We start from the raw sequence: 67,016 nt of genomic DNA, 5'->3' as shown, positions 1-67,016 counted from the left end.
ATAAAAAGGGGCTCATATATGAACGCACAAATTGCTCCAAAAAAATTGTGAAAAATATACCATAAACCCCACCGGAAAATGTTCATTCAAAAAGTATTAGAGTTTAAAAAAATATATTGCAATTAGGAACATCAATGAATGAAACATGAATAACTCTTTTTCTTACAAAATGTACGTAATCTATCTTTTATTTTATACACTCTTGTATACTTACATTAACTTCATTTCAAATCTATAGCACCATAAAGTCGCCACTTTGCCTTCACACATTTAGGTTGGTGCTTATAACGTCTGTATATAATCTAAATGGGTGCCCAAATCCATGTAGGTTTATCCAGAGACTTTTCATTTGCTTCCAGAAGAAAAAATATACATACATAGATATGAAGAAAATATCTACAACATTTTATAGCCCCCGTCTCAAAAAAAAACTCTAAGAGCTGTATTATATACATATAGTAATCCATCGATTTATGCAATGTCCTCTAAATTCCGTCACCTACATCTCACCCCATAAAACTTTACCACATAAAACATTTATACTTCTGCATTTTCTGCAAAATAACGTCTCGTCCTTCTTCCGCCACCCACTTGTCCGTATGGTAAAATGGTAAAGAGATAGCGTATTCACATTAATAAACTGAACTGCACCGAAAACTGTATAGAATACCAACTAATTACCAGGAAAATTTTTCCCTTAATTATCTCCATAGCCCCTTACAATTCTACTCAAAAGCCATGTTTTATTTAACAAATATGTAGGTATATATTTCAAATATATACATAGATGCCTTATAGAATATTGTTTCATTTCTAAATATATATGTTGTATATTAAAGAATGTAATATTTCTTCCGTTTGTACGCCAGAAACCCCAATTAATTTCCAAAATTTGGGCAAATGAGATATTTTTGAGAAACTTAAGATGGTTTTATGGTTTAATGATAAACCTAATTAGGACTAATTTTCAATCAAAAATACAATTTTCAGGAAAACTCAGCACATCAACTTTAAAAATAGTTGACAAACTTTTATATGTTTATCATCTCTCAGTCAGCTTCATGGATTCTTTTCTACTTGAACTTTACAACAAATTTCGTGGCTTTTAAGGATCTTCGAAAGAAAAAAAGTCGAAGCCTTAGAAAAAAAAAGAGAAACAGAAAATTCAAAATATATTCATGTATTAAAATAAGTTTCAAGCAAAGCTAAAATATATTTTCAAACATTTCAATATACAATGTAGATACAAACAAGAGATAGCATTAGAAACAGAAACGTAAGAGTTGAATTGATTATTTTGCAAAAAAAGTAGTTATAACCAAATGTAAATAGCAAAAATGCTTAAAAATGAAAATTTTAGACATACAAAATAGAGCTATTTTAATTATCTCACCATTTCCAACTAAATTTTGGACATAAAATCAATAAGTTGTAATAATTTGAACAATTAGGTTCCAATCACTTTGATACTTTAACTGACTCATTGTTATCCTTCTTCCTTTATTGATGATCATGAGAAGCAAAACAGCTGAAGAAATTTAAACTTTCTTTCTTCCCCACACTTTTCAAGAAAATTGTTTTTAACTAGTGAAGAAATCAATAAGCCACGTCAACAGATTGAATTATTTAGTCCTATTGACGGATTGAATGGAAAAAGAATTGTTAAAAAGAATTTTCTTCATTTTCATTTTTTTTTTTCTTATTATTATTTTTCCTTCTTTTTATTACTAGAAAGCAATAAATATTAATACAAAAAAAACAATGTACCCAACATGTGTTATTTACGCATTATTGCAAAAAAGAAAAATAAATGATTGTTGCAATAAGAAATTGTCATTGATTGCCAACGTTTTTTTTTCAACTCCTATATGAAATCATTCTTTTCCACTTTCCAAAAATTTCCCAATAGAAGAATGTATATATTTTAATTTAATTGCAAAACAGAGGGATTTAATGCGTATGTTACCTTTATATCGTGTAGGAAGTTTTATAGCTCTCACTTGCAGTGTTCAAGAATTATAAAATTAACTGTGAGGTTCTTAAAACCTTTAAAAACCCAACAGCGTTGCATTAAGAATTGAATTGATTCATCAGTTAATTGCTCCAATTGTGCTTATCCGAGTTTAAGTCAGATCAGATGTGAGGGATTTTGTGTCTATACGTACAGCTATGCATTTCAACACCGTTGATCCGATCGCGATGAAATTTGGTACAGAGTCTACTGGCACCAAGCGATTGTCACCAACGATATTCATTTTTTCTCCAGAGCTCTCCCAGATGTAGCCCCCATGTAATTTTCATGCTTTTTTGACTACTTTTTGAATTTGGCGCCATAAATGTAGCTTCAAAATATATAATACGAGGTAAATTGTCGCTTCGCTCCAATTTACCTCGCCCCGCTTCGCGGGGATTTTTTGCGCTTCGCGCAAATTTTATATAGAGAAAATAATTGAGATGAAAAAAGTCCAATAGAAAATGTATTCGTTGGTAACAATCGCCTGGTATCAGGAGTCTCTGTACCAAATTTCATCACGATCGGACCAACGGTGTAGAAATGCATAGATGAACAGGAACGAAATTTTAGAGAGACCTTTCTTTATTATATAGATAACATTTTACATTAAATACGAGACTATTTTTTGCGCTAGTAACGATCTGGTGTAAAAAATTAGATTTATATTAGAAACGTATTTTAATCAAATTCAAATAATCGCCACTAGACTTCTCTAACGTCTCGATATAATATCGATTTTATAAAGCTTCATAATTTCATGAAAAATATGTAACTATTGAAATTTTAATAGACTCTTGTCTTGTATAAAATAAATTAAAAGTAGTCATTTCTTATATTCTATCGGTTACTTACAAGAAACAAAAGACTCTCAGTGAAAAAACGGCTAAAGGACTTTATCAATTTTTGTATGAGAAAACCTTGGAGTTTTCTTCGAATGAATCACAAAAGAATAAGAAATCGCAAAACTAACTTCTCATTTTCCACTCTGAGATCAGCTAAAAAAAATCAGCAAAGATTTGTTTGAAAATTTAAAGAATGACGTCATTTTGTGATCTTTTTGTAAAAAAGTTTTTTGGAATTCTTCAATATCCCAAATCTTATGCTATGCTTATGACTTTAATTTCAGTAATTTTCACGAAACTTTCTGAAATTTATATATAAAATAAACCCTATTAATCATCGAAATAATCATCGATACCACCAACGCACACAAGCATATTTTTCTCATATAAATTGAGAAAAAGGGTAAGTATTAGTGACAAGTCTGTCATTGTGGAAGGTCAAATTATTAACAGTGGAAACACAGATCCCAAAAATTTCTTATCAGTTTTGCAAATTTCTACTACAAGAGCACACGGGCTCCAGTAAAAGTTACGCAGAATTTTCATTCAGCATCATCCTCAGTGAGTATTTCACATTGATTTCATATATTTCCAATAGTTTTCACAAATTTTCATTGAAGACGAGGCTTTTCGGTGAATTTCTCAATATGAATGAAGATTTACGTAAACTAGGCGTGAAAGGATTTTAATTGAGGAAAAATACGTTTTTTATGAATTCCCTACCGTCCTTATGGAACTTATGAGTTGATAAAGTTAACCAAATGTCGGAAAACATTCTTATCTGTATTTTCTTGAATTTTGCTGACAACCACAAAATTGTACCTCTATGTGACCTTTACGATTACATATTTTTAAGTACATTTTAGTAAAGAAATTTCGCCTCTTCAAACCAATATTTCGTTGTCACAACTTTCATTTTCAACGACGATATAAGTAGAAAGCGAATTTTATTCATTGCACCTCGGCTTATTTTTAATTATCACTCTCCAATGACCTTTTTCAAGATCACCAAGACTAACACGAGGTGAACCTTAGAATAGCGATATGTTATTCTAGAAAAAAAATGAAAACGTCATGGGTTCAAGCTACAGTCTCTTATCCTAAAATTAAATACTACTGCACTTCGAATATTCTATAGACGATTTCTGTGCTTGTTTGAGTCCAATATGACGTTGCTGTTTGACTAGGAAGTCTCGGACTACCTGTGTATATGTACCTGTTTGAAAGAAATTTTTCTTGAAGGTCAAATCAAAGAAGAATACCTTCTTTATTAAAAAAAAAATCAATAATTCACAGATGTACCATAATGGAAAAATTTATTACATTTCACGTGCTAGGCTGATTTTCTTGTTTTTGTACTACATATTTCTCTAAATTTGCATTCTCTTATCTTTAGCCGGAATGACCGGAAATCTTGGAGTTTTATTTTAAGCTGTCGCCACGACACAGTCAGATTGGTTACCATGCCACGTACATACCCCCAAAATCAACCAATCCACTCATGACGGATCTCGAAGAGTCTTAACACACATAAAAATAGCCAGAAAGGTCAACTGGTGTTATCAAATTAATTTCTGCAAAATTAAGTCTATATAGACAGCTCATTCATTTATTTTTTCAACTATTTTTTAGTCGTTAGTTTTTTTAATCATAACGTGATGCAAAAAACAAATATTTTATGCAATTTAACACGGAAATAATCAAGATTTTTTTACTCCTGAAGTATTATGATGAAATATCTGATTTCATCACAATTGAGAAAATTTAATTGACAAAGCAAGCAGCTTTTATGATTTTGTCTTCTTACTTTTGCAGAAATAGAAAAATATTTTTCCTTAAACTTTTTTACTTAAAGTAAGTAATTTAATTTTTCCGGGTTAAACAGAAACTGAAAAGCATTTTAGATCTGTATACTTTGTCGTTTACGCCCTGTACAAGTGGCCCCCGGGCACACGTGAACAAATAGCAACAATATTCTTTTATAGCAGGGAATACTGAAGCTCGCTATCAAACTAATTTAGGAAAATAAACAATTTTTTAGTTACCTACTTGATATTTTATTCAACGATATTACAGATTTGAAGAATTCTTAGATCGAATATTAATTATTTTTTAACTCTTTTCCAGAAAACTAAACTGATAAAATGACTACCTATTTCAACTACCCATCGAAGGAGGTTCAGGATGAACTCAGGAGGATAGCTCAAGCAATTGTAGCTCCTGGAAAGGGCATCCTTGCTGCTGATGAATCTGTTGGAACCATGGGCAAGCGTTTAGCTGTAAGTTTAGCACATAAAATAAATTTCTACTTTTTTCAAATTAAATTAATTCTTAATTTTTTGTTCTTAAGGACATTGGTATGGAGAACTCCGATGATGCTCGTCGTCAATACCGTCAGCTGCTCTTTACCGCCGACGACAAACTGTCTGAGAACATCTCAGGTGTTATTCTCTTCCACGAGACTCTGTACCAGAAGGCTGACGATGGAACTCCATTTGTTGATCTGCTGAAACGTAAAGGAATTATTCCCGGAATTAAGGTGGACAAAGGCGTCGTTGACTTGTACGGATCTGAAGGCGAATGCACAACTCAAGGTAAAACTTTTTTTTTTTTTTCAACTATAAATTTTACGTATTTAACAGATTCGACAAATCTTGAATTAATCTTTATTTAATATCCACCATAATTTTTTTTTAAGTTAAAAATCGAAAGTCAATCATAACGCGTCCAGTTATAAGAGTTGGTGTCCCACAACGTGTAAAAGTTTGTTTATGCGTTGTAATTTAATTTCTGAGTTGTATATTAGTAGGCAAAATTGATTTTTTTGTGAAAATCAGTAATTTGATGCATAAAAACGATCATATCTCCGGTTCTATAACACCTACAGAAATTTCTTGACTAGTTTTGGAAAGGTCTTGAAATAATCTGTAATTTGATATATATCACAATGATTTTCAAGGTCACCTCTAAAACACAAAATGGCGGTTTTTCATTTCACCAAAACAGTTTTTGGCATTTTTCGTCCTGAAGGAATGGTTCTGGAGATTTCTGATGTTCTAGAAAGTTGTAGAGAATTGCAAAACCTTTAATTTGATACCAAGTTGAGCGAAATCGGACAAGCCGTTCAGGAGATATGGAGCTTAGAACTTTTCAAATTCAAGAATTTTTCAAATGGCTATATCTTCTAAACGGCGACATAGATTTTCTTCATTTTTGGACTGGTGAAAGATATTGAATCAGGCTACAACATATCAAAATTTAAAAGATTTGCCTAATGGGGATTTGGAGATATTGCCCCTTAAATTTAGGAAATTTTTGTTTTTGATTTTAGCGCCTCTTGCGGACATTTTTGGAACTTGGAATGTTCTAGATAGTTGTAGGGCTTCTTGAAACCTTTCATTTGATAACAAGATGATCAAAATCGGCCAAGCCGTTCTCGAGTTATATCGAAAAAACACTTTTTGCTTTAGGCCGCCATATTTGCTAAACCGCTTGACCGATTTTCAAGTATGAATTATCGATGAAAATGTCTCACTGAGTTCTACAACATACTAAAATTTCAGACCTCTAGCTGTAAGGGAACTGATTGACGGTATTTCAAAATGGCGGACGGCGGCCATCTTGGAATTTGAAAATGCGAAAAAATGAAATTTTACACCCACATTTCTATAGAAAACTTCAAACCTGAAGTCTCTATCTGTTACCGTTCCCGAGATATAAGGCAAAGTTTGGAGTCCCGGACGGCAGGCCGGCAGGACGGCAGGCCGGCCGGATCAAAAATTTTCCACCACCAGTTTTGGAATGTGGGTTGTCTAAAACGTGCTCATACCAAGTTTGAGCCCGATCTGAGGTGGTCGGAAAATCCGACGATTACAATACTTGGTGTTGGCCACGAAGTGGAACACCAACTAATTGCACATTAATCATCGTGTGTCAGGAATGTGGGTGAAATAACCCACTTTACATTGAAATCGCGATGGTGTCTTTATATTATTTTGAGTACACACTTCTCAGAAATTTTATTTCGGTCAGTGATGGACGTAATGAGAGTCACTTAGAACACTTACCTATTGCCATTCTTGCGACATACTTACAACAATTGCGTATGAACAAAAAATTCAATTATTGGAGGATGTAAATTATGTATTCAGTTCACACTAAACCAGCTTACTTGAAGCACCGTGCGTCTTCCGAATCGAAAAGGCCCACATAGTCTGGTAGATCAACTAAAAAAAAGAGCCTCTCCTTTATACCTCTTTGTCATTTTCACGTGTAGTCAGAATTTGCAATACGCGCGTGTATCTACCTTTAAAGTGACGCAATCAATCGTCACATCTCTCATACGCATTTCTTTTATTTGTTAAACTTGACTGTAACATCTAAAATATCGTGCGTCAACAAATCACGTAAAAATAATCAAATATTCTACATATTCCTAATCACGTGTTATATTTAATTATTTCGTGTATTGTATTTAATGGACAACATTTGAATTGTCCATATTTCCCATTAAATATGATAATTGTCGTTTATAAATGAAACGAAATCAATACGCTGGCGGAAGACCTTTCGAGGCTATCAAATAAGTTAAAATGTTGTTGAAGATAGATCGCTAATTAGATGCTATTTACCATGCTGATAATTGCCTAAAATACAACTCTATCTGATTTCGTTCTAAAGGGCTTTTTTGTAGAATTTATAGAGAAATTTCCAAAAATGGAAAATTATGATCTGAAACTCCCATATAAAAATAAAAACGTAAATATTTTTCGAGAAAGTACTGCGTATGTCATCCACGTGGAATATCAACTAATTGCAGTATATTCTTCTAAAAATATCTCACATCTCACAGTAAAAGTCTATTGATAATAATTTATTAATCACACAACCGCACGATGCGTACTGCAATCATGAAAATGGAAAACCTATGATTTTATTGAATGAAAGTAACTGGTGTATTGCTATAATACATTCAACTCCCTTCATTTTGATTCCTGACGCAAAGCTTAGTGAAGACGGGTATGCTATTCTTGGAAGAGATTTAGAATAACTCACCTTTTGCTTACAAAATGCACACGGCTTTCACATACGGAAGCAAATGAGAAATACAAACAAACCAACACTAGGACGAACTTTTGCGTATTATCCCAACAAAAGATTTTCTTTTTAGAATCTTCCGGTCACACCAAAACAACATAAAATTTTCTTTAGATGATAAACATCAATTTCTACTCATACCAAGTTTAGGCCGCATTCGATAGTTTTATGCTTTGAAAGGTACACATGAGTTGTGTTCTGAAAGTCACACCGCTCACTGCATTTTATTGTGCGACATTTTGAATGGGAAAAGTCTGAAACAGATAAAAACGGAATCTTTGCATAGATATATAATAGATTGATAAACATGAGAGAGAAAAAATGCCTATAAATAAAATATGTTTGACTCACAATGAGTGTTGTCACAAAAATCAAAGCATTAAATTGTTTTGTTATACTTTCAAGGAGAAACATTGCATGAAGGGCATCTCATACATTCAGTTCAATTCCCCAGATTGTGAACGCATGCGGTGGTTTTTCAATTAATGAATTTAGTGGTTTGTGGAGAATATTTCTCCGAATTCTTGTACAAACTATTAAAAAAAAATTGCGGATAATTTTATTGTTTCCTTAAAAAAAATTTCAAAGTTTTCCAGTAAAATTGAAACAGAATTTTGCCCATTTCGATATGGCCAGATTTTCCGTTGATTACAGTACTTGGTGTATTTTTTTTTGCAAATAACCCATTAATACCATCTCAATTTCACTAATATCGTGAAGCGTTTGGATTGTAAATTATATGGTATAGAGAGACTATATATGTATTAAGGCTTTAATTTTAACTCATTCTCACATGTTTATTATTTACTTCCTTATTTACATTCTTAGTCGAGTAAATTTCGTAGAAATGCTCATTTGAAAAAAAATGAAAGATACGCTAGTAAAAAGGAAGATATCACAAAGAAACCAAGATTATTTAAAACTCAACCCACTAAGAAAATTTTAGTAAAAGTGTGCAGAAACGATATAAATGTATGAGAGGATTTGGTTGAATTCGTCTTTGTATTGTTATTCATTCATACTTTTTCTTATGATCGTCTTAAGTGCTCGAAAATCAATATTTAACTATTTCATTAAGTTACTTATAGGTGAAAATATTCTGATATTACCACTAACACAAAATAACGAAAAAAGAAATCTTTTTTTCGATTTATGTGTATCTAAAAATAAACTTTTTGTTATAATTGAGAGTATTCCCAATCGACCCATGTGTCTCATGTCCATGAATTATTTCTTCGTATCTTCTGCAGCAACAGAGATTGATTGACAATGTTACAAGGCAATAGTTCAATGAAATTAACTACATAATCTAATTTTGTAAAACAGGGATACATTGCAGAAAAAACATACCGAATATCGTTCCTGGGAAATGTGAAATTTTTACACAAAACAGACAAAGAAAAATTTTCATTTTGTTTATCATAAATGTCCCAATTGGGAAAACGGAAGCAAAAACAAAAAACCCCGTACAAAGTTAAAAGACATTAAAGATTCCCTGACTCACATGTATTTTATATACAATTCTGCACATTATGTATAAAAATATACATATATAACGAAGAGAAAGACAGATTGTGCCATGATTGTGCTGACAAATCTAATCTAAATTTATATGATTTAAATAGTTCTAAAAGATCCTCAACTACATTTTAAAGAGATGTGTTTATTTATTCTTCATTCAAAAAAAAAATAAAGAATTGATGCCAAGAAATGGACTACATACTCCCGAAATAAGAATTGTGATACAATAGCAAAGATTATCTTTATGATTTTCATATCTATAAACTGATATGAAAGATTTATAAACATATTCAGGCTAAATTGAAGCCATTAGAAAATCTAATTTTGTATACAAAGTAGCAAAATATAGACAAGAAAATGACTCACGTGTAGAAGAAGCTTAATTGAAAAATAATAATATGTAATGTAATGTTGAACATTAAATCTTCTCGTAGGTCTTGATGACTTGGGCGCACGCTGTGCACAGTACAAAAAGGATGGATGTGATTTTGCCAAATGGCGCTGTGTTCTGAAAATTGGGAAGAACACACCGAGCTACCAAGCCATTCTTGAAAATGCTAATGTATTGGCCCGCTATGCTTCCATTTGCCAATCCCAGAGAATTGTTCCAATTGTTGAGCCAGAAATCTTGCCCGATGGTGACCATGATTTGGATAGATGCCAGAAAGTGACCGAGACCGTGCTGGCGGCCGTCTACAAGGCCCTCAGTGATCACCATGTGTATCTCGAGGGGACATTGCTGAAGCCCAACATGGTGACAGCCGGCCAGAGCTGCCCTCGCAAGTACACACCACAAGAGGTTGCTCTTGCTACTGTTACAGCTCTTAGGCGCACCGTACCAGCCGCCGTGCCCGGCGTCACATTCTTGTCCGGCGGTCAGTCTGAAGAGGAGGCCTCTGTGAACTTGAATGCAATTAATCAAGTGGAACTTCTACGGCCGTGGGCACTGACATTCTCCTATGGACGTGCTCTACAGGCGTCTGTATTGCGTGCCTGGGGAGGCAAGAAAGAAAATGTCGCTGCTGGACAGGGCGAACTCCTCAAACGCGCCAAGGTCAGTAATCTTCACTCTTCTTCCTTCTCTTTAATATCCCACGAGAAAAAAAAGCCCATTCCAATTTCGAATTCGCATTTTTTCCTGCTTCTCATTCTATTATTAAAAACTACTTTTGTTTGTATACCTGCCAAATATATATCATGCACGTTTTAAAATTCTAATATGTGACGTTAGAATGAAATTATTTCTTCTTTTTTTAAGCTATTTTAAAGATGCTCTAAATTTTTTGTTCTTTTATAGTTTTTTGGCCTTTAGTTTTAATGTGGTTAAATTTTTTTTCAAAGTCGCAATAATAAAAGAAAAATTGCACATTTATGATCACAACGCAAGTTGATATACATTACGTAATCACAAATCCACGTGTTTTTCACATTAGTCTTTTTGTCATATGTCTATCATACAAGTATGTACCTATATTTAGTAAATTAACCACTAAATACCAGAATAAAAACTCATTAATAGAGAATGCTACATTGGTGCACGAAAGTCGCGCTACAGAAAAATATATCACGTACCTATTAAAGAAATTACAAGTCACCTCCAACATCATGATTTTCCTGCGAAATGCGGAAGAAGACAGCATGTTAAATGAAATTCTAATATAAAGGTTGCACACTGTCTGCAAATTTCGGATAATTGTATTTTTCTTCCTTCAATATTCAATGCATTTCGTCACTGCCGCAATAAGCGTTGGATATAAAGATAGAATTTCTTTAGAAAATATTATTTTTACAAGAGATGATATTTTAAGAGTTCTATAGAATACTAGTAAATTTTCTATAACCGTTTTTGCCCCCAATACTGTGTCACTTGCCCCACAGTTTCACGAGATTTTCCCAACGATTAAATCTGTAACAGTTGTATTTTATACAATTTTCTTTTCTTTTTAAATTCATGGTGTCAAGCAGTAAACAAATGAACCGTTAAAGATATATAACAAATCCAGGCTTAAGCATGTTAATTATGCTTAACTGTCCCATCTCTATATGTCTGAGTTTTCTTTATACATATCAGTTCAGTATTTTTTGGGTTGGGAAAATTCAATTCTTTACACCTTTTAATTTCAGTGTCAATTAAATCTTCAACTGACACTTTGGCAGTTTTATTTAATTGATTTTATCTCAATTTATCCGAAATTTTCTTCCAAGTAAATCGTGTAAATATTATGAAAATATGGAGCATTACAACATTAACTAACTCATAAAAACTCTGTCTGGTATCATTGGTCATTCCACAGCAATTATATGTAAATTCATACGCGTAGATGTTTTACCACCATTGAATTATGTAAATAATTTAATTCGACTTGCAGACTGGTGCTTTAGCGTGCTATGTACAACATATCTTATAAAAATAGTCAGTCAGTCAGTGGTAAAATTTCATCTAAACAAATTAAAAGAAAGCATAAATGAAATCTCAAACTTTGATCTTAAAACGTACCTATATAAAGATAATTTTTTGTCCAAGAAACTCAATGAGATTTTTTCTAGAATTTCATGAACATACCTTAATTGCACGATCACAGTTGGGTGTGTATATAAGATCCACAGACTTTATGGTGACCACTACTATTTTTTTTTGTACCTTCGGATCTTGTATACTTCCTTATTCAGTTGGTTTTTATTGGTTTTCACTAAATAACAAAAAATGATTTCATTGCTTTTGGCCATTTTTGTGAATCATTTCTTGCACGTTGACGGCACGATATAACACATGTATTGAGGACATTTTTTTTCCATGAACATTGCCATATATCAAATTAAATAATTGGTGAGAAAAGTCTTTGATGATGAACTATTTAAACATAGACACCCCCTTATACTCAACTTTTGTACACATACGTAGTTTATCTTATGAGAAGGAGCTATAAATAAAAGGTGGATGGGAGTTAGTCAGCTTGATGGATAAAATTCATATTTTTGTCAGTATTAACATTGAAGTTTTGTGCAAAAGATAGGTCAGTTCTATGAAAAAATATTAATATTTTTAGTTATAAAATAATTTTCCTCTGATTCCATGAAAAATATATTTCCGAGCTTTTCCGAAATCCGGATGACTAACTTTCCTCCATATCCGCTATTTAGAACACACATAAGAAACAATATTCCGGCTTAAATCGTAAATCATGGAGCTGTGAAAGAGCACAGCGTCCGCATGATATGTGTACCTTCTACACGGCGTTAATCTACGCTAGAAAATATTTTGGCTAAAAAAAATTGATTTACATTCACATAATAATTTATGTTACTTTACGTCCTACATATACAGGCAAATGGATTGGCTTGTCAAGGAAAATACGAAGCTGGTTCAATTCCCTCGTTTGCGGCTACAACAAGTCTGTTCGTTAAATCTCACGCATACTGAATACACAGAACCGATGTAATGGGGAAACAGAACGAGGAAAAGATACCGAAAATTTATTTTAAAATTCACTCTTGAGTGGATTTTATCATTAATTTGGATACCAAATTGGATTACTGGCTGGATCGGAAAATTTTTACACCTGTTACAACACACAAATTTTTCAGATTGAAAACTTGTGACAAAACTTCTACATTTTCAACACAACACAATTTATACAAGGAAGATGATACATACCAAAAACTCAAATCTGCATTCCATTGACGTATCATACACTTGCTGCCGTGTACAATTTATACATAACACAAAATACAAAAACATATTTTAGTTATATATCACGTATATAGTTGATTTTTTATTAAAACTATTTGTTTTTCTTTTTCTTGCTTGTATAATTGCTTACTTAAGTTCTTTGTTCAAAAATTTTTAAAATTTCAAAATATCCAATTGGCTCCAAATATACAAAATTTTTCTACATATAAAAAGTTGTTTTTATTTTTGTTTTGTTCGAATTGGCTATTGAATTGAATTTTCTTACAGTAAGCTTAATTTTAATGTTAAAGGACTTTAAGTTCCAACGAACCATAATAAACCCAAATATAGCCATTGCGTTTGGCGGAAATGTGGTGTTTTTAATAACCGTTAAAAAAAACTTTACAATTGAAAAAGAAATTTAAAAAAAAAAAACATTAAAATATTAAAACAAAATCTTGGACATATTTGGGTTTATTTTAGGTAAGTAAATTCCTATCCCTACCTTATCTCTTTTCCAGATCCTACCCTCTATCAATATAAGTTTTATTTCTCTTTTTTGAGAACATAAAGTTGAGCAAAGCTTAGATATAATTTTAATCAACACCCACTATCTTCGCTCTTTCAATACCTTTTGACGATTTTGGCAATGAATTATAAAGAAAAACGTGGTAGTTAAACGTGTCTTACCTAGCAATCATCAACAATGGAAGAAAATAGTTATGTTTTCGCACTTTTCTCCCGGAAACCGTTTAGTTTAACAATCAGATGATTCCTCTAACACAACTTTTATTTTCCTATTGTTATTTCAAACAAACAGGCGAACGGAGATTCATCTCTGGGCAAATATGTTGCTGGTAGCGTTGCCGGTGCAGTAGGTGATGCCACACTCTTTGTAGCTAACCATGCCTATTAGGCAGAGAATATTCGTATAATCTTCAATTTAAATCGGTTGCCAAAAATATCCGATCATCATCCCACAATGGAAATGTTTAACAATCGTCTCATCATTTTGGATTAATACCATGAAGGTAAATCGTGGTAAATCAATGTAAATAGAATTTCTTTATCATATCTATGCTTCTTTATTATTCTATTTTAGTTGACGATGAAGTTGTATTACATGGAATAATGAGATATTTCACGAGAAGTTGGTTACATTTGTGAAATAATAGTGAAGTATAAATTTTATCGGATGATTTGGAAATAAATTATTACATGATAAATATATGTATTATGGATGTAACAACAAAAAATAATATCTTGTTTTATTTTTGAAACTAATGATAGGTAAGTAAAAGAAAGTTCTGACTGTATTTGTTACGCAATCAACTTCTACCTCCGCGAAATGGTTTATCGCTTAACCCGCTCAACTCTTTCTCGTCTTATATGACCTTTATGCCACCTTTAGTTCATTGAAACTCACATTTTTTTGACGAGTTTCACATTTGCCTATTGGATGCCTAAATATCATTATCTAATACTTTAATGTGTTTAACATGTCGATCATCAGTATTACATCGAACTGAGAATCTCAAGGAAAGGCCCCTGAGTTGATTTCCTCTCCCATTTAGAGTTAGGTCCACTAATTTTTATGTTTCCAACACCAGAGACTTTTAATTAAATCCTTGAAAGATACACAACATACTTCGGAAGAGAGAAAATGTGTATTGAGCTAAATGATAAGTACACCCGGTATTAGATACATTGTCATTGTTGGAGAAAGCTCTACAGTTAACATGTTAGTTATGGCAGTTCGTATTCCACAATGTAAGAATAGTTACAGTGTTTATGTGTTGGAAATTGATTTATCAGATGAATTAAAAATGTGAAAAAATATATTTTCTTTTTTTTTAAGAAGTTTTGCTTACTAAATTCTTTATGAAAAAGTTATTCGAGTATTTAAGAGTGAAACATAATAAGAAAAGGATCTAGATCTTGACTTTCATAGCTCAGAAAACTTGATAGAATACCTGGGTTAAAATATTTCTTTTCCACAAGGAAAGCAAGGAAAGCTCCCTTAAAATTTAATCCATAGAGTCATGTTTTGAGACTTACTATTTTTCCACTTATTTGGAATACCAACTGTAAACCGTCTCCTTCAATCTTTCCTTTCCGTGAGCTTTCTAAGACGCGTCATCCTTCCGACGCATATGATAACATACGCTTCTAATTTTATAACTCATCTGACCTTATTCGCTGAAATAGTTTAATAAATGGATGATTGTGGTGTAGCAGAAAATCATAATATTAACTTTTCAACACTCTCCACTAAGAAACAGTTGTGGAATAAAGGCATTGCCCCCTCCCTAAAAATTAAAGTCACCTTAAAGTATCTGCCGTATGTTGATTGGGAATACAGAATATTCTAATTAACGTTTAGCACAAATATTGAATTGGTTCTTTCAACCAAAAATTTCATTAGAATTTTAACAAAAAAAATTAATAATTAAACACATAAAGAAGAAGGATTTCGTACCATATTCTGCGCTAAAGGCGCTTGGAAGATTTCACCCAATCCACCCCTAAATCAATGTCAGAGTTACGCAACTGCAAAGAAGCTGAAGCCAAGAAAAATACACATTGTGTCGTCTTTTCGTAAACCCGTGTTTTCCATAAATGAAGGGTTTGATTAAAAGTGGGCTATATAGTTACAAGGTGGGGACTCCAAAGTGACGACAAGAGCATACCGATGAGATCAAATTACCTCCCTTTCAAGTGAAAAGAAAATAGATTGCATTTTGCGACATATTCCATGCATAAATTGACTTTCATTTTTTCCCGCCTTTTTTTCTAACAATCTCAAATCAACATGCTTTTCATAAAAATTACTTGCATTGTTAAGTAATGATGTAATAATAAATTGCAGATTTATGCATAAAATACATGTTCAACTTTAATTAAAATAAACCTAAATGGAACATCTTGAAAACCCCAATTAATATTGTCTAATCTATATAGCATACACACCTTCAGAAAACCACCGCAAGAGACATAGAAATTGGAACTCGAATACCAAAGCAAAATAAATATTTTTATGGTCTCTAGTCCACGATCACTGAAATTCCCCGCGTACACAACTATTGCGGCACCTGGGAATCCCATAATCTTTTTCCGAAAGCTGCTTGAGATGGAATTGCACTTTTTGGCTTGGAATGACAATGATATTTTCTTGCACCATGAATACAAATCATGTGGCAATCGATGTAGTATATTCCATGACTTTCCATGGATTTTATGCCATCTTCTGTAGGAGGGAATACCTTGAATACCATAAATTTTTCTTGATCATATTTTACCGAAATATGTACAACATCTTCAAAAGTCATCGAGTTGTAACGCAAATATCTAGAAGAATCTCTACAACATGCATGATTAGTGGAATTTTGAGGGTGTGCGGCCCATTGAAAAGTCAGTTGGCTTCCATCCAAAAAAAAAAAAAACAAAAAAAATTTGGTGAGTTCAACTTACGATCAGTCCAGCAGACTGGGCGGGTCGTCATACGGATCAAATTTGTGTGGTACCTACCTATATAGGCTGATGAGTCACACGAAAACTCCACCGTGGTTTCCAAATTGGATTTTTGTACTATGAATAAAATAAAAAAAAAACCTAATAAAGGCAATAAAGGCATCATAAGAAAACATATTTGGGCTTTACCCAAATATACATAGCATAGGAGATTTTACTTTTTTCCCCTCGAAAGCACAGAAGGAATTTTCTGCCAAAATATTTTTTATATAAAAAAATTGGCAGAGAGCTTTTCCAAAGTTCTTGATTTTTATCACAAGTGCTTAGATGTTTCCAGGTGAGATCGTGGGATTACTTCTTCAATCACTTAACAGATTAAACGATAAGTATGCTCATTTATGTAACATCCCGTTTTTCAGTTGAAATAAATGATATACCTATCTATTTTAATTCTTGTTACCTTTGTATATATAGCTTTGATTTTTAGATATGTATGAGTTCAGAACATTAGGTGGCTTTAGGCTGTAAATTTTAGAATGCGCAGTACATTTTAATGTTGCTGTATGTATTGTGCCTCAACGATATGTCCCGCAGCGTCAGCGCTAATTCACATAACATGTACAACATGGAATGGCTATGCTTGAATGTGTGGGGCGCATTGCAAAAGTCAAAGCCACTGTGACAGTCAGTTGGTGCGTGAATCTCGACAAGTTAAAATCAGTCTTCGTCTTCTAGCCATAGAAGAAGGCAGCACTGAGAGTCTCCTTCTCAAATAATTGCCGCCACACGATTAGAATCACAGTGTTTTGCAAAAACTGCACTGGTTAGCGGAGATTTATTAATTTGAGTTTGAAGACAAAGTTATATATTAATTTTTTGGTGCGGTTCTCTAATTATTTGTTTGAATTTTGTGAGATTGTTTTAAAAATTCCAAGACAGAGTTGCAAGAAGCGAGTGCTTTGCTATAAAAGAAAAAAAAAGAATTCAGAAATATATTTTGACTCAGCAGTGTGAACATTTTTGTGAAATGTAAACGTCCTCCACGGCTCGACTACTTGTAGACTCTATGTTCACCAATATATAGCGTAACACTTATGCAGTGCCCATTCTCTGGAGGAAGAGACAGACAAACTCCGCCAAAGTATAAGAAGTGAAATTTCCAGGTAAAATTTTTAAACGGATTATACATACTTACATATATTTACCGAATACCATTCAATCTTATCTGAGTCAATTTCGCAATTTGCTCACATCATTCAATAGCTCGGTGAACTCACATATGGTGTAGTGATATTTGAGTATAGTTGTCTTTTATAGTAACACGAAAAATTATTCGTTTCCTTTGAGTGAATCAAAAGAAATCGGTTGAACTGTAAGATTTTTTCTAATATTCAAGATCTTGGTACCTATATATAGTGTTAAGAGAAACTTTAATAAAGGATGCCAAGACAATGCACTGAAATGTAATTTTGCATTGAGATGAAGACGAAAATTTTCCATGGCTAAAGCCATATAATGCTGAGTCAGAGGAAATCTCTGCTAAAACTCATATTTATACAGATTCTATAAATATTTAATAATATACCTACTTAAATCAAAAGATTCTCAGAAAATTTTTAAAAATATGATTTTTTTCAGTGCTCATAACTTTGAGGATCTGACAATTTTGTTTTTAAGGAAGTGGGTAGCTCGAAATTATTTCGTAGCTATATAGTGGGCCATAGCATATCAATCTATTGTGATAGAGCGGTAATAGATAGGGCCTTGCCCCTAACGACAAAATTTAATTACATTATATCGACTAAAAGACGCCCGAAGGTGAGGTCAAATCCATCACCACCCACACCCCCATAATTTTGAATTACCCCAAAATTTTCGTTTTTGCTTAATAACAGATTCTACGACGGCTTAGTCGTTGATATTCTTTGTGTCAATGAACTTTAATACGAATCTCTATACGATGTACTACCTACTTTAAATTCAAAATTATCCTTTTTTTCTGCATAAATCACACGTTAAATGCTAATTCCCTTTAATTCCTCTTGTATTCTTTGTGCAGATCCACACATAAATTAACTTAACAATCTTAGTTGGTCTCATCACATGTCATGTGCCCACTGCTGGTACAGAGAGCACTTTTTCGCCACTCTTGCGCCCCAATTGAGTTCATTAACTAAAATTGAGGAATCGTCTGATTAATTTGGCTAAGAAAAAAACACAACAGATACCCGACTGATAAAGAAAAGAAACTACAGCCAAAAAGATACCAAACAAATGATGAAAACAATAGGGTAAATTAGATTGAATTAAATTGGTGCCAGACTGTTGCTATCATTTTCAGTTAGTTTCTTAATCAGTTCTAGATTTTTTGTTAAATTCTTTTTAATCAGAAAAAATCATTGTTTCCATCTTAGAGACGCAAAAAGAAAAAATATTGAATTTTTTTAGGATCAATTTTATCAAAATCAGTCTATGTAATAGAGTGCTTTCGTACATTGCATAAATTCTATACATAAAATTGAAAAATAATAGTACAGTCGGGTAAAAAAAAAGAAACCCAAAACACTAAATTACTCTTTGCGGCCAATAAAAGCGCTCTTTGCCAGAAACATCTGGAAAAATGATCGATAAAACTAGAAATAATTTTCTATTTCTCCTCGAAATGGAGCTTCCACAGGCATAGCTCGGGAACAAACTGTTATGTGATTTGCACAAGTACTTTATATGTACATTACATATAGAACATAATATATTTTACTATTCTGCAATGTTCTCATTTTATTTCCAAGAGACAAGTTCTACTTATTGAAAATATTTGCATATAATTTTGTAGTTATTCTCCCATCGGAGCACATATGAGATGCCAAATTTCTTGGCAACAGCGGAAGCTTTTTGCCGATATGCTACATATGGAGTGCCATTTGGGGACCAAGTTGACACTTCTCACAACGAAGAAAATCGATTAATTAATACCATAAGACTTAATTTGCATTGTGTGGCGTCAATAAATTGTTTATTAATATTACACGACTAAAACAAGCTACACGGCAGCTATTGTTGTGCGTGCAAAAGCTCACACAGGTGTATATGTACGTAACATCCTCCTAAATCTACATTTTAATTCTCAATTTGATATTCAGTGATGCGGGAAGGCACAGAAAAAAGTCCAGAATTCCCTCATTTGAATTCCAGTGACTAATTCAATAGAATTATACCACCATTTCTCCAATAAGGCGTCTAAATTGAAATCATATGATTCAAATTAGAGCGTGTGACAAATTATTCTGCGCATGTCTCATATGTATCGTGTATCTTAAATCCATTGATAACGCGCCGACGTTATGGTAATTGTTATTCCACGATATGTGTATTTGGGTATGCACTGCTATTTGGTTCATCAGATGAATTCTTTTTATTGGCACTTTAGTTAGGAGCTTTGTGAAATTATGTTTATAAAATCATTTAAAAGTCGTAAGAGTTTGTAAACTTTCTAAGCTTTTGTTTATCAAATTAAGTTAATTAAGCAAAAAAGGATCATAAGGATAATTTTTTAAATAATTTTATTGTTTAGTTACTTATTATTTTCTACAAAGATTTGTTTAAAAAAAAACCTCGAAGATAAATTTTATTTTATATCAACTTTCTATCTAAAATACGGAATATGTTTTGAAGTTTTAAAATAGTAGGTGTTTATTAAAAGCTTCAATAATTAATTCGTAGATAAAATTTTAGAAAATTCAAACTAGCAATCTCTTTATCATTCCACATTCCTTTTACAATTCAGGAAATTCTAAAAGCTAGCCTGACTAATACTTTTTCATAAACATATTTTTCCAGAACAGTGAGACTTCAAAATTGTGTTTATAGAACATCTAATTCCAATCTTAGGAACTCGTGTTTAACGATAATTAGAATACCAAATATCTTAATTCAATACCATCTAATTAATATGTCGAGAACAGTTGTATGTATTTAGGAATTTCTCCATGTGGCGTTCTATTAGAAATCACATATCATTCATAATTGGTTACGTTCTCTGGCACTGTGTCAACTAGTCCTCCTAGCCAATTTGCGAGTTACCATTAATTTTTTTTTATGTCTTAAAGATGTTCATCTAAAAGAATATTCTTTAATCGTTGCAGGCTGAATTTAATAAAAGAAAATGAACAGACACAATGACTTTTTTTCGAGAGGTATTTTAAACGATTGTTGAAGATTTATTCAAACATGTTGCGAGTTTAGCACCATTTAAAGAATTTCTGTTTATAGAAGTCAATGGTAATAAAGTGTTTCTTTTCGTGAAGAGCAAATAAAATATATATTTTATCCTTTTATCTATTCTCACAATAATACGATTCTCTATACGTTCTTTACACGAAATATTGAAGGAGATTGTGTTGGAATAGGTCACGCAAGGGTGTCGGAAAATCTTGGAAAAATGTATTTCCCATTGAGATAGAATAAAATAGTTTGAAAGGAACTTTTAGGGCTGGAAATTTCCTTTAAAATTGTTCTATTTTAGAAAAACCTCACACTCCAAAGTACAGGTTTTATGAACTCCATTATCGATTTTAATAATATTTTACAACATTAAGATTTTTTATAGGAACTCCTTTACTTTATTTTAGAAAACTATTTATGTTATGTTATGCAATTTTAAGGATTTTATACCTGTTCTAATGGATACCTACCTATTTTTGTCTTAACTCGAAAACAAAAAGAGAATACGAGAGTTACAAAAAAAAAAGATAATTTCCCCTACGTTACGTCATATATTTATTTCAGTTTTAGTTTGCTGCCTCTTCTTAAATTATTCCACGCGCTGAGAGAAATAAAGCTTCCTTTACATTTATTCTTCTAACCAGTAGATTTTAAATCATTTTGACTTAATCATTTAGCCTTACTCGCAAATGTATTTCTGTCAAGTTACAACCTCAGCCGCAAAATTAAATTCTTTTATAGGCTAATCTTAGGCAGACTCATGAATGGTGGATTCATGAAAACTTTTCCTTTTCGTCTCTCTGTTTTTTTGCAATGCTCTATTCAAATTATTTATTATAATTATTTCAATCCCAAAAATTGAAATGATTGAAGCACTGCATATATGTATATACGTGACAGGAAATTGTGTCTGTATTTGAGCAAAAATACATCGTGGTTATTGGCTCATTTGACTAGGTAGCCCCCCTCACTTTATACCCCCCCAGGCGACTTGGAATAAAAGCACTATTTTTAAACACGGCATGAAGCGAGTTTTGTTGTACGCAAAATTTCATTGCCGAAAATGCTACACGAATACTTACGTCATGTGTTTTTTATACCTATATGAATTCAGATACATACAATGGAACCAGGGCTTTATTTTCCACCAAAAGATACTATATAATTATTATTAACTCAGCATCAGCAATTGGTCATATTTTTTTTTGTTACAAAAATTCATTTCTATAAAGGTTAATGAACACTGTCTGTGACTAAATAACTCTTCGCGAAATGATCCTGAAAGTCCCAAACTTTTCACATAAATTTTGTGGCTCAATCAACAATCGTATAACTGCTAACTTTGCAGAAATGCTGCTTCCACGAAAGTTAAATTTTTAAAATTTAGGTCATAAATAGCTAAAATTAAACTTAAAAGATTCGTTCCACCTTTATTGTGTATGTATATGTAGCGTCGATTACATCATAACATTGAAAATATTTTCATTTTCGAGTTTATGACGGGTTTTACAACAAAATAACAAATTCCAAAGTGTTGAGCATTCCACGAAGAAAAATTTATAAGAATCATCAAATATTTAATCAGTCAATGCGTATGTTTATGGTAAATCAATCAATGAAAGTTTCAATACAGGGCAGTTTTTCGACGTTATTGTGATTTTAGCGTTATGCCTATTTAAATAATTAATATACCAATATTTGATTAACTAATCGCAATTTATTAGTCATTGAAAAAATAAATAACGTTACACATCAAAAAGAGAATATAAGAAGTGAGTAAATAAATAATGTTGGTACGTATTGCTCTCAAATACATACTTGTGGGCTTGGAAAAGCCCCAAAGAAGAATAAAAATCACTGCATATCAGCATTACAAACTTAAATATATTTATATTATTTTTCTATTTTTTTTTAAATAAAAATTTTAAAGCACTAAATTGCCGTTAAAAAATTACTTAAGGAATTGAAAATAAATATCATTCTCGTGGACACAGGATCAGATGTCTTTATAAAAGCGTTTAATAGGTGTATGCATAGAACAATGAATGGTATAATGCTGTACATAGTAATATGTATTCCAATTCGAGGTCAGGTTCGAAAGTGATTACATAGACATTTTAATTAATAGTAAATATTTCTGAGTTTTCAATATTAATCAATTCGTTAATTACCTATATGAAACGATTGACAAAGCGTCCATAAATTGATTCTTTATTCTTTATACTTTTTTTTCTCCATCTATTTGCAGACGTTGGTCGTGCAGCTAAAATCGTGACTCGAGATTTTCTGAGAAGTACCCACCGAGTTTAAAAATCCATTATATTTGATTTAAAGCATTGTGTTGTGGCGAAAATTCAGCAAATTGAATGGTTGCAGTAAAAAAGTAAATGTGACACCTGGATTCTTCAGTTTATGTTGTCAAGAAATTGAAAGTGGAAGATCTAAAGATAGACGTTACATGAGCAAAACCCCTACGCTCAAATTGATAAGCAACATTTGTACTTATTGGTGTGTTACGCACAGAACTACAAGACGCCACTGCGGCTTTGTGTACCCCCCAACAGAAGTACACTACCTAAAGTTCTGTAGTCTGAATAATAACTGAATGACATGCATATCGAATTTCTATAAATATTTATACAACCGATTATCATGAGATTCGCGTAATCACAAAACGTGAATTATTGAGTTCTGTGAACGCATCACCATTCTTGCTGAATAAGTATTTCGCACGAAAACCCATTTGCCAAGTCACATAAAAAGGATAAAAAAATTTTTAAAAAAATGGGCAAATAAATATGCTGAGAAAATCTAAACCAGGAAAGATTGCACACAGATATGGCTATAGATTTCTTAATTGGAGCTCTACTATTGCTCTCAGTGAGCGTCAATGTACTGGCACTTGGTGTCTTCTGGATGACACCAAGCCTCAGAACAACAGCCAATCGCTTTGTCATCAATCTACTTATTGTTAACCTCGTCTGCTGTTTATTCCTTGGACCATCTCTTCTGCTCAATTCATTTGATTTGCGTGATTCAAGAGATGATTCCAATGACCTATCAGATGCACTATCAGACATCAACTGCAGTAGCATCAATGGCACAGCACCAGGGTGCACAGAAAATATTATCTTCAAAGAAACTTCAGTTTCTGAGATAAAGAATACAATCGTTATTACGGAATTTGAGGAAAAGGTGAAGGAGTTGGATGATGAAGATGATTCAATTTTGCCAAGCAATCGTCTTTGGACTCTAGATGTGGCAGCAGCTTTGGGTGCTCTATCAGTACTCTTGGTGGTTGGAGATACGTGGTGTGCTGTGACTGATCCACTGCGATACCATACGAGGGTATCAGCACCGCGAGCATGGGCCCTCATTGGAGCTACATGGTGCCTAGGTATTGTCTTTGGTGTGGCATCATCATTTCGTGGGGATGACACTGTCTTGTACGAATCATATGGGATCTACGGAGCTGTGTTCTCATTTGCGTACTTCTTCGTCATCATCCTGCTGCCCTTTGGCCTGGTGTGTGCCATGTATTGGCGAATATTCCGAGAAGCACGTGAAAATGGGCTCAGAATGCGCCAAAATGGATCATCTCCACTCCTCCAGAGTGCTCTGAATCTCACATCTTTCAACACCCAACAATCACCGCAGAACTTTCCCAATGAGCGCCAATCGGCGCCTGGGGATCTTCCACCACGCGACGGAGGAGAGTACGAAGCCAAAGATTCGTGTACTAAGCCACTGCTACTAAAAAATAATCTCGAAATACCAAAGTCAATAGATAACAATCAGAATAACATCCTACTATCGCTATCACTGGAGAGTGGTGAATCAATGAGGCGAAATTACAGTGCACGCCAATTGTTCCCTCATGAGGACCTCGATAAGCTCAAATGTGACTTGAGGCATGCGAATTCCACGCCAAATCTCCAAAAGCTCACAACGGTGGTTAATGTGTCGGGACCACTGCTTCCTCTGCCCACGGTCCAGGTGCACCCAAAGGCCCTAAGCTACATGACATCCATCCGACATAGACTCTCTAATGCCTCATCACTGTTCAAGTATCGCGAGGAATCCCGCGCTGCTCGTATTAGTATTCTCGTGATAATCATGTTCCTTATTTCCTACATCCCATTTGGTATTCTCGTACTCCTCGAAGGTCACAGCGTGCCCCTCCTCAGTCCCTCCGATCGCACGCTCGTCTCCATCTTTGCAGTAGTGCTGGCCAATCTCAGTTCACCCTTCATCTTTGCCTATCGCAACAAACGTGTCCAACGTGGCGTAAGACGCCTAATGAGTATTAATGTCAAGAGAAATCAACGTCTTCAGCGACGCCGCAACAGCACCAAAACTAAGACCATCACCCTGGCCGCAGCAGCTACCAAGGCTGACGGGAAGTGTTCATCAAACTCCACAAATACTTTTGTGATGGAGGTGGAAAAGTGTGCGGACTTTGCGGTTGATCAGCAAAAGATTTACAACCAACATAATCTGCATCCACCCACCCATATTCCCGGCTTCGTACCACACTCTACGCCACCCCGTTCGAGCGATGTGCACTCGTTATACGATAAAAAGCATTCTTTGCTCAATAGAATGTGCGATACAACATGGAAAAAATGGGGCTGTACCACGGATTCTTGTGTCGGCGAACAAACAGATGTTTAATAAGAACACCCAACTACTACTCCTACTCCTTATAAGAGTGCACGGAATTTCTGTAATCGTGCCACAAGAATTTAAAACAATTATTAAACATTTTAATTTTCTCTGAAATATTCTCAGATTTGAAAATGAAGGAAAAAAACTCATATCAAGAATTTAAAAATTTAGAAGAAAAAAAGAATTTTCTTAAAGATATTCTTTAACACAATTTTCAGTATTTATGAATGAAATTACTTATCTTTTGTCCAATTCATGTTACGCCAGATAAAAATGTATTTTTTAATATTTAGTATAATTAGATATTAAAATATTTACAGAGTACCACTGACTAGACTGTATAGTTGAAAATTATTTTTTTAAAAGTTATTTGATAGTTTTGTAAAAATAAATATTAATAATAACTCGACGATTTATCTTTCATATTTTGACATTTTTATCTTTTTTTTTGCAAAAAAAACCTATCTTAAAAAATATTTATTAATTAAAATAAATTCTTTAGCCATTCTGCCATGAAGAAGAATTTCTATTAGAATAAAAATTATGAATGAAAATTCTGAAAAATGAAAAATTTCATTGAATTTTAATTTATATCTTTTGCATATATTTTCTTTTACTGTATATTTTTTTAGACTTTCTTAGTTTAGAACTATTTTGCCAACAAAAAATAATCACCCAAAAAAAACTTTAATGTGAATAATCCCTCTCTATCTTGAAATAATTCCAAAAACGAATTTATCTTAATAGCAATGCCAGAAGAAAAAAAATGGAATGCGATTTCTTGACATTCTAAACACCCACATAATAATGTATTATGTACCCCACAATATATTAGGTATTTATTTACATAGTTAGATTTCTTTAAGCATTTGCAAAGAACGTGGGAATTGAAGTAGAACATTTTTTTTCTTTCAATGTACATTTAAGATGCATTAACACCAAATAGCTTATGAATCCATGATTCTAAAGATTTTAGAAAGTTACAAAAAATTTTAGTTGAATAAAATTTATAGAAATTGTATCAATTGAAGAATTATTTTATTTTTTATACATACTAAACAGGAATGCTCTTAAATACAAAATATTAAAAGAATTTATAATGTAAATGATGTAAAATAAAAAAAATGCCAAATTGTAAAAATAGTGCTGAATATTTTTCATTTTTTTCTGATTTTCTTTTAAATTATTTTTAGAATAAAAAAAATTGACGGATTTATTAAAAATTAATCCAAATCATGTTAAAGAGAAAGTATGTAAATAAAACGTTGAGATAAAAAGAAGCAGAAGTGTTTGTGGAAATCCATAATTTTAAGGGTTTGGAAAATAGACTGAAAATCTATTTTCCCGTTGAGAATTCGCAACAAGATAATTTTTATTGGAAAATTTTAAGATTTCCCAGAATTCAGGAAAAAATCATGTTACTGTACAGCTATGCATTGCTACACCGTTGGTCCGATCGCGACGAAATTTGGTACAGAGGTTATTGAAACCAGAGGGTTTGGAGTGGCCATATTCATTTTCCTCCCGGAGCCCCCCTTCGTAGCGCCCCCATATAATTTTCACTCATTTTTTGCGATTATTGAATTTGGCGCCCAAATTGTAGTTTCAAAAGCAGCCACTGGCAATTTTAGGCACTGTTGGTTAAGGAGAAACTGAAACGGATGCATTTTACCTCTATACGTCTCCCTCACTTTTTCAGTTTTTCGCAATTTTCTCGCGTTTTTCGCCGAATTTTCCGGGGAAATCGCATTTTTAGAAAACAATTTCTATTTTTCCGTTAAAGTTCAAATCAAGTTTCATAAAATATTTGTTTCATGTAAAAATATTTCATATAAAAATGTTTCATGCAAAAAAGTTTCATGTTTGTTCAATACAGTAGAGGTCCACATGTAAGAACAATTGGATGTACTACTCTCGCGCATAAGTTTTAATGCACGAGAAGAGTATATCCCATTCTTACGTGTGGACCTGCACTGTATTGTAAAATTGTAAAAAAAAATGTATTGTTTTGACTTGTTTGATAACAAACTCAAAAATTCATAAAAATAAGCTCTTTTACGAGTTTTTAAAAGTTGATAATAAATAATTATACCTCCATTGTAATCTTAATATTGAAAGAAAACTGAAGGGACAAAGTTTTCGTGAAAGAAAATCCCCAACATAGAACGTCGGGATACTTTAAGAATTTATTCTTATTTACCTTAATTTAAGCAGGTAAGCTCTATTTATGAACACTTTTCACACAAAACGGATTAGTTTAACATCTTTAATTTGTTCTAGGACTTCTAGTGAGGTAGTTTGAGGCGTAAAAACTGCCAAAAAAAGACTCAAAGCAATTCAACCATGGAGGAACTTTCTGATTCATCGGATGTTTTTATAAAACTCGAGGTAAATTAGCATTTTATTCCGATCAATTTCAGCGGATGTAAATTCTTTTGTGCCCTAAAAACTTTGGAGAAAATCTATTTTTTCATTACAATCTTAATTTTAAAGAGATTCGCTTGGTTTAATTAAAAATCAATACGCACAGCATAAGTTTACGGAAAAGACATGCTATATAATACACTATATATGCTATATAATGAGCATAAGATGATTCGCGCAGGAATTTAAAAATAATGGACCACTTACATAAATTGTCAATATGCTTTCTTTCCAGCCAGGACATTTCTCAGAAACAGACACAATCGATCAGGAACCACCCAGAAAGAAACGAACTGACTGGGATCATCACAACACAGCCCTCCTACTCAAATTCTGGCGCAGAAATCTTCCAACATTGCGACGGGAGAAGAGACATTCGAAAACAATGGAAGAGATTCGTGAGGCACTCTGCAAGTATGGTGTGAGAAAAACTTCTGCAGAAATCAAATCCAAAATGAAGAATTTGCAATCAAAGTATAGGTAAAAAAAACAATCAAATATTTTGTTTTATGTTCGATTTAATACTAACAACATCACTTTACAAAAAAAAAACTGCACAGAACTGAAAAGAGTAGGATGAAGGAGAATTTAAAGTACAAAACAACATGGGTCTTCTACAATGATTTTCACTCAATGATGATGCAGCATCCCATCTCGCATGATCCCCTCAAGTCTGAAGATGAAAATGAGTTGACAAATAATGTGGAGTCCAACTCAAATCACAGCGTTATCTCGCTGAATCCTCAGGATGCTGATGTTGAGGAGATTTACAAAGTTGAACCTGAACATCGTCCCCCAACTCCGCCACCACCCAAACGACATGCTGAAAGGAAATTAGTTTCAGTACACGAAGACCTACTGCAGGAAATCAGACGCTCGAATACAGTTAGTGAGCGAAACGAAGAGAAGGTGCACAATCTTCTCCACGAAGCCAATGAAATTGCAAAAGAGCAGCTAAAGCTCACCAAGGAACTCCTTGAGAAATTAGTGAAATAAATATATATACTTACAGCTAAAGATTTCACTTGCAATCTCATCTCGAATCCTCATCCCCATTCCATCTTCATCTATTGCAATTGGTGCTAAGCGGGGAGATTCCTCATCACTTGGAGATTCATTCAACAGGTCATTTCTCTCAATTAGAATATTGTGAAGAATACAGATGGTTTTCATAAGGAGCGGTACACGATCTGCTTGGACATTCTTACACTTTTCCAGCCTGGGAAAACGCTTTTTGGCCTGTGCAAAAGCATCAACAACACACTTATGAGATTTCCTAAGAACAGCATTGAAGTACACCTCATTCGGGGATAGATCAGTGTTGTGGTAGGGTGTAATCAAGTAGGGCTGAAGTTGAAAATTCGAGTCTCCAACGAGGAAGATGGGAACGGAAGCTTCTCCCAACTTGCGAGACATGTCGTAGAATAATTTATTGCATTTGTGGTAATCTTTGAGGAGAGATTTCTCAAAGACATCACTCCTCTCGTCCGACAGTCCCACTTCCACGTATGTAAATTTATTTCTGTAAAAAGAAAAATTAATCAGGAAAATTCCCTAAAAAACTACTTAAATCTAACCTGTGATCAGCTGCTGCTAAAATCTTCATAGAAGATCGCATCTTCTTATCAATGGTTTTCACAATTATCCGGAAGAGTCCTAGAAAAAACAATTTAATTAAAATAAGATAAATATAATTAAGGGAAGTAAAAGCTTACCAACAGCCCCATAAGCTTGAGGAAGTCCCGACAGAGCCTCAAATCCTTCGCGATTCTTCGAAATCGTCTCAGCCGTTGGAGGATAAAACTTCATAAATTCCTCTTGCAAGATCAAATTGACTCCATAGCAAAATTCCAAAAGAACCTTTGACACAGTCCCTCGGTCAATCCCAAAAATCTCCCCGATTGTCTTGAAGGATTCCGTGGATGCTAAAACAGCCAATGATACAGCAACTTGCTTCCAAACTGGAATGATCTTCAATCTATTCAGTTGAAAGGACAATTTATCCAGAATGAAGTTGAATGATCCTTTTGATATGTGAAATCGTTCCAAAAACTCTTCTTCTGACAATCTGGGCATCTCCATTCCCCGAAATGCATTAATTTCCGATGATAGTGACTGGAAAGAGACGGAGATTGAACTAATCTTGCCCAGGAAGAGCAGAACATCCACCAACCTGTGATCCCTGTGATGCTGCAGCTTCTCGTTCTCTTGCAACTGTTGCGAGATAAATAAGTGTGAGACGTTTAGCTCGTTGTCTGGCTGCTGCACTGATCCTTTGGTGAATTATAGCTCGCATTCGAAGCTGCCGTATCCTTTCGGACATGAGGAAAATTTGCAAAAGTTCGGGTGCAGACATTTTTCTGTTAAATTTTTGCTATGCTACTGACAACATAAACACCATTGTGGTGCCCTTTAACCAACGACTTCTGCACTTCCATTCTACACTACTGGAAAATCATATGAAGGATTTTATTTTATTTGATCGTATCCTGCGTTTTCTGCGTTTCCTGCTTTTATTCAATTTTATTTTCTTTGGAAAAAATCATATTTTCCTTTATTTTTAGATTTAATTTCTTCCTCAAAATAATTAATCTTCTGAATCAATCACAATGGGAATCGTCGTGGAAAATATAAAAAAGTTTCCATGGAAATTGGTTGTAGGGTACACCACCCGGGAGCATAATGTCAAAAACATGTGCTTTTATGCTGTTTGTTATTAAAATTGTAATAAAAAACAACAACGTGTGAAATGGAAGCTTTAAGTGAATTTACAACATTCTTACAAAAGGATTCTCGGCTGGATTTAAAAGCCGTGGCTCTATCGCACATTCTGAGTCAGTTTACCTTTTTTCTGAATTTATTATATTTTAATTAAAATTTCTTTTATTAAAAATTGCAGGTCTTAGTGGAAATGTCGAAGGTCGATCATTGTTATCAAACGCCCCGGAGATACTTAATTTAATCCTCAATCTCACGACTGATCCAACGCAGGCAATCAGCAAGGATGCTGTTCTCACGCTTGTTAACATTTCCTCCGAAGGAAGTGGAGCAAAAGCCCTTCTTGGCGTAAGATTAAAACAAGATTTTCTTTAAAATTTAAAGATTAATATTTAAAAAATACTTTTTCAGTGCTCCAAAGTTCTGGAAATCCTTTTTGATGCTATTTTCAATGAAAAATCTTCCCTAGCGGATGCATGGTGCATGATTCTGTGCAACGTCAGTCGTCAGGAAGAACTTGTTGATCAAATTCTTGAAGAAGTCGAAAAGGATGAAAATATTCTGAATAAATTGGTGATTTGCTTCACCAGGATGGGATACAATAAAGCAGGAAGCAATCTTCACTATATTGGTAGGAATAAATGATTTATTATTCGTTCTGAACTCTGAAATAATCAAATCTTTTTTTTTTTTAACATTCTGTAGGTCCAGTTTTTAGCAACTTCTCTCAAAGTTCTCGAGGAAGATCAATGCTGTGCAACCGAGAGAAGATGTTTCTCCAGAGAATTCTTCCATTTGTACAGTACAAAGAGAGTCTCATTCGTCGTGGTGGAGTTGTGGGATTCTTGAAAAATGTTTGTTTCGACACAAGTCTACATGATTGGTTAATGAGTGAGGAAATCAATGTGCTACCATTTATTCTCCTCCCACTTGCCGGACCGGAAGAGTTTGACGATGAAGATAATGACAAATTCCCAATTGAGCTACAAGTAAGTGCAGATTAAACAACTAAATATTTTCCACCTTGAAACTAACAAGAGAAATATTTTATTGTAGTACTTAAGCCCGGATAAGGAACGTGAGGAAGATCCAGACATTGCTTATTGCAACTCTGTGCAACACGCAAGAATCGTGAGTATCTCAGGCAAAAGGGTACGTATGAAATTCTCCGTGAATACCACAAGTGGGAAGTGAAGCAGGGTGATGAGTGTAGACAAACGCTACTTGCGTGCGAAAATGTTGTCGATGTGCTGATAAGAACTGAAGATGAAATTGCCCATGATAATTTGAAGCAGATGGAAATTCCTGATGATGTGAATCGACAACTGGAAAAGTTGGATTTACTAAATAACGAAAATGAACCACAATAATATACATTTTATATTGCCTTTGTGTACATATAAATAATTAACATAATCTGTGCAACTCTCTTTCTGTAAATCCCACACAATTTCACACACTTCCCGGTAATTTTCTCCTCATAATTCGTATTTTATCCGTCTGTCGTACTTGCATTGTTGTAATCATGGAGGGTTTCACGTCTGCCATTGTGATACCATCGGCTGTCACGTGGAAGTTCTTGAGGAAAAGTGCCAGGATGGTTTTCATCGAGAGGAAGGCATACTTATTGCCAATACAATTCCGGAGACCACCGCCGAATGGGACATAACTGTAGGGGTGCCTTTGAGCTACATTTTCAGGTAGAAAGTGATCAGGGTAGAAGTCATTGGCCCTGGGTCCCCAGATGCTCTCCAATCTGTGAAGACGGAAGCTGAAGAGGAGTAGATTTGTTCCCTCAGGAATCACTCCGTTTGCTTGAAAGAAAATCAGGTTTTCAGGGAAATTTCTTTTCAAGAGCTATAAAGTTCTAATTTAATTTAAATAAAAAAAAACTTACAGAATTTTGTATCTTCTGTACAAACTCGTCCACTAATGGGAAGAATAGGGAATAATCTCATCGTTTCCTATTAAAAGAAGAAACAACAATAATATTTTTTTAATCAATTACAGATCACAAAAATCGCATTATGGTATTTTCCATGACATCATAGTTAATATGCTATGATGTCAATTGAATATTCATTATGTGCGCGTTGTTTTTTTAAGTCTTTCACGACTTGCATTACTTTGCATTCCCTCACCTTTAACACCATCTCCATGTACGTGAGCTTTCCTGCATCTTCAAAAGTCATTTCAGCCGTTGGATTTGGATTCACACTGCGAATCTCCTCTAGAACTTTGTCCTGAATATCCTGATGAATGGCGAGCATGAGGAGTGTGAAGGAGATCGTAAGAGCGGATGTATCATGTCCAGCAGCAATCATTGTATCCACTTCATCCTTAACATTTTCCTGCGTAAACTCCCCATCGAGATGGAGTTTCAGGAGACGATTAATGAGAATGTGCGGCTTCCCGGTGCTATCATTGGACATTTCCGTGAGATATTCCTGCTTTTTCTCTTCAATCAGCGTATTGGAGAGCCTATATGCAATTTCGAAGAATTTTGTTTCCTGCACAAACTGTTTGGAATGCTTGTAAATGGCATCGATGTAGTACCAAACTTGGAAAAATCTCTTCCCAACAATCTTCCCAATACTATCCACGGCTTCGAAGTAATCCAGATTTTTGCCATTTTGTACATTAATATTGAAACCAAGAGTTGTCTCACAAATCATCTCTAATGTGCAGTAGTAAATGTATTTGAGGAAGTCGCGATCACTATGCTCCACGACTCTATCGAGATTGGAGAGCATTGTCTTGGCCTTGGCATTGAAAATAGGCAGGAATGTTTGAATAGTTTGTGAATTGAATGATGGTGTCAGCAATTTTCGATGCGTTTTCCAGATGGGACCTTTTGTACATTTGCAGAAAAATCATACATAAACATTAATCTTTTCAAACTGCTCTCACGCTATGTAAAATCATGTGGGTTCGTGAGAGTAAATAAGATATAATAATGTAATTTTTGGAATATTTTTTTATATATTGTGAAGAAGAAATTTTCCTCAATTTTTTGATCTAAAATTCCTTCTAAAATAAGAAATAAATAAAACAATGCAATGATAATTACCAGGTGCTGTTGCTAATCCGGTGGGGCAATGAAAGAATCGGTAAACGTCCAATTTATTCAAACATCCCGTAGTCATTGTGAGGGTTTTCACATCTTCAGGCGTTGAAATCACAACATAAATTTGTGGCCCAAGATGTACTTTTGTTGGTCCATCAACATCTTTCAGCAATCTCATTAAAACATGCAAATAATCTAATGACGAGAAAGATCATTTAATCATCCTACTTGTATAATTACAGCCATTGTAATTCGCTATTTTTTTCTTAGCTCATAATAATGTGCAAAATAGACATAATTCTTCTCACAATATAGCAAGAATTTCCCGCCTTTTTTTCTCCATTCAACTTCGCATTACTTCATTAAATGGAAGAGTAAAAGAGATATGAGAGAAAAATGTTTTTTTTTTGCAGAATACGCGTTCTAAGGTGCAAAAATAATTGCTGTGATTGAACTTGAATGTAAAACATTTTGAGAAATTGTAAATGCAGCAATGACAAAGAAAATTATTGCGACATTGACTGCATTTCTTATGGTCAAGAGTTTTTCTCATGCGATTCGCATTCTGTTCTGTAGCGTATTGCTGTGCAGATCGAGCAGATAGTGCGTAGAATCTGTTTTACTAATTTAAAAAGAAAATTTTGATTTTGTGTCTTCCCAATTTTAGAAGAAGATTCAATGGGCGTGAAAGTTGACGTGGGAATTTATTGATCAATTAAGCTTTACAGAGAAGCCCAAATACAACGAAAATATCCCTTCTAACGTAATTTTAAAAACATTTTTTTTTATTTTAATAAAATTTCTTGCTTATAGTAAGATTAATCTCAATATCAAAGAAACTGGCATTAAGCGACTTAATTAAATTGAAAGACAGCATAAAATTTTTTTTTTTTAAATTTTTTATCTCTATTTCCCACCTAAAACACCAAGAAATATGTGAAACGTAAATTATTTACTCAATATTAATGCAAATTTATGAATTACCATGATTTTTATGTCATCTGGAAGTAACAGTTTCGAGTACAGCTACATCAAGGATAAAAATCTTATGCTTATTGAGATCATTGAAATCGTCTCTTCGTTGTAGAGAAAATTAAATTAAACTCAACTCAATTAATTAAAAACTTTCATTTACATAAATGAAAACTTTGAGAATTAATTTTCTATGCCTTAATTTTAAATCATTCACAAATTTTTAACAACCTCATAAGAAAATTTTAAAATAAATTTAACTTTTACTGAATTTTTATTGCTTGAATAAAGGAGCGATAAAAAAAAATAAATTGCGTAGATAAAATTAAAAAAAAATTCATTAAATTCTTACAAAAAAAAATTGCAACATCCATTAACAAGATATTTAAAAATAAACTTCTTATTCTCAAAAAATGCTAATTTACTAAAAAATGAAAGAAAAAGTTAAATGAAACATATTTAAAAATAATATAAGAAATAAAATTAAATAAATTGAAGCAATTCTCCGCAAAAATGAACAAAACCATACCGAGAAAGAAATTTGCAATAAAGCACCAAATTTATCTTTCCAATGAAAAAGTTAATTTTTTCTATTAATAAAATTCTTTTGAAATTAATTTCGGTGATCGGAAAAATCGCAATCTTTTGTAATTCTTCGGCAAAACAAAGATCAAATGCATTTGCATATTATTGCAATAAACTGTAATTTCCATTTGTATTCCTTCAATTAAACTAATTAATAGTTTGTATTTAACATCTAAGTGGAAATTCCAAGTTTCCTCTTTTTTTGTCTTATTAAAAAAATGATAAAGTGTTATTTTTTGAGAAGAATCCCTCGATAAGTCAATAAACTAATGAATTCAGAGAATAAAGCGGGGCAATACGAATTTATAGTTATGATCACATTTCATTGCGTAATAATCAACAATTTCAATACTTCGGCATGCTCAACTATGTTGTATTCTCTATACTACCATAATTTAGTCAGCATAATTCACTTTCACTATTGTATATTATTTTATAGAGATTTCTTTCTTTTTCTTATGGAGAAGTAGGTTAGAAGAATTTAAAAAAAAAAGCGTTCTATTAACTCACCTTCTTGATCGTGGCCAAAGAATGAGAGGGCATTTCCAAAGAATGGTAATCCTTTTTGGAATAAATCACACCAAAAGATTTAATACGAGGAAAATCCCATAAAAATTGTCACAAAATTATTTTTATTTTACCTTTAATTCTTGGCAATTTCCGCAATTTCCACCTCCCAATGAGAAATTTTCGTATTTCCTGAATTGACGCCAAGATCACAATAATACCCGCAGTTAGGATGAATGGCAAGAGAAAACCCATATTTGTGTGATCACCACTTTATTTAGACTTTGTGCAGAAACCACTCTGAAAGCGCTCAAAGCTTTAGTTAGAATATCGTTTGAGTAATGAAATGTTACTGACTTGTCCCCAGAAAATACGGCGCTATTTAACATTTTCTCCTTCACCGGATTATCCGTACATCGGAGGAAACAGTTTTGTGACTTCGTGCAAGCTTCGCACAGGTGTGCTCACAATACACAGCCTCACAGACGCACATGTGACGATCGGTATCATATAACAATTAATGTCACTATCATTAACTTCAAATACCTTTAATATTCATTAATTTTTATTAATTTCACTGCTTTTTTAGACGTCAAAACAACCACAATGCTACAACAACAAAAAAATAATTTTCTAAGGAAAAGAATAGCTTTGAGGACATAAAATTTGAAATTTCCCAGACAAAACGAACGTCACATTAGTAATTTTCTCTCGCACATACAGTTTCACCTGTTTGTTCAATTTGAGATTGAAATTACAAGAAAAAGCACCTGAACATAGGCAGATTTATATCTAATATCATTCACAGGTGAGAGTGGAGGAATTTATATCAAGAACGCGCATATACCGTAATTGAAAATTTATGTTATACAATAAGCCGGTTAAATGGTTCAAGGTAAGGCACATAGAACATAAATGACCTAAATACATTTTCTATTTAATTATATACGGAAATTTGATACATATAAAAATACATTCATCGTTGTATGCTTTAAAAATATTAATCTCCTTTTTAAATAATGGCATGAATGTCCTGTAAATCACACTTGAGGAATCTCATTTGCTGGACAATCAAACAGCTTTATTTAAGTACAAAATCCTTAAAATTAAAAGGACATATTGCGTTTCTTCATCCCACGCAGTAACCCAAAGACCAAAGAATATACAGTGAAGATCCGCAGTAAATTAGGATATCTTCATGTATTTACGATCCTCATAATTATCCTTGCAAGGACTCACAAGCCTTGAAAGGATAAAGAAAAAAAAAGAAACAGAAGTTAGTAAAATAAAATCAAAGAAAAGATCAAGAAAAAATACTGAATGTTCACTTTCTACTGCAGTTGAATTCCTTCAAATACTAATTAATCTTTCACCTATTTGACCCTTTCTCTAACACGCAGTTCATTAATTTGAGCAATTTTAATCGTTGTGTACATCGCGCATTTAAGTTCATCCATACTTAGGGATCGTGATGTAAAGAATTCAAACTCCCGCAGAAGTTTTACAAGGACGATTTTCATAACAAGCATAGCATATTTGAGTCCAATGCAATTCCTTGAGCCAGCACTAAAAGGGATATAGCTGTAGTATGGGATATTTTCAAAATTCTCAGGGAGGAAACGTTCGGGTTTGAATGCATTTGAATCCTTTCCCCATACTTTTGGATCACGATGCACGAGGTAGGTAACGATTATTATGTGGACTCCTCGGGGAAGAGTGCAAGTTTTCAGTTGAATATCCTCCGTGGGTTGACGGCCAATGAGTGGGGCTACAGGATAAAGCCGTAGAGTTTCCTTAAAAAGAAGAAAAGATGAGAAAAGCTTGAAACATTCTTGCTTAAGAATTCTGCTTAGAATATTCTGTCTGGTGTTATGTTATGCTGATTGATTTGAATTAATAATAGATTGGACAGACTTAATGAATTATGCTCGCAATGAAAATTATAAACATTTACTTGGAGGCTCTTGTTGCTACATTAGTTGTTTGTCGTGGTGATGCATTAGATAAACGGAAATCATAAAAAGAACATAATGTACCTTGATAACCAGTTCCAGGTAGTGCAATTGAGCAACTTCCTCCGCAGAAATATTCCCACTAGTACCACAAATTCTCAAAATTTCCTCTCGACAGTGATTTTGCGCCTCAGGATGCATCGCGAGCATTAGTAAGATGTTCTGCATTGTTACAGCAGCAGTTTCAAAGCCCGCCAGAATCATTATTTCCACCGTATCATACAAGTTATTTTCCGTAAATGTTCCCTCTTCCAACAAATTAACCAAATGATTCATAAATGTTGCGGTGGAATTGCTGGGGATCTCCGATGAATTTTCACGTTGACTGTTGCGATCTCTAATGTGTTGATCAACAACCTTCTTTGTCATACCGTGGAGAACATTCAGTGATCGTGCATACAACCGCCCAACTGGTGTCCACCGGAAGATCCAGTTAACTTGTAGGTAGAAATTAAAAAATCTCCTTGCAACGATCTTTGCATAATTATCAATTGCTTCGACAAATTCAACATGTTTCCCCTCCTGCAGGTTGAGATCCACCCCAAATGTCGTTGCACAGATCATGTCGAGAAAGCAATTGTGTACAACATGACGAATGTCATGATCATTCGTTTCGATGCTGTAGTGCATTTTCCCAACGAGTATGTCGATTTTTGCATTAAATAGAGGGATAAATGTGTGCACAACCGGTGATGTAAAGTGTGGATTTAGCAACCTCCGATGTTTTTTCCACACGTGACCTAGAGAGAGAAATAAACATTCCAGTATATATCAATATGAAATTAAAAGTTAATTGTGTGAATTCTCAGACATTCTGTGGCGATCATTCATTTTCAGTATGTGATGATTACATACCTGGAAGAACAAGTAAATTTGTTTCGTTGAAGAGATATCTATAATGGTATGTTTTATCCAGACAATCTGATGATGTCAAAAGAACTTTCACATCCTCGTGATTTGCAACGAAAATGTGACACAGAGGACCCAAAAATGCAGCATTAGACGGTGTCTCAACACTCTCCACTATGTTTAGTAATTCAGATAAAAGATCTGCGTGAAAAATCAAGAAAAATATTTAATTTTTAGATGCGTTTTCTTGTTAAAAACATAAACTTTGAGCTCTGAGTATGATGAGAGTTTTTTTTCGTTGATTTTGTATCAATAATTTGTTTAGAAAAAGTATTTAATTTGAAAAAAACATAATGCTGATCTGTGAATAAAGAAAATTAATAAAAACGGATCATTTCGGTTCAATGAAGAGTTTTAGTCTTGTTGAGAATTAACTTTTTGTTCTGACTTCTTTAATAAATTAATTTAATTCACAAAATTAATTCAACTTAATCAACGATACATAACAAAACATTTTATCTTGATTTACTGTGCACAATTACATTTACACATAATCTGTCCAAGAATCCGGCTTCATATCGGATAAAAAGATACATAAATTAAACATAAAAATTAATTTATGTATTGACGAAGCTAAATTGTGTTAAACTCATCATTTATGCATACATTCCACTCTATTCGTACCTTCATCCTTTTGCTTGAGAAACCGAACTGAGCATCCTAGAAAAGGTAGTGAGGACACTGCCGGCATATTCCAAATTTTAGCAACAATCCTGAAGTAATTTAAAAAGTGTTTGGAGAATAAAGACAGTCCACAGAGAGCTACAGTAAAAATGATTGTAAACAAGTAAATTGAGATCATCTTGAGTGATTGTGTTCACGTTTTAAGTGATTAAAATTAACTGATATTAGAAGCACATGAATGCACAGTGACGGCAATACTTCATTCACTGCACTTCACAGGCTCTCCTCTCACAACTTTTAATCGGTTAAAGTCAACCAGATTCTTGTATTTCCACATATATGGATTTAAATTGAATGACTTGACAACGAAAATGTAGCCACATACACCTCCGTGCACTCAACTATTCAGAGCAATACTACTGAGAGGTAGCGGATTTTATCTCTAACGAGGATTTATATGTAAATAGCCATCACATATCAATAAATTGTAGCTACGTGAGTAATTGTACAATATAAAAGAATTGTATTTCTGAGATTACAATCAATTCAATCACATTATTTTATCCGATGTTGCATTGCTTCTCAATATCACGTCGTGTGTCTCTCTCGCGTAGATTCATGTTAATTTTACTCTTTCAATTTCCTTCCTTTTAATGTTGTCTGTTTTAGGATAAAAAAAATCAGCGCCAAAGCATTGCCTTCTGATAAATACAGGCAAAGTATTTTACTTGCCTAACACTACATTTTCTTATCTACACGTTATCACCTGAAGGAGAAATCTCATTCAGTCTAAGTTCAACTTCAAGAGTGTATAGAAGTGGCGAATCTTTTACTTCTATTTGTCTCTTACTGGTAAAAGCATTTAAATCAAGTGTAAGCGTAAAAAAACTCGATTTTTGTTAAAAAGAACTAGGTAGATGTTTAAACAAATTAATCTGCAAGAGGAATAAAAAAATCTCCAAAGAAAAGTAATGAGAGTAATTTCGATTTAAATACTTGAATATGATCTTCCTCAATTGGTAATACATTCTCTGTTTTAAAGAGAAGAATAACGCCAAAACTCCAATTAGTAGCAAAGCAACCACTATAACCATTCGCAAGACAATTCATTTATCAATGAAGCTGCTCAATTATTCCATTTATGGCTGTATATTTCAATTCATTCAACAATTTTTTTTTTCGAAATTTAACGACTTTTGTAAAAATAAAATACTTTTTCCAATAAAAGAAATAAAAATCAGAGTTTATTGTATAATACAAAAACAACAGAAACTTCAAGGAATACATTTCATTTGGATATAAATCAATCAAGGAATAAAGAAAATGCATTGCTTTTGATAAAATATATCTTATACAGCAACATATAATTCAATTCTCTTTTTTTTAATAATTTGAAAGTGAGTAGAATATTTATGGTCAATTTTTTAAAATAAGTAACAAGTTAATATGTTTGAATCAATTTAAAGACAGTACACAATTTTATTTATAAAATTCGTCAATGTTCTACTATTGTACTACTTATTAGACTTGTAATTCTGCTTAGTCTTATCAGAACTTAAAAAATTTCATATGAAAAAAAAAGAAGGTTTAAGCCTCAAGTCAGAACAGACGAAACAGACTATATTTTGTAAGTATAATAAAAAATAAGAAAAGAGTGAAAGAAATCAATTTTACATTATAAGGCACTTGGATTTCTTTTTTGTATCAAGGTGGGAATTTGTAGCAAATCGTCCGTATGGTGTTCCAGTATTAACTCTAGCTGTAGCTGAAACATTTGAGGGTGTATTTAGCGGTGAAGATGCCGAATATGCGGATCTGTATGATGGTGTACCGTACCTTGCTGCTGTAGATGGTATAAATGTCGGCACATTTGGTAATTTCGGCAAGGAATCAGTTGCCGAAAATCCTGTTGAAGTATTCCCTAAGGAACCATTTCGACGATCAGTGACCAACAAGCCCCGTGGTTGATTGCCTTGTGAGTTAAAAACTCCAGACGATCCTTGGCGTGGAGGATACCCGTTAATATTCTCTGCTTTCACTCCTGTTGGTAGTTTCGGCAATAAATCAATTTTTAAAGTATTCATTGAGGGACCATTTTGACGTTCATTGGCCAACAGTCCCCGTGGTTGATTGCTTTGAGTGCCAAGAATTCCCGACGATCCTTGGCGTGGAAGATCTCTATTGGTCTTCTCCGCTTTAACCACCACCGGTTGTGTGGTTGAGTTTGCAAAATTCTTCCCTTTTTTCCCCCCTCGTGTCTTCTTCTGCTGATTCTGCTTGGGCTGCTTCCTCTGCGAAGTATGTTGATCCATCTCTTGTTCATCCTCTTCAACAAACTTCTTAATCACGCCGTTCTCCTTACAGAAATCAATAAATCTACTCCATGTATCATCATGCTCAAGCGTATCAACATTCCCAATTATTATTAGGAGAGCTTGAGCACGTGTAAGGGCTACATTGAGCCGTTTTGGGTTTTTTAGGAAACCCACTCCACGCGTCAAGGAGCGCACCGTGGAAAGAATAATCACCGATTTCTCTTGACCCTGAAATTTCTCAACAGGACCTATATCGATGTCATCCCACTGCCTCTTCTTGCATTCAATCGACAGTTTTGTGCATTGCTTTTTGTATGGCGTTATCACACCAATGCACTTCTGCGTAATCTCCCTTCCGTGGATCTTATTCGCCTTCAGAAGCGTGTGAATGTAGAATATAACACGCCTCACTTCTTGCTTATTATACCAACTTGGCGAATTATCATCTTGTTCCGAAACACCAATTACATGCTCAAACAAAATCGGAACATTTTTGTTCGGCAGGTATGCCCAATCACATGCCCAACGGGTGAGTTGATAGCTACCCATAGCCATCAATTCACCACTATAGAATTCCTTATCGGGGAATTCCAGAATTTTGGGATGTGATCGGAAGTTACGAAGTAACTTCGTTATAGCGCGTGGATTGTACTTCCCGTTGGAATCTTTGGCGTAGATTCCCTTATCAATAAGACGTTCAAGCATTGAAACTCCTGAAACATTTTTTTTCTCCGGTTATTATCAAAGTTATTAGTTTTCACACTTCCAACTTACCCAAATGCTTACTAGCTCTGTCACACTTCACAATCGGTCCCAGTTGCATCGGATCACCAGCCAATACTATTTGGCCGTGAATCATGCCTGGAGAACTTATCACTCCAGCAATGGGAATCAAGGTGGATGGTTCTGTGCTGCTTCCAGCCTCATCGATGAAAACGTATTGAAAATGACCTGAATGAATTCTCGCCTGAGCAAACCTAAATAAAGAAATATTTATTTTTATTCATAATTAAAAGCTCTTCTCCCGCTAAGTATATAGCACTTACTTCCCAGCAATTGCAAGTGTTGTAAGTATCACACTGAATTTTGAGAGGTAGACTATAGTTGGATAGTAGTGAGTACCACCTTTCAAGTTTGAAATTTCCAGCAACTTTGGATCAATTGAATCCAAGTTTTGTTCCTTTGAACTGGCAAACATGCGATAAACTTGAGAGGTTTGCAAAAATTTTAGCAATCGTATAGTAATCACATCGCACGCGTAATTGGAGGTTGCTGCAACGAGGATTCGATCGTTTGGGCTACGCATCAAAATTTGGTATATAGCCTCCACAAGAGTCGTTGTCTTCCCAGTGCCTGGAGGACCCATTAGGATGTAGGGTGATGGGAAAGATGATTTTTGCACAATGTGTATGACGGCGCTTTGCTGCTCGGGATTTGTCTTAATACTCTCATTGACCCAGTCAAAGCTGAAAAATAAATATAAGTCTTTCATTCTAATAATCTTAAATTAATTTTTCTCGAGCTCTACATACCCATGAAAATCAATTGAATGCTTTGTTAGGCATTCCGGGAAAAAGAACTTTTGAATTTTGTGTTGCTCCACGAAATCAAGGGCTTGCCTTTCCAGCTGAATTGTCATGCGATTGGTCAAGAAATGAATATCGTACTTCAAGTCTTTCAATACAATCATGTCTTCAAAATCCAGCACAACGTGATCCTTCTTCAATTCATACACACGTCCAAAACTTTTCTTTAACTTTCTAATCGTTTGACTGCTTAAGTGATCTAACTGCCCTTTTGACTCGACGATGTGTACCTTGTCACCCTCCATGAGCATGTTCTCCTCCAAGAGATTTGGGATGTGCAGCAAATAGTATCCTTGACTATATATCAAATTCACTTTGAATTTATCAATTTTCGACAACTGCTCACTTGCAGCTGAATCTTCCATCTGGATGAAGGTTGACCAGAAATTGACATAGTTTCCTTTAGTCACTTCGGAGTTCAAGTAGTGCCTTATTATAGAAAATTAAGGGAGTTTAAGGCACATTCGTGTAGTCTTTTTTGTAATTTTAACTTACTCAATTGTGCTGTTCAATTGCTTTTCCTTCTCTGTAAGTCTCTCCCTCTTGAAATCCTTCCTAAACAGAGCATTCATCTCCTTAGACGGGTAATAACATTCCAGGTCTTCCAATTTCATTTTCCTGATAATAAAAATAATAGATTTAATGTTGCATGAAAGACTATTCATGAGGTTAATGCACTTACAAGTATCGTGGCATCAAAATCTTCTCTGATTTATCCTTAATCTTCTCCAATGTGATATCATTGTGATGCTGCAACTTGTTCATCTATAAAGAAAAAAAAATATTCTAAAATTGATCTGAAAACCCCTTTTTTTCCTCGTGTACCGTGAGATGGTATTGCGTAAGCAAATGGAGGTTGGAATCTTGTTTGTAAAATACGAGAATGGAGTACGGATGATCAATCTTAGGAAGAACTTCGAATTCTATATCAAATTTAGTTGATTTTCCTGTAAAAAAAAAACATAATTAATGTTTTTTTTTTTTTTGGAAAACATAAATCTCTCATTGATCTTTTACCTTCCTCACACATTGATAGAATGTGAAAATCGTTGTTTGGTGGAAGTACAAGAGTCACGCGGTCAACTTTGATATTCTTTCGTGATGTAATTGTGCAAATGAATTTTCCATGTTTTGAGCTTAATTTTTCATTAAGGCGGATCATTTCTTTCAAACTGTTTAAAATAAAAAAAAAAATAATTCTCTTATAAGGAAAAACAAATAGAATTTTAAAATAAAACATTACCAATCAGTTGCATCAATCTGGAAAATCATCCCGTGACCTTTCATGTGATCCACAAAGGTGCCCTGCTGATTAAAAGTTTCCCTGCAGACAAAGCAACTTTTATCTGAAAACTGAAACTGCTGTATCCCCTTTTGCTCTGTCGTCAAAACATGTTCAATGCTGTAGGCGGAAGAAGCCTCCACTTTCTCTGGGACCTCTGGATTCACTTCCACGTTGACATTGGGATACTTGTTTGCCAGTTCCGTGATTTTTGCCACGTTCACTTTGAAAACTTTCGATTTGTGCGCCTCATTTTTATTCATGTAGTAGCAAAAGTCGTATTTTAGCAAAGTTTTCGGCATCTGGAATTGCAATTTTATGCTACAATTCTATGAAGCATTTTATGTTCTTTTTTTATCTCTCAAATTCAAGTTAATCAATTAATTGCAATAATAATTCAATTTCTTGGTTAACTTACGTCATTGTACGTAAAATTTGTAACATTGTTGGCATCAACAAATTTAATTGTAGCCTTCCGGAGAGCCTCCTTTGGGAGGGCTCCATCTTGGATTGTCCCATTGATGTGGAGTTGTGCTAGAATCTTCTCCACGACCTCTGAATGAATGAAAAAAATGCATCATAACCATAATGAAATGTTGGAAAATCATTGTGAAATACAATAAAATGATTCATTTGATTCCACAATTTTACCTTTTATCTCATCGGATTCCAAATTACCAACCTCCGCCATATCTTTTTGGTTATCTTTTTTGTACACTCAGCAAGAAAAAAAATCTCCTGAACTTTTGCGATTTGCTTTTCCTCGAACTCCAACAACCGCTGCTAATCAAACGCGAAGAAAGACTGAAACATTCACAGCCAAGACGAACAAAATATAATGGTAACAGACACTTAAAACGATATGTTTACAATATATATCACGTTTTATCTCAATATATAGATTTTTCTAAGCTAGAAAAGCTTTATCAGCTAATTAAAATCGAACAAAGAATTTTTTCACAGACTTTGCAGAAAAAGTTAAAAACGGGGAATTCCCCTATCTACTTCTTCTTCTTCTTCTATATAATAAAGAAGAAAGGTCTCTCTAAAATAACGTTTCTGTTCAGATCCCGATGAAATTTGGTACAGAGGCTCCTTATATTAGGCGGTTTTTACTAACGACATTCATTTCTCCCCCAGAGCCCCCCTTCGTAGCGCCCCCATATAAATTTCATCCTTTTTTGATTACTTTTTGAAATTGGCGCCCTAAATGTAGTTCCAAAAGCCACCACTGCTAATTTTTGGTACATTTCGTTGAAGAGAAAATGAGATGGTGCACATCACAGATACTGTCTCCCTCACACTTTCAGTTTTTCGCAATTTTCTCGCGTTTTCCGACAAATTTTCATGGGAAAATCAGGTTTTTGTGACCAGGAAGCGACGCCGCGTCGATTGGCGTCCCCAGTTCAAAACACTCAAAATCCGCGCCAGAAAAAGTCGTATAAAATGGTTTTTTTAATCCGGCGAATTTCGCGCCCAATTTTTTACTGAAGCTCCTCGGGGCCCCCCTAAGCATTTCCCGCGTAGGCCCAAGTCGCAAAAATTAGTTTTTCCCGGAAAAATAAATATTTTAAAATTTTTCCGCACAACTACAAACAAACATTTCACGCACACACTCAAAAAAAGCTCACCTACACAAAATGCCAGAGTTTTTCTTCAGATGTTCGTATGATATGTCTGATGGAGAAACGCGTCACGTGCCGTGTCCATTTGGAGGGGCTTTCGGAATTCAGGGGCGCGCGCGTTTGTCGTGTTGACAAGAATTTCGATTTTTTCTCTTGATAATCGGGAAAATCAATAGATTAGAAAACATTTATGTGAAATTACTGCAAAATTAGAAAGAAAATATGGGGAATAAACAATCCCTGCAGAAGGATCTGGAGATTGAGGAGAAGGCAACGGAGGTGTCTGACTTCTGGTCAGTATTTGCTGGTGAGATTAAGATGGATTCCCGAACATCCCTCCTGACAATCTTCGAGGGAGAATTGATCGTCAATAAAAATCAACTGTGGAACACCAACAATCCCCTCCTGAAGGCCAGCAAGAACTTGATGCTCTTCAGGCATCCTGCAATCCTCAAGTACGTTGCATCGTGGGACAAGGGAACACTCAAGTGTCTCGCCACGGAGAGATGCAAACCACTGTCTCTGGCAATAAAGACACAGAATCCCCTTGAGATTTGCTTGGGCTTGAGAAATATCCTCAATGCACTGATATTCCTTGTGGAGCAGGGAAAGATGAGGCACCTAAATGTGTGCTTTTCATCGATTTACATAACAAATGACGGTGTCTGGAAGCTGTTTGGGTTTGAATACCTGTGGCCAGCGGGGGAGTTGACAAATGACATCCTGGAGCAATCTCTTCATTACAGATACAGTGGAGCTGTTTGCAAGGAAGAGTTAAAGCACAATGGATTGGGGATTGAGCAATATGGGTTTGCGACGCTTTGTAAAGAAATTTTCGAGATTACCAATCAAGATGAGAGGACACCTTTCCACGAAGACTTCAAGCAATACTGCACAAATCACCTGCAGCATGCTAATCCAAATCTACGTCCGGAGTTGTCAGCTGTTCTCCTACATCCCTACTTCAATCAGGACTTCATTCTCATCCATTCATTCCTCAGTGAGGTCCCACTCAAAGATGCAGCGGAGAAGCAGCAATTCTTCACAGATCTCATTGATAAATTGAAAACATTCGATGAAGTAGACGTGGCCATACATTTGAGTGATTTTCTCCTTTCCCGTATTGTTCTACTGGATCCAACAGCACAAATCTACGTCACTCCATTCGTCCTTGATCCCAAATGTGATGACATTGTCCCGGGAGTCTTTAGCACGGGGACTTTCGTGAAGTTTCTAATTCCAAAGCTGAAAAAGGTGTTTTGTGTGCACGACGTACAAATACGCCTAATACTGCTTGAACATTTCCACAAATTCATGTCACTCTTCTCCGAGGAGGACCTCACGGGATTAATCCTGCCACAATTACTTCTAGGCATAAAGGACACAAATGACATTTTGGTCTCAATGACCCTACGCTGTTTGGCGGACTTGGTGGCAATTTTGGGAGCTACCGTGGTCATTGGGAAGAATCGAAGCAGATTGTTCGCCGATGGACGTCCACAGCGTGTTCCAGAGGCACCAATGCATCACTGGGGAGAACCACGTTCCATATCTCCCGTCATTGAATCTGCAGGGCAATTCTCATCCCACAATATGGTCATTCGGGATCATACTGACCTCAGTCGTGCATCCTTTGTGGGTGCAAGCAATGAAAATCTCTCAGAGAGACTCTCACCCGATGGCGGTGAAGCTGGTGAGGAAGGAGATAAAGATGACTACCAGTGGAGTGATTGGGATGGAGAAAATGCCAAAACTCCCGATCCTGCAGCTCCTGAAAGTACCCAAACCCCATTACAGGAGGAACCATTGACGAAAACATCAGATACTGAGGCTGAAATTGTAAAGTTGGACATGAAGATTGTAGCAAAAGCTAAATCACCTACAAGTGAAGAAGTAGATTTCTTCAAGGACATGGAACCCGTGATTGCTAAAACACAAGTTCTTGTGATTGCTGATGAGGAGAAGACAAAAGATAATGCCTCACAAGCACCTAGTCGACTTCAGGCTGATTTAAGTGAGAATATAACTGAAGAGGGTTGGGGGGATGAAAGTGATTGGGAGTAATTTTTTTTTATGGATTTATAAAATCAAAATTCAGATATGAATGAAAATTTTGTTTTTTCGTTTAATCTGCACAATAAAGGTGATTAAAAAAAATTAACTGCGGTCCTGTAAAATCATCAGCGAGATTCGAACCCATGAATAAAAAAAGTTGAATGAGAATTTTTAAGCCAATTCAACACGGCGATTTAATCCTTTGTGCCACCTGATTCCTTAAATTTCGAAAAGGATAATTCTTTTGAATGTTTTTGCAAAAAAAAACATTTTTTATGCTCTTTAAATTTTTATTATGCTGAATTTTATGCTATTTTAGCATAAGTCAGACAGAGAAAGGTATAGTGAAGAATCGTCTGTCACGGCGCGGCTTTTCTGACGTCCACTTGTCACTTTACACGCGGCTCACGTTGAGAAAATTAAATTCTGCGTTTTTTGCACAATTCCTAGCTTCTTGTGAACCATCTGAGCATATCCGGAAGGGTTTCCTGCAGAGAACACAGACGATTTAATTCAGGTAAAATAAGGAGAGGAAGTTTATTTTTACAAAAGATGGTGCGTGGCAAAATGCCTCCTTTTCTATTTTTGTAATTTGCTGCTGCTTTTTCCCCGTAGAGATTTAATTAAAATGGCACCGAAGAAAGTCGAAGAGGTGGAAAAGAAACCCCTAATTGGGCGTGTTGGTACAAATTTGCGAGTTGGAATTGTTGGTGTGCCAAATGTTGGTAAATCAACCTTCTTCAATGTTCTCACCAAGAGTGCAGCTCCAGCGGAAAATTTTCCCTTCTGCACCATCGATCCCAATGAGAGTGAGTTTGGGTTTTCTCTTGTTTATTTAACGAGGAATTCTTTAAACAAGATTATTATTTGCAGGCAGAGTTCCTGTCCCAGATGCTCGCTTTGACTATCTCTGTGAATACCACAAGCCGGCCAGCAAAGTGCCCGCCTATCTCAATGTTGTCGACATTGCTGGACTGGTGAAGGGTGCTGCCGAAGGGCAGGGACTCGGCAATGCATTTCTCTCCCATATTAGTGCTTGTGATGCCATATTCCACATGTGCAGAGCATTTGATGATGAAAATGTAACTCACGTTGAGGGGGAGGTCAATCCGGTGAGGGATTTGGACATCATCTCCGAAGAGCTCCGCCTCAAGGATGTGGAGAAGTTGAATAAGGATTTGGAGAAGCTTGAACGGAGTGTAGTCCGGGGGAATGATAAGAAGCTCAAACCGGAATATGTAAGTTGACAGTATAACTTATCAGAAGGATTTTACAACATTAATTGCATTCTTTTCATTCTCCTTAACTCCTCAGGATGCCCTTCTGAAGATCAAGAATGTGCTGTGTGAAGAAAAGAAGCACCTTCGATTTGCCGATTGGACAGCTCATGATGTAAGAAATTCTTCCCAAACATATTTTTTAATTTTATTGATTTTTCTTTAACAAATTCATCCCAACAGATTGAGGTTCTAAACAAGTACCTCTTCCTTACTTCCAAACCAATTGTCTACTTGGTGAATTTGTCCGAGAAGGACTTTATACGGAAGAAGAATAAGTGGTTAGTCAAAATCAAGGAGTGGGTTGATAAAAATGATCCAGGAGCTGCGATAATTCCCCTTTCGGGAGTTTTTGAGAATAAATGGGCTGAATTTGAAACTGATGCCGAACGTGAGGCTTATGCTGAAGAACAAAAAGCCCGAAGTATACTGGATAAGATCATCCTAACTGGCTACAAAGCCTTGCAATTGGAATATTTCTTCACAGCTGGTCCCGATGAAGTTAAAGCATGGACTGTTCAGGTAATTTTTTGCTTTAAAGGAAAGATAAAAAGAAACTTTATTTAATTTCCCTTTAATTCTTTGCAGAAAGGAACTAAAGCCCCACAGGCTGCTGGAAGAATTCACACAGATTTTGAAAAGGGCTTTATTATGGCGGAAGTAATGCATTTTGTGGATTTCAAAGAGGAAGGAAGTGAGAGCGCCGCTAAAGCTGCCGGAAAGTATAGACAACAGGGTAGAAATTACGTTGTTGAGGATGGTGATATAATTTTCTTCAAATTCAACGCTGGTGCTGGACTTAAGGATGCCAAGAAAAAGTGATTAATCGTCTTCTGCATCATCATACTCACACTTCTCTACACAAACATGATTTTTTACTCTCAATCCTTTACACATCAGCAGTTGTAAAAATAAATTGAATACAAAATATAATAATTAATTCAGTAAAGAACAGAAGATTATTAGTTATTCATAAAGAATGTGCGTTGAATTAAGGGTTTAAAAGGTTCTTAAAATGTGAAGAAAAAAATATTTTCTAATAACGTAAAGAAAAGATAAAAATATTTCTTAATGCTTCTTGCCACACGATGGATACAAACAAACTTTTAGCACCTGTAGAACCAGTTAAGAATTAAAAAATGAAAAAAACTTCTCTTTAGAAGCTTCAAAGTTCCTCTTTTTTAATAGCATTTTTTATTATCAAAATTGTATAATTTTCATAAATTATAGCGATTTCTTTGAAAGGAACATCCTTATTCTATGCGATTTTTCTCTCATATTAAAAAGCAACATGGCACAGAATAATAAAAAATGTTATGTGGTTGATACATATTATGTTTTATGTATATACTGTAAAAAAAACTTCGACATTTTCGTTTTAAATGATTCCCTTCTCTTGATTTGTTTCTTTTTCTTCTTCTTTGTTTTTAGAGTAAAATTGTAATAAAAGTGTTACAAAATTTAAGCATTTTTCCACATACTTTTCCTTTTCTTTTTTTTGGGAGATTATATTTTTTTTGCAGAAAGTACGTATTTATACCTCATCGAAATATTACATCTAACAACATTACAAATATGTATTTATATTCTATTAATTATATTCCTTCTTATGAAAATTTTCTTATCTGTAACCAAGAAAATCTCCAGATTTAACAGAGGTGAACGATTTTTTTAATGGGAAATTGTAGGCTTTTTTGTGATTATTTCTCAACAGTTTATGCTTTTAAAATAAATGCTAAATTGCATTAACAAGAAGAGGAGAGGATGTTAGTTTGTGTAGAAAGTTTGTGAAATAAATCTTTTTTTTTTAATGATCATTGACGTAATCAACAAAGCTCAATTTCACTGAATTATTTCAAATAAAGAGATACTCTGGTTTCGAAAGATTTAAGGGATAAAAATTAATGATCAAAACACTCCAAATCAACCACAAAAAAACATGATTGAAGTAGAAAGCAAAGAAATGGAGGAAAATTAAGATATTTGCTTTAATGAAAAATCTTTTATTGACGAGTGGCGATCTTGTAAGGTTTATTGTCCTTAAGAATAAAAAAGACTTAAGAAAATCGATTTTCTTTAAATATTTTTAAAGGGAATAAAAGAAGAAGGTCAGAGACGGATTTTAGGAGTATTAAATGAAAGCTTTTCAAAGCACAACTATAGCTTAAGCCTCAAACTAAATCAACTGTTGAGAAAGATAAACAGTAGAGTGTCTAAAGCTCTAGCAATCTGCACAGGTGTGCTACAAAAATGTTGATGAATTAAGAATTATTTAGTGCTCACCAGAGAAATCAGGAGATATTCTTGTTTCAGATACCACAACACGTTGGTCTCATCAACGTTTAAAAATTTTTATTATTTCTGGTTTGACCATCTTATTTGCTCATTTTCAAATGACATGTAAAATATTATTTTTTGTTACAAAAATTTGGGGGGAAAAGTAAGTAGATTTAATATAAGGATGTTGTAATAATAATAGTTAAGTAGGAATCATTGCAAGACCCCCTTTTAATATGGGGAGAATATTACAACGCAAAAGAAAACAATATTAGATACCCTACTTTAGCTAACATTGCGTTATTTTTCTTGAAATTTGCAACAGATAAATAAAATCTCATCTCCATATTTTCTCTTCTTCTAAACTATACTTTCAATGATTTTTTTTTTTAATAAATGAATTTCTTTTTTTTTGTTTATACACAGAGAATATAAAAATAATAATAATACCACTATTTTGTGAATTTTGAGAAGATACAAAATGTGTGAACGGGGAAATAAAAAAAACTACTATGCACAACAGCCTTTGCTGCTTTGAGCCTTATCTTGGTCTTTGCGATAAACTATAACACGCGCTTCTGGATTGTCAGCTGAATCCTTTCCTGACGTCTTATCGAGAATTGCTTCGGCTAACTCACAGAAAGCCCTCTCAATGTTGATATTCGCTTTGGCGGATGTTTCCATAAATCTGATCCCATGCTCAACAGCAATCTTTAAGTAATTAAAGAGAAAAATTATGTTTTAATTTATCTTTTAGAGATTAAATAATTGAAAATCTTATTTCTGCCTTTCTTTGGTGTTACTTACAGCGTGTCCTCGGTCCCTGCTTACGACTCTCTTATCATCCATGTCACACTTGTTCCCCAGAATCATTTTTTCCACATCTTCATTTGCGTGCTGGGTTAATGATAAAAATAAAACAAAAGGAATAATTAATTGTAAAGAAAGCACAATGACTCATTTCTTGCTCTTTAGCGTGGAATTCTGGGGATCTTCATAACAAACCTCATCTATATTTCGTAACCACTTGACGATGTTCTCGAAACTTTTCTCATTTGTTATGTCGTACACCAACATTATGCCCATTGCTCCTCTGTAGTAGGATGTTGTGATTGTATGAAATCTCTCCTGGCCAGCTATAAATTATATTTAACTTGTAAGACGGAAAAGGAAATGAGAATCAGAGGAAGGACTTTACCTGTATCCCAAATCTGCAATTTAATCTTCTTCCCTCGAAGTTCCACTGTCTTTATCTTGAAATCAATACCTATTAGAGAAAGAAGAGATATTTAAGTGAAAAGTTTTGATTTTCTTGAATAGTTTTCATGCTCTCTGTGAGATTATTCTGAACAACAAAAGCCGGAAAAGTTGATGTGTTTTGATATCGCGTAGCGTCCATTTGATAAATGCGCCTCAATGACAAATCCTTTGTACACAAATTAGGATTTTCTTTGCGAGTTTTTTGCATTATATAATGACATTCCGGGCACTTTTAGTATCTTCTTACAACGCACAAGACGTTCATCTCAAGACACATGCTAATCTTGAGGTGCGAAAGCCCAAATTCCTGCAACGCCCCTATTTATCATTTTATCAAATGCCCTATGTCGCCATGCACAGCGATGAGCCATCGCAGTCTCTTGATTTTCATGCGATTTTCCTTACCAATTGTGGATATAAAGGTTGATGTGAAGGCGTCGTCGGAAAAGCGGAACAATATACATGTTTTCCCAACACCCGAATCACCAATTAGGAGGAGTTTAAATAGCAAATCGTAAGTTTTTTTCGCCATTATTTCGAGTTTTTAACACCGTCTAAATGGAATCCAAATCGCATACACACTTATTATATTGAACTGTTCAATATTTATTCGAATTCAATGCCATAAGAAAAGAATGAAAATATGTGAGGAAAATCCAGAACTTTATGGGATCACTCAATATAGTTTTGACGTAATTTCACGAACGCACCCGAACTAAAACTTCTTCCAGCTGGAAAGGCGTTGAGTGAGACAGCTATCTCACTCGCACGGAAAGTTTTTTTTTGCAATTTTCTTGAATTTTCCGTGAAATTTTCCAGCGAAGTTTAATTTTTTGTGCTTAGAAGGCGATACCACGTCAATTTTCTTTGGTCGTTCAAAATGGTCGAAATTCGCGCCGAGAAAAATCATGCAAAGTTCGCAAAAAATACTGCAAATTGAGCCCTCATATTTTTTTACAGAAGTTCTCTGATGACCTCCGTAGCACCCCAACTGTCTCTGGAGCCCTAAAGATGTATTTTTTGTGTGAAAATTAGGAAAATTAGGAAAAAGGGAAAAAAAAAGATTTGACTACATTTCACTGGAAGTGCATGAAGTTAGGTGAAGTAGGGGGTCTTTCCAATGGAATGTATTGGATTACCAAATAAATCTGAGACAACCCATTACTTCATTCCATTTCACCACCACATTTGCGCCGCACGTGAAAAAGAGTGCCGAGAAAATTTTGCATTTTACGCAAAAAGAATTGATTTTGTGAATAAAGAAAAGCGTGAAAAATGTTGAGTGCAGCTCGTATTCTCTCCAAATTAACATTGGATACCAATCCAAGTGCTATGCGGTCATATTCGACGATTCTCAGAAACGTGAGTATTGCGTTATCACTTCTGTAGAACCTCTAAAATCATCCGGAAGTTTCTCAAAATCTCACAAAAAGTCCCTTTAGAAGGCATATTTGGCATTAGAAATGAGCAGGAGTCGAGGATTTGTGCGAATTATGCGAGATTTCCTTGAAATTCCGTGCTTTTGGGGAGATGATGAAATGCTGGGAAATTTTAGGGAAATTCTCGGAATGTTTGAGAATGTTCCGGGTAAACAGCTGCGTAGAACGTTCTCTCGCAGAATCTACCTCAATATAATTTGCAATAAAGACATTTTCTCCTTTTATTTTAGCAAATTCCCTACATACCGGCCTGCTATCAGAGCAAATATGGACAAATTCGACACAAGTAAGTTTAATTAATTTCTTTTTCATCCCTTTCTAATTTTCCAATAAGATTTTCTTTTCTTTCTAATCAAGTTTTTCATTAATTTTCTTAATGGTTTTGACAAATCCAGTTTCTGTGAATTCTCCATTTGACCTCATGTGGAATTCCATAAAAATGAAGATGTTTCTCGAAGTTTTCCCCTAAAAAATTATGTAACCACACCTAACCTCACTTTCCCCGCTAAACGTCCGGAATGTTTCCCATTGCAGATCCGAAGGTGTTAAGGGTGCTGTTATTGGCATTGATTTGGGCACCACGAATTCCTGCGTGGCCGTGATGGAGGGCAAACAAGCCAAGGTGATTGAGAATGCCGAAGGGAATCGCACGACACCATCACATGTGGCATTCACGAAGGAAGGAGAACGTCTTGTGGGCATGCCCGCTAAGCGACAGGCCGTAACAAATTCCGCCAATACATTCTACGCCACAAAGCGTCTAATTGGGCGGCGTTTTGATGATCCCGAAGTGAAGAAGGACATGAAGAATTTATCCTACAAAATTGTCAAAGCTTCCAATGGGGATGCCTGGGTACAAGGATCTGATGGCAAAGTTTATTCACCAAGTCAAATTGGGGCATTTATCCTGATTAAAATGAAGGAGACTGCGGAAGCATACTTGAACACTCCCGTGAAGAATGCTGTAATCACTGTTCCTGCATACTTCAATGACTCCCAGAGACAGGCTACCAAGGATGCTGGTCAGATTTCGGGATTGAATGTTCTGCGAGTCATTAATGAACCCACTGCAGCTGCTCTTGCTTATGGAATGGATAAAACTGAGGATAAAATGTAAGTTTTATGACCTAAAAGTAATTAGTCAGGAAATAATAAACATTTTTTTTATGATTTTTTTTTGTAGAATTGCTGTTTATGATCTGGGAGGTGGAACTTTCGATATTTCCATTTTGGAAATTCAAAAGGGTGTCTTTGAGGTGAAATCCACCAATGGTGACACCCTCCTCGGTGGTGAGGACTTCGACAATTACCTCGTGAATTTCTTGGTGAAGGAATTCAAGAAGGATCAGGGTATTGACATTACAAAGGATCCCATGGCGATGCAGAGGCTAAAGGAGGCAGCGGAGAAGGCAAAAATTGAACTCTCATCCTCTCTGCAGACAGATATAAATCTCCCATACTTGACAATGGATGCTTCCGGACCGAAGCACATGAACCTCAAGCTGTCCCGATCGAAACTCGAGAGTCTCGTGGGGGATCTCATTAAGCGCACCATTTCGCCATGCCAGAAGGCTCTTTCCGATGCTGAGGTGTCAAAATCCGATATAGGAGAGGTGCTTCTGGTCGGTGGAATGACCCGCATGCCAAAGGTCCAGTCAACGGTGCAGGAAATCTTTGGGCGTCAACCATCGAGGGCTGTTAATCCCGATGAAGCTGTAGCTGTTGGTGCTGCCGTTCAGGGCGGAGTTCTTGCCGGAGATGTTACGGATGTTCTCCTACTGGATGTGACACCACTATCGCTGGGTATTGAGACCCTCGGGGGTGTCTTTACACGTCTCATTTCACGCAACACAACCATTCCAACGAAGAAATCCCAAGTATTCTCCACTGCAGCCGATGGGCAGACACAAGTGGAGATTAAAGTGCATCAGGGTGAGCGTGAGATGGCGACAGACAATAAACTTTTGGGTGCATTTAGTCTCGTTGGCATCCCACCGGCTCCACGTGGTGTTCCCCAGATTGAGGTGGTCTTTGACATTGATGCCAACGGTATTGTGCACGTATCAGCTCGTGACAAAGGAACTGGCAAGGAGCAGCAAAGTAAGTAAAGTGAAATCTCTCTAAAATCTTCATTCTGCTAATCTCTTCTCTCTAAACTTTCCACGCAGTTGTCATCCAATCTTCTGGTGGACTGAGCAAAGATGAAATTGAAAACATGGTCAAGAATGCAGAACAATACGCACAGGCGGACAAGGTGAAGAGAGATCGTGTGGAGGCCATCAATCAGGCGGAGGGCATTGTGCATGATACAGAAACCAAAATGGAAGAGTTCAAGGATCAATTGCCCAAAGAAGAGTGCAGTAAACTCTCGGAGGAAATCACAAAAGTACGCGAAATGCTGGCAAACAAAGACAATGCAGATCCAGAGGAGATTCGCAAGAGTACAGCAGCTCTGCAGCAGGCATCACTGAAACTCTTCGAAATGGCATACAAGAAGGTATTAAATTAGATTTTTCTTACTCTCCTGGATCGATGATTAAACATTGTTGATTTCATTGCAGATGGCTTCTGAGCGGGAGGGAAGCAGCAGCAGCGACAGCAGTTCACAGAACAAAGATCAGCAAAGCAGTGAAGAGCAGAAGGAGAAGAGAGAAAATTAGGATTATAAATAAGTAGTATAATTATGTAATCTTTCCTCAACATCCCGAATTCAGTTATTATTCTTTCTCCCCCCATTTTTTTTTATTGAGAACTGCAATCCCCTAAAATCTTTGAAAAAACATTATTTCTTATAAATATAAAATATTTTCAATATTCAATGCAAATTGAATTTAGCTGGGAATTATGTTTAGTTTTTATTGCAATGAACTTCCGGCAAGCAGCATTTAAAAGAAACAAAAATTTGGTGAATAAATAAGGCAAAAAAAGAAAATTTTGAGCTTTTTTTGCAGCTGAAAAATCTATTTATCGCGTTTGTACAGCTACACCGTTTGACCGATCGCGATGAAATTCGGTACAGAGGCTCCTTATATCAGGGGGTTTCGAGTGGCCGTATTAATTTCCCCCCGGAGCCCCCCTTCGTAGCGCCCTTAAATGATTTTTATGCTTTTTTCACTACTTTTTGAATTTGGCGCCCTTTTTTGGTACATTTTGTTGAGGAGAAAATGAGACGGATGCATGAAACTAATAGTGTATTCCTCACACTTTTAGTTTTTCGCAATTTTCTCGTGTTTTCCGCCGGATTTTCCGGGAAAATTGTGTTTTTTGTGACCAGGAAGTGACGCCGCGTCGATTGGCATCAAAAATTACAAAAGTTCGCGAAAATCCATTTCCGGAAAACGAGAGTCGTGTAAAATCCCCAACCGTCAAAATTTCCGCGGGCCCCAAATTCCGTACGGAGGAGCTCCTAAGGGCCCCGGAACACCCGTAAGTGCTCCAGGATTTCTAAAAATGTGTTCTACGCTAAAAAATTTGCGAGAAAACAAAAGAAATCGCATTTTTTTGGAAAAGTAAAAAAAAAGTTCGTTAAAGTTCAACTTTTTAATACACATACGATATGTGCTAATCGAGACGAGCTAAGAGCGAGAAATTCAGGACTTTCATGAGACGTTCTTACAAAGTGTCCGTAAAGATTGCAACTTTCCTACGGATTCCCAATGAAACATCCTGTGAAAATCCTACACCGTGTCTAATAACATACGAAAGAGTAGTTTTATAGGGCTCCCCCGTTCTTTGGAGCTGTCAGATTTTTTTTCTGTGGCAAATATTGTGTTTTCTCGGAGAAAATACTTTTCAGGACGAAAAGTACTCTCTAAAAAACAATATTAATGCAAAAAGTGTCCCATGGTTGCTGCAAATCCTCACTAAAGTTGTGAACTTTGTGGTGAAAGAAAAAAAGAATCTGAACTGGAGGTGATTGTGGCAAAGTTGAGAATTTTTTGGGGAGGGGTAGCAGCCAGCCATTTCCTTTCTAAACTACCCTCTCTCATTGAAATCCCACTAAAATCCCAATGAGAGTATGAATTCGCTTTTATTAGGGATCTCTCTATGACTTCCTGAAGTCCTTGTGACCTTTGCAAAGCATCGCGATATGTTTCACTACATTGAGGCGTTCTGAGGGCAGAGAGAAAGAGGGGGGCGCATAAAATAAGGTGAAAATTGACATGTCAAAATGGATTCAATTCAATTCAATTACGCAGTGATTTTGAAGGTGAAGAAATTGTTACTCGTCGTGAATTAGTGGGAAAAAATGTCTCACAAACTTTGCCGAGCATCTGCCGTAAATTAGAGCATGTCAATCTACGTGTGTGACTACTGAAATACTCGGTAAAGTTCTTCTTTCACCGCCATTGGTCGCCGCCGAGGAGTACAAAACACCTTTTGGGAGAGAGATTATTAGTCTAATTAAATTTGGGCTACTGTGGGAGAGAGAGAGATGAGTCGCGAACGACATGGTAGTCCGAAGAACAACTCACCCAAAGTGGGGCGCAAGAGGCCCCAATCTGTTCACTTGTCGCGTGTTCTCATTTCGGATGACCTAGAGCAGAATCCAGCGGGTCCTGCGAGTTCTTTCAGTGGTGGTAGTGGCAGCAGCACCGCCGGTGAATCCTCAAGCCGAGACTATGGGGCAGTGATTAAGCAGCAACCCCTCCGGAAGAATCCCTACTATCACACACAGCAAATTAATCCACTCCGCACCAGTGGCAGTGGCTCAGGTAATTACTAATGTGTCCTTGATTTTCCAATTTGACTTGATTTTCTAGCTCTTTTGTGACCCTGAAAATCTGCTGATAAATCAATGAAAAAAACTCCCTTTCCAGCATCACAGGGGGTCCTGATATCGTTCTTTAAATGTTAAAATTCAAGAACACAAAATAGTGTGAAACCCCCCCTAACATCATTCCCGGCATTGTACTTCTGCTGACATTACCTACATAAATATGCGGTCAATGTGTTATATGTAGCTACACTCATTAACAATTCCTCTAATACATTTTTATCATCCATTTGTTGGGTAACCGCATAGTTGAGGTAATACCCCCATTAGCTCGTTATCAATGCGCTCAAACACCAAAGTTGGACGCAGAGATTTCATTTTATCTACTCTATATGATTGTCCAGATGTATTTTTGAGACTCTTCCTTGTTTAGTAGGGGACCTTTGTACCTTCTAAAATTCAGGGTCGTCGATTTGGGGTCGAATAAAGCATAAGTTATGTATATTTTACATATTTTATGAAGAATTTTTCAAGATAAAATTTAAACAAACATTTATTTATTTAATGAAAGCATAAATTTTTTTATTTTATATTTTTTAAAAGTTAATTTTCAATCAAATATCATCTTTATTGGCTTAAAAAATGGAAAATAGGAACCAATTGTAAAGAATTTAAGGTTCTTTGACGAATATTTTCAAGGATTTTGAAGGAATGATTGAAAATCAAATTAATTATTTAAATATTGATTTTAACGTAAAGAAAATTTTTTCTCAAAAGAACTGGGCAATAAAGCATAGAGCTAAAATTGCTAACAACTGAGAAGATTGTTGTGAAATTTTGACTGATGGGTGTTTTTAAATCGTTCTAGAAAAGAAAAACAAAGAATTTGTCGAATTTTTTGTTCAGGAAAATAGTTAGAAAGATCTCTGAAGAAGCCTGGAAAAGAAATTTTCCTTCAAAAATCCGACTAAAAAAATAAAATTTTAAAATCTTTTATGATTTTTTCCAGAATACCGAATATTTTATAACTGACGAATTGTAAGGAAAGAAAAGAAAAGATTTGTATCAGAACACCTTACCCCATAAAAATGTTTTTTTTTTATTTACTCTGTCTTAAGTTTTAAAAATGTCCTTTTTTTATTTAGAAAAAAAAAGCAGAATTACTAGTTATTTTATGAAAGAAAACTAAAGAGAAATGAATGAGGGTCATTGATAAAGTACAATCGACCGCAATTTCTTTATTAATAAATTTTTCGTGTTGTTCAAAAATGCATAAGATAATAAATATGTGGCTTTTATGTTAATTCTTATTTTCTTTTTTTTCAATTTTTCTTTCAGAAGTATCCAATTTAGTGCGGGTGCGAAACAGTGCCCTTGGGAAATCTGCTCCATCTCTATCTGCAAGTATGGTGAGTATCAGAAAGCAAAATAATTCTCTATAAATAAGAATAATTAATAAATAAAATTCCTTCTTTTTTTTTCATTTAAAGCGTGAATTGGGAATTTCAAGTCGTCGTACATCAACCACTAATCGCAATGCTGCAATTACTAATCATCGCCTGAGTTTGGTGGCAAATACCTCACCGCGATCACATTCACCAATATCAGCAAGTCCCGTTGATAGTCCACGCAATAATTCACCGAGTATGATGCAATTTCCCTTTGCACCCATCAAGAGGCTCTCCAGTTGTCGCAGTGATGGTCGCCGATGGTCTGTGGCGTCCTTGCCTTCATCTGGCTATGGAACAACGCCGGGAAGTTCCAATTTATCGGTATGTTTGATTGTTGATTGATTTTTCTTTTTTTTTTATTTATGCTTTCTCTATCTGTGTCCCGTAAAATACTGCAATAAAATGATTTTTTTTAAAGGAAATTGTTAATGAGAAAAGAATCGCCCTGAATTTAATCAAAAGTTCAATAGAACCAGATGTTTTGTGACCTCAAAAATCTGTAAAAGTTGTATCTAAATTCCATGCAAGAAACACATAAATTACTAAAGCATTGATTGGATTTGAATTTATGAGACATTGTGACAATGTTGCAGCATTTTTATGACTTTTTCTTTGACTAAAATTTATGTTGTAATATTTTCTGCTTTCAATTCTTTTTTTATTGACGCAAAAGACAATCTCTTGCTAATTGTTTGTTGTTTATGTCCATTGCTTTCGTTATTGTTACATTTAAAAGTTGGTTACACAGTCGCAGTGCTCGAGTCAGGAGCGTCTCCATCAGCTGCCCAATATGCCGACAAATGATGAATTGCGTCTCCTGACGCATCATTTCTCAAGCAATGAGAGCAATCCTGGCATTGAGCCACTTCACTGCTACGTTGGTGGGCACTATGCGCATCATGCGTGTCATCATTTGCAACAGAGCCCACTGGCGAGTCATAGCCCCGGGGGTGGGAGTCAGAATAACAGTAGTAGCGGCAAGGAGGATTCCGGGAATTCCGAGCGACGTTCACCATACCACAGGCTACGTTCCCGGAGTCTCAGTAGCCCGAGTCGCTCACCAATATTGGATAGTGAGATAGCTCTAATGAATACCCTGTACAAGGAACGCTTCCCAAAGGCAACGCTGCAAATGGAGGAGAGACTCACGCATTTCATCAATGAGAATAAGAATTTTACATCTTTGGAAAAATTCTGTGATTCCAGTCCAATTGTACGATTTGTTCATCATCAAGTTATGGAAATGGCACGTGATTGTCTCCATAAGTCACATGCAAAGCTAATTACAAGTCGCTACTTCTATGAAATGTCGGAGAACCTTGAACGTCTCCTGTTGGAGACGAAGGAAAAATCTCCGGAATCTGTGGCAGAGCTGAGTGGTATTATAAAGAAGCTATTGCTTATTATATCACGCCCGGCACGTTTATTGGAGTGTCTGGAATTTGATCCAGAAGAATTCTACAGATTACTCGAAGCAGCTGAAGGGCAAGCTAAATCCGTGCCGGGCATGAAGGCCGATATTCCGAAATACATTATTCACAAGCTCGGTCTCAATCGTGATCCAATTGCTGAATTGCAACAAGAATTGCAGGAAAATTGTGGGTTTTGTGATAAGAATGTCAATGAGGACACCTCAGTGGGTGGTGGTGGAGGTGGTGAGGAGAAGAAGGCTTGTGAAGGTGGTGCGGCGCAGAGCTGTGAAGATGATTCCCTGGAGATTGGTGATATATCGAAAGAGCAACAAGTCTGTTTAACATCAACACCACGACAGGAGCGGAAGAAGGGATCAACTGCTGCTGTGGCAAATCCACAAATTAACACTGTTCCCAGTGAACAGGATTTTGAGGTTGTTAAATTGATTTCAAACGGCGCATACGGGGCGGTGTACTTGGTGAAGCATAAACATTCACGTCAGAGGTTTGCAATGAAGAAAATCAATAAGAATAATTTGATATTGAGGAATCAAGTGGAGCAGGTGTTTGCCGAGAGGGATATTCTGAGTTTTGCGGATAATCCCTTTGTTGTATCCATGTACTGCAGCTTTGAGACAAAGAAACATCTGTGCCTGGTGATGGAGTACGTTGAGGGGGGTGATTGTGCAACAATGCTCAAAAGTATTGGCCCCCTGCCATCTGACATGGCACGATTCTACTTTGCTGAGACAGTATTAGCCGTGGAGTATTTACATAGCTATGGCATTGTGCATCGTGACTTGAAACCGGATAATTTACTCATAACAGCTCTTGGTCATATAAAATTGACGGATTTTGGGCTCTCGAAGATGGGTCTCATGTCGTTGGCAACAAATCTCTATGAAGGCTACATTGATACGGAAACACGTCAATTTTCGGATAAACAACTCTTTGGTACACCTGAATACATTGCACCGGAAGTGATTTTGCGACAAGGCTACGGGAAGCCCGTCGATTGGTGGTCAATGGGTATTATTCTGTATGAATTTCTCATTGGTTGCGTGCCGTTCTTTGGGGAAACACCCGAAGAGTTATTCGCGCACACGGTGAATGATGACATTGAGTGGCCAGACAATGAGGATTGGTGTGTGGCACCGGAAGCAAAGAATCTCATAACGCAGCTTCTGCAGCAAAATCCACGGGATAGATTGGGAACAGGCGGGGCCTATGAGCTGAAGGAACATATCTACTTCCAATCAGTCGACTGGAATTCTCTGCTCCGTCAGAAGGCTGAATTTGTACCACAACTTGCAGATGAGGATGATACCAGTTATTTTGATAGTTAGTATCTTAAATTATCAGAGATTTTTTCTAAGAATGAATCAATTGATGTAATTTCTGTTTCATTTCAGCACGAATGGATCGTTACAATCACGATCTTGGTGATGAGGATACAGATGAAACAGATGATACACCATTATTTGGCTCATTCAGTTCATACACGCATCATTTCCACAAACAACACTGCTCACCGCATCTCACAATACCCTATGGCTCCTCCTCCTCCGTGGGGAATGATGAAATGAAGAAGATTTCAACGCCGGAACTTCGAAAATTGGATGTGAGTCAAACAAAACTAATTATTTTGCTTAATAAATTTTTACTAATTTCTTTGCATTTCTTATTTGTTTCTGAAGATTAAGAGCCATCGAAGTGTTCGAATGCCATCAACGCCGGATACAGAGTATCTACCGGAACTACTGAACACCCCAGATCGGGAGGAGATAAAGACAATTCATCAGTATTTGCGTCAGCAGGAACAACAGAGACAGTTATCAATTGAAGCAGTTGCCAATAAGCATCTACCACCAACGGCGTTTAATATTAAGAAAACATCCCTGCCAGCACCATCGAGGAAGACTCTCAGCACACCGGAATCCTCTCAAACTGACAGTGATGATGTTTCACCGCAAATTCAGCGAAAACGCAAAACAGGGCATTCAAAGGACATCCTTCCGCGCTTCTCGATTTCCATTGAGGATGAACACAGCGGGTAATTATAAGAGATTTAATTTTTAAAAGGAATTTTAATAAAAAAATAATTAATTTTCAGTCATGAAACTGGAACATCTTCGTCGGAAAATACAAAAGAATTCACTCCGCCAAATGTTGGTAGTTCTGGAGGAGCTACAGCTAAGCATCGATCTCGTTCTGTTGTGAAGAGTGCCTCTTCACTGGGACTCTCACTTATGTATTGCTCGGGTGAGCATAATGGAATTATTTATTTTTGCGTGAGAAGCAATTTGACATTTCAATAAAATTTCCATTTTAGATGAACCAGCAGCATCACTCGGTGAAATCCAATCACCATCTGGAGGTGGAAGCTCAAGTACGGCAAGTTCACGTGATACGTCACCATGTCGTGAGTTGTCGCCTCTTGTGACAAATCTCAAACCACCAATAATCATTCGACGAGGGCCTCGTGGCTTTGGCTTCACTGTCCATACTATTCGTGTCTTTTACGGGGATACGGACTTCTACACGATGCACCATTTGGTGATGGCTGTTGACGAGGGAAGTCCAGCCTTTGAAGCTGGTCTCCGTCCAGCTGATCTCATTACCCACGTTAATGGTGAAGCTGTACAGGGGTTGTATCACACGCAAGTGTTGCAGCTACTTCTCAGTGGGTCAGAGCATGTGATGTTACGTGCTACACCGCTTACAAATACGAGCATTCAAACGGGTGGGAGGAAGCGTGAGTTGTGGCAGAGTAAATTTGCAAAGAAGGGTATGAGTCGGCATAAGAAGCAGAAGAAGGATAGTGAGAAGAAGAGGAAGACATCACTCTTTAGGCGGATAAGTAGTAAGAGGGCGAGTGCGGAGATGCAGCAAATGGCAGCAGCTGGTTTCACATCACCCACCAATGTTACAGCAAGCCTCTCCTTTCCCTCAACATCGGCAACACCGCCACTCAATCGGCTCAGTTTGTGCCCATTGGAATCAAATTCATCGCAATCGAGCTCCCCGAGCTCATCAACCCCCAACACACCCACAGGATCCGGGGGGCAGTTGTATCAACGACCTTCAACGTTGCATGGGCTGAAGCATAAGCTACATACAACAGCGTGTTCCACTGTGAAGGGACTTCATGCCTCTAATGCCACATCGGCACCCAATAGACGTAAATCCGTTGGGCATATCCCCCTGTCGCCATTAGCAAGAACCCCATCACCGTCCCCTCTGCCGGCATCCCCAACCCGATCTCCCAGTCCTCTGGCCTTCCCAATTGGCCATCAGCCTGGCTCCTCAAACACAACACAGTCATACAGTCCGGGTGTTGTACCCAATAGCTCAAGTGCTACAACAGTGGTGTCCAAGAAGTCCTTTACACGTCCCAAAAGTGCCGAACCAAGTTCTCCACTCCTACGACGTGCTCTGTCGCCGGATCGCCTTCATCCACGTAGTGCAGAAAGTGAGTTGGCGGAATTAATCTTTTGCGCCTCTTATCTCACTTTAATAATTCTTCTTTTTATTGCAGGTAAATGCACACTGATATCTCCTCTGTGTTGTTCGACGCAAATTTCCAAAAATACCCGACCAGTTTCGGGTGTTTGGCGCTCATCAGGGAGCCCCCAAGTAATGTCTACTGCCATAGCCACGTCTGTCATCACATCAACTAGTTCTCAAGCAACAACAAATGCCAATGCTGATGATTTTAATGTGAGAATTCTTTCAATTTTTTTTTGCACAGAACTCAAAGAAAGGCAAATTAAACATTTTTTTTCTTTTAAATTTTGCCAGGCACCTGGTGAACTTCTTCCTCGTATAGCTGAGGAGAAAGACTCTCCAACGAGTACAACGCATGATGCTGTTGCATTAATCTCCTCATCATGCGATGCTGGGAAGAGTAGTAGCACCTCTCCGACAACATCTGCAGCTGCATCCAAGACTACCACGTCAATATCACTCCCGAATACGGATCAAAGGACAGCAGACACCTCGGTAACACCTGCAGATACTGCTGTGTTAGTTGCAACGCATACTGAGCAAGCAACCAAAGGAAAGTCACCACCAACTTAATCCTCCTCCTAACATAGCATCCTTCTTGATAAGTATTAACACCAAGTTGCAAAGAAAAAAAATTAGCAATGAAACATGCACGAGTGAACAGTTTTAGCGCAAAAATTTTCGTGGAAATGTGTATGTTATAAATATTTTTTATTTTAGTCCTTTTTATGTTTCAATAATACAGCTTTTGTGTATAAACCACCAACAAAGAGCCGGTCGATCTTGGCTATTTGGTTGGTTTATTTATGTGTTAAAAGACATACCAAAATGCACTGATAGAGCTCCTCAATCAGGAGCTAAATAATGTTTCATTCAGAGCGTTGGAAGAGGGGCAAAGTGAAACTGAAGATAAATTCAATGTGATGATAAAAATGTGGGGGGAAGTGAAAATCTTATATATTTTTTAATATTGTAAATATATATTTAATATAAAGGATGTTATGCACAATACAAGGGCGAAGTACCTAATTGAAGGAAACGCAGAAAACAATTTTAACCCACCCAGTCTTGTAGGGAATCAAAAAAGGATAAAGAATCGCCAAAAATATTCACCATTTTCCACTGGGGTCACAACGAAAAAAGCCAATAAAGTTTTGTAAAAATTCAAAAAAATTGGCCGCCATTCGCCATTTTGTCTCTTTCAATGCATGAATCATATGTTTCAATGCTTCGTCATGAGCTTGTCTATGAGAGTTTGACATTTCATTCATTTTTTTTTTGGGAAAAAATAAAAAAATTGCGTATTTTTTAGTTTAATTATCGTGGTAAATGTGTTTTACGTGTTGATCGAGAGTGATTTTTATATCTGAATACCTGAAGGATGAATTCCCGCACAGCTTGTGACCGTCTCAGCGAGCACATCTCTCGTTACAAAACAAAGCAATCCAAAAACAATGGTCGTGGATCGTCTTGAAGATGACTTTTTCACGA

At 35.6% G+C, this 67,016-nt stretch overlaps 13 protein-coding genes across 19 annotated transcripts in view; 8 read left to right on the top strand and 5 right to left on the bottom strand.

Moving 5' to 3' along the window:
• LOC129787636 (ras-like protein family member 10B) overlaps positions 1–1,830 on the top strand; it is a 6,247-nt gene extending 4,417 nt beyond the window's left edge. The window contains exon 7 of the mRNA XM_055823362.1: positions 1–1,830. This exon is cut by the window's left edge and continues 1,246 nt beyond it. The gene's annotated coding sequence lies outside the window, so the exon portion shown is untranslated.
• Positions 1,831–3,254: 1,424 nt separating this feature from the next.
• On the top strand, positions 3,255–14,403 carry LOC129787609 (fructose-bisphosphate aldolase). Of its 3 annotated transcripts, XM_055823330.1 has the most exons (7): positions 3,274–3,417; positions 4,984–5,135; positions 5,207–5,450; positions 9,909–10,528; positions 12,800–12,874; positions 13,965–14,175; positions 14,247–14,403. In XM_055823330.1, exons 2-6 carry the CDS (start codon positions 5,001–5,003, stop codon positions 14,058–14,060), a joined length of 1,170 nt encoding a protein of 389 aa, XP_055679305.1. In that variant the 5' UTR covers positions 3,274–3,417; positions 4,984–5,000; the 3' UTR covers positions 14,061–14,175; positions 14,247–14,403. The 3 variants fall into 3 exon arrangements, with proteins under 3 accessions (XP_055679303.1, XP_055679304.1, XP_055679305.1); XM_055823328.1 differs by lacking the exon at positions 12,800–12,874 and having other exon boundaries at positions 3,255–3,417; XM_055823329.1 differs by lacking the exons at positions 13,965–14,175; positions 14,247–14,403 and having other exon boundaries at positions 3,263–3,417; positions 12,800–13,377.
• A 2,914-nt stretch (positions 14,404–17,317) lies between these two features.
• LOC129787558 (uncharacterized) lies at positions 17,318–26,784 on the top strand. The gene is made up of 2 exons (XM_055823267.1): positions 17,318–17,778; positions 23,085–26,784. Exon 2 carries the CDS (start codon positions 23,675–23,677, stop codon positions 25,508–25,510), a length of 1,836 nt encoding a protein of 611 aa, XP_055679242.1. The 5' UTR covers positions 17,318–17,778; positions 23,085–23,674; the 3' UTR covers positions 25,511–26,784.
• Positions 26,785–28,428: 1,644 nt separating this feature from the next.
• On the bottom strand, positions 28,429–30,357 carry LOC129787595 (uncharacterized). The gene is made up of 5 exons (XM_055823312.1): positions 30,102–30,357; positions 29,644–30,043; positions 29,506–29,584; positions 28,939–29,450; positions 28,429–28,751 (listed from the first exon to the last, which is right to left on the bottom strand). The coding sequence occupies exons 1-5, from the start codon at positions 30,282–30,284 to the stop codon at positions 28,696–28,698; spliced, it is 1,230 nt and encodes a 409-aa protein (XP_055679287.1). The 5' UTR covers positions 30,285–30,357; the 3' UTR covers positions 28,429–28,695.
• Positions 30,358–30,602: 245 nt separating this feature from the next.
• Positions 30,603–32,062, top strand: LOC129787614 (protein HGH1 homolog). The gene is given in 6 exon segments (XM_055823337.1): positions 30,603–30,762; positions 30,828–30,994; positions 31,058–31,277; positions 31,352–31,635; positions 31,703–31,742; positions 31,745–32,062. Coding segments are annotated over 6 exon segments (1,068 nt in total). The 5' UTR covers positions 30,603–30,677; the 3' UTR covers positions 32,017–32,062.
• Positions 32,004–36,613, bottom strand: LOC129787575 (cytochrome P450 4C1-like). Its single transcript, XM_055823288.1, has 6 exons — positions 35,912–36,613; positions 35,781–35,831; positions 33,717–33,908; positions 32,788–33,497; positions 32,544–32,610; positions 32,004–32,460 (listed from the first exon to the last, which is right to left on the bottom strand). Exons 1-6 carry the CDS (start codon positions 36,030–36,032, stop codon positions 32,099–32,101), a joined length of 1,503 nt encoding a protein of 500 aa, XP_055679263.1. The 5' UTR covers positions 36,033–36,613; the 3' UTR covers positions 32,004–32,098.
• Positions 36,614–36,693: 80 nt separating this feature from the next.
• On the bottom strand, positions 36,694–39,893 carry LOC129787579 (cytochrome P450 4c21-like). The gene is made up of 5 exons (XM_055823292.1): positions 39,877–39,893; positions 39,323–39,411; positions 38,645–38,839; positions 37,814–38,529; positions 36,694–37,570 (listed from the first exon to the last, which is right to left on the bottom strand). Coding segments are annotated over exons 1-5 (1,422 nt in total). The 5' UTR covers positions 39,879–39,893; the 3' UTR covers positions 36,694–37,150.
• Positions 39,894–40,535: 642 nt separating this feature from the next.
• LOC129787514 (putative helicase MOV-10) lies at positions 40,536–46,134 on the bottom strand. 4 transcript variants are annotated; one of them, XM_055823201.1, is made up of 12 exons: positions 45,695–46,134; positions 45,157–45,309; positions 44,924–45,060; positions 44,467–44,807; positions 44,241–44,395; positions 44,049–44,170; positions 43,906–43,988; positions 43,719–43,841; positions 43,170–43,652; positions 42,684–43,103; positions 42,412–42,614; positions 40,536–42,350 (listed from the first exon to the last, which is right to left on the bottom strand). In XM_055823201.1, exons 2-12 carry the CDS (start codon positions 45,194–45,196, stop codon positions 40,993–40,995), a joined length of 3,465 nt encoding a protein of 1,154 aa, XP_055679176.1. In that variant the 5' UTR covers positions 45,197–45,309; positions 45,695–46,134; the 3' UTR covers positions 40,536–40,992. The 4 variants fall into 4 exon arrangements, with proteins under 4 accessions (XP_055679176.1, XP_055679177.1, XP_055679174.1 ...); XM_055823202.1 differs by lacking the exon at positions 45,695–46,134 and having other exon boundaries at positions 40,536–41,087; positions 41,159–42,350; positions 44,467–44,834; positions 45,157–45,389; XM_055823199.1 differs by lacking the exon at positions 45,695–46,134 and having other exon boundaries at positions 44,467–44,834; positions 45,157–45,388.
• LOC129787557 (protein-associating with the carboxyl-terminal domain of ezrin) lies at positions 46,075–48,291 on the top strand. The gene has a single exon (XM_055823266.1). It carries the CDS (start codon positions 46,353–46,355, stop codon positions 48,192–48,194), a length of 1,842 nt encoding a protein of 613 aa, XP_055679241.1. The 5' UTR covers positions 46,075–46,352; the 3' UTR covers positions 48,195–48,291.
• Positions 48,292–48,531: 240 nt separating this feature from the next.
• LOC129787601 (obg-like ATPase 1) lies at positions 48,532–50,419 on the top strand. The gene is made up of 6 exons (XM_055823318.1): positions 48,532–48,702; positions 48,801–48,994; positions 49,059–49,423; positions 49,500–49,577; positions 49,646–49,984; positions 50,051–50,419. The coding sequence occupies exons 2-6, from the start codon at positions 48,814–48,816 to the stop codon at positions 50,282–50,284; spliced, it is 1,197 nt and encodes a 398-aa protein (XP_055679293.1). The 5' UTR covers positions 48,532–48,702; positions 48,801–48,813; the 3' UTR covers positions 50,285–50,419.
• Positions 50,420–50,633: 214 nt separating this feature from the next.
• Positions 50,634–53,763, bottom strand: LOC129787643 (ras-related protein Rab-10). The gene is made up of 5 exons (XM_055823371.1): positions 53,405–53,763; positions 52,938–53,006; positions 52,745–52,875; positions 52,547–52,636; positions 50,634–52,450 (listed from the first exon to the last, which is right to left on the bottom strand). The coding sequence occupies exons 1-5, from the start codon at positions 53,529–53,531 to the stop codon at positions 52,250–52,252; spliced, it is 618 nt and encodes a 205-aa protein (XP_055679346.1). The 5' UTR covers positions 53,532–53,763; the 3' UTR covers positions 50,634–52,249.
• Positions 53,764–53,973: 210 nt separating this feature from the next.
• Positions 53,974–57,370, top strand: LOC129787540 (heat shock 70 kDa protein cognate 5). Its single transcript, XM_055823240.1, has 6 exons — positions 53,974–54,361; positions 54,669–54,724; positions 54,973–55,551; positions 55,622–56,538; positions 56,607–56,935; positions 57,000–57,370. Exons 1-6 carry the CDS (start codon positions 54,275–54,277, stop codon positions 57,096–57,098), a joined length of 2,067 nt encoding a protein of 688 aa, XP_055679215.1. The 5' UTR covers positions 53,974–54,274; the 3' UTR covers positions 57,099–57,370.
• Positions 57,371–58,163: 793 nt separating this feature from the next.
• On the top strand, positions 58,164–66,247 carry LOC129787503 (microtubule-associated serine/threonine-protein kinase 3). Of its 2 annotated transcripts, none has more exons than XM_055823163.1 (10): positions 58,164–59,153; positions 60,494–60,564; positions 60,646–60,927; positions 61,355–63,359; positions 63,431–63,639; positions 63,716–64,071; positions 64,132–64,280; positions 64,351–65,490; positions 65,557–65,738; positions 65,820–66,247. In XM_055823163.1, exons 1-10 carry the CDS (start codon positions 58,874–58,876, stop codon positions 66,096–66,098), a joined length of 4,953 nt encoding a protein of 1,650 aa, XP_055679138.1. In that variant the 5' UTR covers positions 58,164–58,873; the 3' UTR covers positions 66,099–66,247. The 2 variants fall into 2 exon arrangements, with proteins under 2 accessions (XP_055679138.1, XP_055679136.1); XM_055823161.1 differs by having other exon boundaries at positions 61,343–63,359.
• Positions 66,248–67,016: the final 769 nt, after the last annotated feature.

Source organism: Lutzomyia longipalpis, chromosome 1, assembly GCF_024334085.1.
Source record: "Lutzomyia longipalpis isolate SR_M1_2022 chromosome 1, ASM2433408v1".
Taxonomy (NCBI): domain Eukaryota; kingdom Metazoa; phylum Arthropoda; class Insecta; order Diptera; family Psychodidae; genus Lutzomyia; species Lutzomyia longipalpis.
This window is presented reverse-complemented; position numbering and strand designations above follow the sequence as displayed.

What these genes read in the sequence shown, in the direction of transcription:
- LOC129787595 (XM_055823312.1), bottom strand. Translation starts at nt 30,284, where the DNA reads ATGTCTGCACCCGAACTTTTGCAAATTTTCCTCATGTCCGAAAGGATA. An exon ending in CAGCATCACAGGGATCACAG is followed by an intron (nt 30,044 to 30,101) that starts GTTGGTGGATGT and finishes GTCTCTTTCCAG; the next exon opens with TCACTATCATCGGAAATTAA. An exon ending in TTAGCAGCAGCTGATCACAG is followed by an intron (nt 29,451 to 29,505) that starts GTTAGATTTAAG and finishes TTCTTTTTACAG; the next exon opens with AAATAAATTTACATACGTGG.
- LOC129787540 (XM_055823240.1), top strand. Translation starts at nt 54,275, where the DNA reads ATGTTGAGTGCAGCTCGTATTCTCTCCAAATTAACATTGGATACCAAT. An exon ending in TATGGACAAATTCGACACAA is followed by an intron (nt 54,725 to 54,972) that starts GTAAGTTTAATT and finishes TTCCCATTGCAG; the next exon opens with ATCCGAAGGTGTTAAGGGTG. An exon ending in TCGAAATGGCATACAAGAAG is followed by an intron (nt 56,936 to 56,999) that starts GTATTAAATTAG and finishes ATTTCATTGCAG; the next exon opens with ATGGCTTCTGAGCGGGAGGG.
- LOC129787575 (XM_055823288.1), bottom strand. Translation starts at nt 36,032, where the DNA reads ATGGGTTTTCTCTTGCCATTCATCCTAACTGCGGGTATTATTGTGATC. An exon ending in ACATGGAGATGGTGTTAAAG is followed by an intron (nt 32,611 to 32,787) that starts GTGAGGGAATGC and finishes TTCTTTTAATAG; the next exon opens with GAAACGATGAGATTATTCCC. An exon ending in TACAGAAGATACAAAATTCT is followed by an intron (nt 32,461 to 32,543) that starts GTAAGTTTTTTT and finishes TTTTCTTTCAAG; the next exon opens with CAAACGGAGTGATTCCTGAG.
- LOC129787558 (XM_055823267.1), top strand. Translation starts at nt 23,675, where the DNA reads ATGGCTATAGATTTCTTAATTGGAGCTCTACTATTGCTCTCAGTGAGC.
- LOC129787503 (XM_055823161.1), top strand. Translation starts at nt 58,874, where the DNA reads ATGAGTCGCGAACGACATGGTAGTCCGAAGAACAACTCACCCAAAGTG. An exon ending in TGATACCAGTTATTTTGATA is followed by an intron (nt 63,360 to 63,430) that starts GTTAGTATCTTA and finishes GTTTCATTTCAG; the next exon opens with CACGAATGGATCGTTACAAT. An exon ending in CGGAACTTCGAAAATTGGAT is followed by an intron (nt 63,640 to 63,715) that starts GTGAGTCAAACA and finishes TTGTTTCTGAAG; the next exon opens with ATTAAGAGCCATCGAAGTGT.
- LOC129787643 (XM_055823371.1), bottom strand. Translation starts at nt 53,531, where the DNA reads ATGGCGAAAAAAACTTACGATTTGCTATTTAAACTCCTCCTAATTGGT. An exon ending in GGTTACGAAATATAGATGAG is followed by an intron (nt 52,637 to 52,744) that starts GTTTGTTATGAA and finishes TCATTAACCCAG; the next exon opens with CACGCAAATGAAGATGTGGA. An exon ending in GCAGGGACCGAGGACACGCT is followed by an intron (nt 52,451 to 52,546) that starts GTAAGTAACACC and finishes AATTACTTAAAG; the next exon opens with ATTGCTGTTGAGCATGGGAT.
- LOC129787557 (XM_055823266.1), top strand. Translation starts at nt 46,353, where the DNA reads ATGGGGAATAAACAATCCCTGCAGAAGGATCTGGAGATTGAGGAGAAG.
- LOC129787514 (XM_055823199.1), bottom strand. Translation starts at nt 45,196, where the DNA reads ATGGCGGAGGTTGGTAATTTGGAATCCGATGAGATAAAAG. An exon ending in CAAATTTTACGTACAATGAC is followed by an intron (nt 44,835 to 44,923) that starts GTAAGTTAACCA and finishes AATGCTTCATAG; the next exon opens with AATTGTAGCATAAAATTGCA. An exon ending in ACACTTGCAATTGCTGGGAA is followed by an intron (nt 42,615 to 42,683) that starts GTAAGTGCTATA and finishes TTCTTTATTTAG; the next exon opens with GTTTGCTCAGGCGAGAATTC.
- LOC129787601 (XM_055823318.1), top strand. Translation starts at nt 48,814, where the DNA reads ATGGCACCGAAGAAAGTCGAAGAGGTGGAAAAGAAACCCCTAATTGGG. An exon ending in CACCATCGATCCCAATGAGA is followed by an intron (nt 48,995 to 49,058) that starts GTGAGTTTGGGT and finishes TATTATTTGCAG; the next exon opens with GCAGAGTTCCTGTCCCAGAT. An exon ending in AGAAGCTCAAACCGGAATAT is followed by an intron (nt 49,424 to 49,499) that starts GTAAGTTGACAG and finishes TTAACTCCTCAG; the next exon opens with GATGCCCTTCTGAAGATCAA.
- LOC129787579 (XM_055823292.1), bottom strand. An exon ending in TCTCAAGCAAAAGGATGAAG is followed by an intron (nt 38,840 to 39,322) that starts GTACGAATAGAG and finishes TTTTTCACGCAG; the next exon opens with ATCTTTTATCTGAATTACTA. An exon ending in AAATTTACTTGTTCTTCCAG is followed by an intron (nt 38,530 to 38,644) that starts GTATGTAATCAT and finishes TTCTCTCTCTAG; the next exon opens with GTCACGTGTGGAAAAAACAT.
- LOC129787609 (XM_055823330.1), top strand. Translation starts at nt 5,001, where the DNA reads ATGACTACCTATTTCAACTACCCATCGAAGGAGGTTCAGGATGAACTC. An exon ending in CCATGGGCAAGCGTTTAGCT is followed by an intron (nt 5,136 to 5,206) that starts GTAAGTTTAGCA and finishes TTTGTTCTTAAG; the next exon opens with GACATTGGTATGGAGAACTC. An exon ending in AACTCCTCAAACGCGCCAAG is followed by an intron (nt 10,529 to 12,799) that starts GTCAGTAATCTT and finishes CTACATATACAG; the next exon opens with GCAAATGGATTGGCTTGTCA.